This window comes from Neolamprologus multifasciatus, chromosome 14 (assembly GCF_963576455.1).
Source record: "Neolamprologus multifasciatus chromosome 14, fNeoMul1.2, whole genome shotgun sequence".
Taxonomy (NCBI): domain Eukaryota; kingdom Metazoa; phylum Chordata; class Actinopteri; order Cichliformes; family Cichlidae; genus Neolamprologus; species Neolamprologus multifasciatus.
This window is the reverse complement of record NC_140452.1, coordinates 7,529,335-7,601,423: the sequence shown is the minus strand read 5'-3', so window position 1 is coordinate 7,601,423 and position 72,089 is coordinate 7,529,335. Positions and strand designations below refer to the sequence as shown.

The following is a 72,089-nucleotide window of genomic DNA, read 5'->3' as shown; positions in this document are numbered from 1 at the left end:
TAAAAAAGATGACTGAAGAAGAAGTACTCAGTACATCCTGGGAATTCCCCAGCAGCCTACACTTATTGCAGCATAACCAACGGAGCATTCAGGGTCTTCTGGTCCAGCTCTAACTATATGCTTTATCAAAAGCATAGGCTCATTTTATAGGCTCGGGGTACAGCTGAACCTGTCTAGCCTTCAGATTTGAGACGTAACAAAGTACAAATACTTAGTTACTGTACTTAGTACAATTTTCAGGTATCTGTATGTGGCGGAGGTGTGGTCTCTGGCTCAGCTGAAAGGACGGGTCAGTGCAGTGAGCTCAAGGGGCGGTGCCAGGGAGGCTGGAGGGACAGGTGGAGATGATCAAATGAGGTTTTTCCTTCTTATAGTGAGGTGTGTGCAGCCAGCTGAAAAGTTGGTTGTTGTGGGTGCTGAACCTTGAAAGTTATGTGTGCAAAATCAATAAAAACTTGAAGAATGGTGTGTTGGGTCCTGGTACTTTACACTGTACTTTACTTGAGTAGTTTTTCTGACTACTTTTACTCCTTACATTTTTAAACAAATGTCTGTACTTTCTAATCCTTACATTTTTAAAAAAGGCTCATTACTTTTAATATGACGCATTTCAGTCGAGTTATTTCATCACTGTGAGTCTTGATACATCAAACTGTTCTGAGCCTAAACAGTAAAACATGAATGGCACTCCCATTTGTTTATCACCATAGGATGTTGCATAAAAAGAGATAATGTGCACCAAAGCCAGTTGTGAAAAGTGGGACTGTGTTCTTTTGTTTGTTTGTTTGTTTTTGCCACAATACTGGAATGACTGCAGGTGTCCATAAGTTGTAAGTTCAGCATCTAGCTAGCCCTACTGAAGAGGAGTGAGCATAAAGAGGGTTACTTTTTTAAGTGGGAGGTTATTTCAAATGCAGCATTTCTATCAGCACAACAAACATCAGCAAACATACAAACTGTGTGCAGTCTGTCTCACAGTGTATTGCTAAAATTCCAGCTGCTGTATTTCACAGGGAAAGAAAGAGAGCTAACTTCACTCAGAGAGGGAGAAAGACGAATAAGAAAGACAGGACAGTAGCAGAAAAAGAGAAGTTAGATTTAAAAATAAGAACTGCTCAGTGGTATTTGATAAACTGGAAATTTGAAGCATCCATGCAAGTTCTCATGTTTTTAAATCAGTTATTTGGCCTGTGTCACGGCCAGGTGGCCGGATTGCAGTGTGGTCCCAAGTGCAAGACACAATAATGGAGGCAAAATAGGATTTTACACATTTTTTTTCTTTACAATGACATGAATCAGTGAGCACAGGAACTGCCATGGGGAGTGTCTGTGCGTAATGGCAAGCCTCAGAGGACAAAGGCACTGAAACAAAGGAGAGGGAGATTACTGATCTGAGCAATTTGGAACAAGGGAGAGCAATACTGGTGTGGACTGTGGCTTACTTGGGTTTGCACACGATTGAGTTAGGAGAAGGGGGTCTTTCCAAATGAATGTCCGGGCAAATGCAATATCCAACCTAAGTTCCATTTTGTTAGCAGAGCCATTGGACAGGAGGACAGGCAGGCAAAGTTGGTGAGTAGTTGCAAATCCTGAGAAGTGTGGTGCCGGACTGGAAGAAAACCTTAGTTTGAGATCACTGTCCAGAGGTGAGCAAGGAAGGTAAGTGTGGTATGGAAATATGGCATGACTGCATGAAACGAGAGGAGAACAAGGTAAACATAACCCAAAAGCAAGGAATTACTGTGAGACCTGTTACCACCATAAGGTACCTGAGAAACTGGCAAAGAACTGGTGGGGATGCTGATCTTAAATAAACTTGCTGATTATCGGTGACGAGGAACAGATGGTCGAGGCAAGTGTGGTCTCCAAAGCTCCACCCCAGAGGGGCGAACACCGCAGGTCCAGGCCAGAGTGGAAAATCCTAAACACGCTCTCAGATCTGCATATGTGACATTATGTTTTTTCATATTGTGCAAACTTGTTGTAACTCAAACTGAGGTAGACTGCCTGCTATTTAAAGGCTGCATGAAAATACTAAATAAAAGGATAAACTGGTTAGTTTGTTGTACCTTGATGGGTTTAAAGTAAAGAACAGTGTGTGTGACTGGCACACGGTGGCTGTGGTTTCATGGTGGGAGTTAGGTTACATCAAGTGTAGCAAAGATTCTAATGATTTTTAGCTGAAGTTACTGAGATTCCACCTTCATACCAGCTTTGTACCATCTAGACAAAAGACAGCATAAAACAGGGGTGTCCAACACCAGCCTCAAGGGCTGGTGTCCTGCAGGTTTTAGATGTGTCCGTGATCCAACACAGCTGATTTAAATGGCTAAATGACCTCCTCAACATGTCTTGAAAAGTCTAAAGTTTGTATCCCCATCACTGATATAATTTATCATTATGTTAATATAGCACAAGGTTCACTTAGCTTTGCACAGAAATATAAACCTACTCCAAAAAGCTAATTTTTACTTTCTTAATTCCAGTACATTTCAATGCCTGTAGTTTTTCACTTTTACTTAAGAAGTTGAATCAGTACTTCAGCTTTTACTGGAGTATTTTTAATAGAACTATTTGTACTCAGAATGGGAGCACACACCGCCTCCACCTTCATTCTGAATGTAGGTGTCCCACAGGGGTGTGTCCTCAGTCCCCTCTTGTACTCACTTTTCACCCATGACTGTTCTCCAATCCACACCAGTATCATCATTATAAAATTTGCTGATGACACCACGATCATATGACTGATCGACAACAACAATGAATCAGCCTACAGAGAAGAGGTTCAGCATCTGAAGCAATGGTGTGAAAACAACAACCTGCATCTGAACACAGCCAAGACCAAGGGGATGGTAATCAACTTCAGAAGAACAAAGCGATCTGAGCACTCTACCCTCTACATTGGTGGGGAGGAGGTAGAAAGGGTAGAAAGCTTTAAGTTCCTTGGAGTCCACATCTCGGCCGACCTTACCTGGTCCACAAACAAAAAAAACCCAAAAAAGAAATAAATAAGTCTTCTCATCAGATATTGATGCTTCTTTCCTGTGTGACAAGAAATAGGAGACAGATGTTTGTTTGTTTGTTTTTTAAGTTAATTCCCAATAAAACTGTTTTATTGCTAACTACATTGCTGTCAGTATTATTGCTGAAGTCCTAAATGATCACCTTTAAAGTGTCTGTGCTAATAACATCATGTACAGACAGACAGGCATGGAGAACAGCACTGACTGGGAGAGGCTTTGAACAGATCACATAGTTCAATTCGACAGACTTTAAGAACGCACAAGCATCTACTTAAAATCTATTGAATTTATCACCTGTGATAAGTTTATGTACAATTCTAATGTATTTTGTTCATCTCCCTTAAATAAACAGGCAGCCTTAAAGTATGAAATATTCATATACAAATACACATATAAATGTGTGTACTGTCTCAGTGGCTGATAGTGCCCCACAGGCCTCAGTGTGAGCTTGAGGCCATTTATAATTGTGGCGGGGCGTGACTTGCGGTGCCGTGCAGGGAGGGCAGACGCACCTGCATGGCATCCGCAATCATGCCCCGCCTACTTAAATACTGTAGTGGGTCCTGCGTGTGGTTGTTGTGGTTGGTACGTTGAGCTGGCAGCGGGAGAGCTGCAGCTCTGTGTGTATTGTGGACAGCAACCGTCAAGTATTAATAAAGACTGATTAAAATGCCACTGGGTCTGCCGTGGTCGTTTACAATAATGTTTAAGTAGTTTAATGTGTAGGTGCTGACGATAAACACATTTTGAATGAAAGCCGGGGAACTTTGGTAGCACAGAAACAAGTGGCTATTCTTTGTGACCATATGGATCGGTCCCTCGTATTACCATTATTTCACCCAAAGGCACCAAGTTAACATTTTAGAAAAGTGCAGCAATACACACAAATATAAACAGTATTTGGTGACAACTTTGCTTTTAGCCTCTAACCCTCTGGGGTCCAGGGTATAATTGGCTCGGTTTTACGTGGCCTATCAACACAATTTAAAACCTGGTATATAGTTTGAAGTCCGCACGTTCCACCCAAGTTGAAATGGAGACTCTGGGTCTGTGGACCCTAGAGGGTTAATCAGAAAGCCTTAAGTTGGCTAGTTATGTATCGGGCTAATGTTTAAAGCTTTCACTTGAGTAAATTAACTCATATTACTGCTAAGGAATGTTAGCTAAGTTCACAGCATATTCCATAATAACGCTGCCATACTGCATCACACTAAGTGCATTTCAGTCATTTCTCCAGTGAGTTTAATATCTATATTTAATATTTAATAATCAAACACTCATTAAAACAGCAACCGACTGTCCGAGGGAGGGGCGGGGTCACATGTTGAAACAGACAGAGGCGCAAGGCAGCCCAGGCGGGGAAATTTTATTTATTTCATTTATTTCTCTATCTGATAAGAAAACTATTCAATCAGATTTGTCAAATTCAATCAATTATTTGTGGTGAAGGAAATACAGTTTTAAGTACCACATCTGAAATTCAAGCACTTTTCAAACCTTGAAAAGACAACATTAAAATTCAAGCATTTTTAATGCTTGAATGGACCTGTAAACGCTACAGGTCCATCAAGATGAAGACGCGTTTAACTTACTGAAAAAGTGCAGCGGGGCCTCGGGTCCTTCTGTCGGGTAGTCCAGTTTACTGAAGAACATCTCAGGCTGTCAGGTTAAAACACTCGGTCGTGGTTTCGTAGCGTAAACGCTGGCCCTCCTCTCAGAGCCTACGCTCTATCTGCTATTCGCGAACAGAGATACGCAAGTTTCTCCGTGACTGCAGCTGTCAGTCAAAGCTCTTATGATGACGTTTCACCCCAATTTAACATCACCGCGATAGGAATTAGAATCAAACTTAAATTATCTAAGGAGAATTAATTAATTTTAGTCTGACCCCAGTCCCATCCGCTAACATGGAGGAGGCGGGGTTTATGACCTATACTGCAGCCAGACACCAGGGGGCGATAGAGACGTTTTGGCTTCATTTTTGGGGAGCAGTCGCGTCGTCCATGTTTTCTACAGTCAATGGTCCAGACCGAAGACAGCCTTCTGCACCAACAGGAGACTATGGCAGTTCAAAGTCCTGAGCTTTGGTCTTTGCAACGCCCCTGCCACCTTCGAGAGGATTATGGACAGTGTGCTGGCTGGTGTCCCATGGCAATGGTGTCTGGTCTACCTGGATGACCTTCTGGTACATTACAAGAGCCGCTGCAGAGATTTTTCTCAGAAAAGAAGTCACCGCTGGCAGCACATTTCAGTGACAAGGAGTGGTTTGCAAAATTCGCTTACTTATGCAATGTATTCAGCCTACGAAATGAACTCAACCTGTTCCTTTAGGGGAAAATGAAAACTGTCTTCAAGTTGGCAGATAAGGTAGCTGAATTTAACCCTCTCGAGGCAGGCGTTGCCGATTTGCAACAGTTAAAAACTAACAACCTGATTACCCCACATACATATTTTATGAGTTTTTTTTACTCAGAAGTACCACTGCAGGACTTGGTTGTGCATTAGCAACAACAAACTTAATTTGAGCCTGAGAGGGTTAAAGCCAAACTGGATTTGTGGAGACGACGCGTAAACAGAGGCATAATTGACATGTTTCAAACATTGGCAGGATTTTAGGAAGAGACTCAGCCTGAGCGCTCTTTCTCCCAGCCAGTGCACAATCACCTGTCTTGGCTTTTAAAAGGGTTCGAGCGCTAATCCCCAATCACAAAAGACCCACAAACTGACAAGGAATGAATCCACAACCCATTTGTCAATAAACCGGGTGAATCCAGCATGTCTTTGCAAGAAGAAGATCAACTGTTGGAAATCTGTCAGCCTTAAAAGTATGTTCGAGCCATCAACTTTGCCAGTATTCTGGATACAAATTGTGGCAGAATACCCAGTGAACAAAGTGGCAGATTGCCACAACAGCACTAAAAACCCTGTTGCCATTTCCGACATATATGTGTGAAGTGGGGTTTTCTGCAGTTACAGCTATGAAAACAAAATTGAGGAGCAGACTCAGCATGCCCATTACGCCCAAGGGGGACCATCTCGTTGCAGAGAAACAAGCACAGGGCTCTCACTGATTGAGCATTATGGAGAGTTATATATTTTCTTGTACTTTTGTATTTGTTTTGTAGTTGTGTCTTATTTTGAAATAAATATTTACGTGTTACCATAGCGAACAAAAAGCATTAAGGGGCAGAGAGGAGGATTGTCAAGTGTGGTAAAGGGGACTCAGGCACAGACTGGGAGTCTGAGTTCAAACACAGGTTTAATTACACAGTCACCAGGTGCACAGTATATACAGTGGGGGAAATCCAGGGATCCAATGGTCCAAAAGTGGAAGTCTGGGAAAGGGAAGGCTCTCTCTCACTCATTCTCCACTTTCTCACGCCAACTCATGCACGTCCCAAGCAGCGGGTAGGTCACAGGTCCGGGAAACTGCACACAGAAGAGGGTGGTTACACGAAGTCACAAACTTACACTAATCGAACGTTCACGAGGGCTCGGGTGGATCACTAACGTGCCTCGCACAATCATCCAGCGGTGAGAGGATCTGTGTCCCGGTCTTAACCTTTTTACCAACCTTTAACCTTGGTAAAAAGGTTAAAGGTTCTTGTTCTTGTTGTTGTCCAAAGCTGGAGGGAGTTGAGCTATACCTATAATGAACATTACAGGCCTCTCTCATCTTTTTAAGTGGGAGAACTTGCACAATTGGTGGCTGACTAAATACGGTTTTGCCCCACTATATGTTTCTCAGTGAATATCAGTTCCAGAAAGACCAAATACCCTGGAATATAACATAACAGTATGAAACCATATTTATTGCTTTGTTTATTTAGACAATGTATTTTTTTTAGTTGCGTATAAGCTTAAATAAAAAAAAATATCTGGACGTTTTCTACTGTATATGAAAAATCTTTTGTGTTCCATTGCGGTGAGCCATTATAGCTTTCTTTGTGTTCAACTCTGGTCTCAAAATGATTATGTAACATTTGGGTCCAAACAGTGTGATTAAGAGTCCAAAACTTGAGGCCAGGATGGCAAATACCTCCACTGCATCTGCATAATTTCCTGGTGAGCTGATATAAACAGGAACAAAGGCCACCCACACAGCACAGAAGATCAGCATGCTGAATGTGATGAGTTTGGCCTCATTAAAACTATCAGGGAGATTCCTCACCAGGAATGCAATTAGAAAACTGAGGAAAGCCAGCATCCCAATATAGCCCAATAACACTGCGAAACCAACAGTTGACCCAACTGCACACTCATAAATGATTTTATCATTGTGGTATTGGGTGTTTTTATGTGGAGTTGGAGAGGAAGAGACAAGCCAGGCAGTGCAGATGACTACTTGAATAGCTGTAAGAAACAGAACTGTTCCTCTCTGCTGCATTGCACCAAACCACTTCAGACTGGCTCCCCCTCCTGGCTTGGAGGCTTTGAACACAGCCAGAACAACCATGGTTTTTACCAGGATGCATGAGACACACAGCACAAAACTGATCCCAAATGCTGCATGCCTGAGTTGGCATGTCCACAGCCTGGGTCGTCCGATGAACAGCAGTGAACAAAGGAAACATAACTTGAGTGACAGCAATAGCTGAAAACTAAGTTCTGAATTGTTGGCACGTATTATAGGTGTTCTGCGATGGTAGAAAAAGATTCCTAGAACAATAACACATATAAATGTTCCCAGCAGTGAAGTTGCTGTCAAGCAAATACCCAGAGGCTCATGGTAGGAGAGGAACTCTGTCTTCTTTGGAACACAGTGGTCACGCTGGGGGTTTGACCAAAAATCCTCTGGACAACTGGTACACTCCAAGGAATCTACAAAAAGGGGGAAGATGGTATCATACATACTATGTTTAATATGAATCAAATTAAATATGCAGTGGTGAAAGATAAAAACTTACTGCTCTTGTTAGTGGTTTTTCCCTCAGAACAAGGGATGCAGTCAAAACAGCATTTGGGTTCCTCCTTCTTTCTCACCATGTGGGTACCAGGAGGACAGCTCTCACTACATACTGATCGAGGTGGCTATAGGATGAAATTAAATTTTACCTGCCAGAATTACATATATTATGTAATACATATATGTGCCAAAATATAAAAGTCTAAAAACCATATCTAACCTTTTTGGATTCAAAGTTCCAGAAGATTTTGTCTTCATCAAGTATGAGTTCTTCACCTCTGAAAGTGGACCTCTTAACCTCACCCACAGTTTGAATTTTAATGTTTCCATCAGGGAGCCACAACCAGTTCATCACATCATAAATTGGCACCACATCACCATTCTCATCGAATGACACTTGATCACCAAATGGAGTGGTAAAATTGACCATTTCCAAATAATAAATAAGCTGTTAAAAAGGAATTTATAATAAATAAATTACTTTTCATAGTGCAAACAGTGGCACCTGGTATTAAATAATCAAATATAACATTAAATCTGTTTTATATAAACATATAAAATTATTACAATCTAACTCAAAATCAAAGATAGCACATCACTAATACTGCTGTATATGCATACTGGTTTATGATCTCTCAGATCTAAATATATTAACCATTACTCCAGTTCAGAAGGATAAAAACATCTTTTTAGCTCATTCAAACTTTTTCATGGTTTGTCTTTCGTATTTACTCTACTGTGTACATTCTGTTCTGAAAGTAATTATAGGGCAAAAGATTTTCTCATTTAATGGAGTGCAATTTGACATCAAACCTGCCACGGTTCCAATGTTTGCAATGTGGCACAGCTGTGGCCACGGAAAGGTCCTCTTCCTGGCTTGCACCGTAACATGTCATCAAGGGAATATGCTAAAGCATATACAGCTTTGTACACATTGTATTCTGGCCGGAGGTTGGAAATATCCAAAAACTCAGAGTCCACATTGTCCAGATCTTCCTCTCCAGTGCATAATGTACCTCCACCTTCTACCCAGCCTGTTGGAGCTGGTGCAAATCTGCACTTAAATGTGAATTCCCAAAACTGATTCACCTGAAATTTATTGAAAATGATTTTTACAAATAATAAAAATATATACATCTTGGACATATGATAAGAAAGAGTTCAGCTCTCACCATGCTATTTCCATAGCTGTTATTGTGATGTAGGTCAGGGCGTATTTGTAAGAGGAATTCCCTGAGCCCTGGTATTTCTCCTCGACGAATTGCAATGCCCAGTGTTCCACCCAGATATGGCATGAGCTGAGGTGTTTGGAGCACAGTAGCTTCTGTCCAGGCTTCACTGGCCATCCACTGTAGGCCAGTTAGATTTTGCCTCACTACCTGTGCATTGTATTATACAAAATCTGGAATGTGATATTGTAGCTCAAAACTACTTTAGTGACATAATATTACAGTAGATGCAGTAGATGCTCATGATGCAAATTAATTTTACATGACTAGTTTTTACTACACATTCACACAGACATATAAAACATGTTTTGCACAGTCTAATGATTTTTATTCTTGCAACTAGTAATAATTAAATTGTTTTAAACCCAAACCTCTTCCATAAGGTTTACTATGCGACTATGATGTGCAAAGACAATGACAACTCGAGCTGAGGACTTTTTCATCACATTCACAATCCTCCTGAGTTCATCCATGTCTTTGTCCCAGGGCAAAATCTCGAAGTAAGCCAGGCATCCTTCACCCGACAGACTGAGATCAGATTGCAAAGATCTTGCTGCGTGAAGTCCGTAATCATCATCACTGACAAGAAGACCTGCCCAAGTCCAGCCAAAGTGTTTTAGAATCTGAATCATAGCACGTACCTATGTAAATACAAATTAAAAGGTGAGCGCAAAGACAAACAACTCTTTCATACCAGTATTTGCAGATCAACTTCCACAGCACACAGGTAGAATTTTTTTTTACATCATTATACATTCTGTTAAAAAACAGGTATTTTATTCCTAAAAATACTTCTGTTGTTGCATTAATAATTTAGTGACAAATGTGAAAGTGTGCTCCTGACCTGGAAAGCATCACTTGGTATTGTTCTAAAGAAGGATGGATACTTTTGACGGTCAGTTAGGCAGGAACAAGTGGCAAAATAACTCACCTGTGAAAAATACACATTATGTATAAATATCCAAAGTCTGTACTCCTTTATTATTTTTATCATGTTATCTCTATTATTAAGTGGCTTTATATTTGCTATGAAATCAAAATAATACAAGGTATCTATTACAATATTAAGAAGACCACTTACCATGGGTACTCTGTACAAACCTAAGACGTTGGAAATGGCAATAGAATGTGTAGAGGAAGAATCACCCACAATCCCTATGACTGGAAGATTTCCAGTACATCTATTATCTAATATAATTTTTTCCTCTTGACCGCTGGCTAATGACAATGCTGCACGGAATCCAATTCCAAGTGTGACACAGTTATCATAAAGAGTATATCCAAGAGTGACATTTGGCAGCAGGTTGGAGTTTCTGTTGATCTCATCAATAGCAAAGGCCATGGTTTGTGCCTGCCTAAATCCTAGTTCATAAAAACTAACAAAGAAAAATACAACAGAATACTTGGAAAACATGTTACTCAAATACTGTTATAAACCACAATTAAAGGGATTTTTAATGACAAAAAAAAAATACAAAGACGATGTTTCATTCAAGACAAGGCATTTTTTTCAAATGTATTAATGCAGAGAGTACCAAATATAAGATGCATATCAATAATAGGTTTTTGCTTTCGTTTTCACTTTTTTCCCTGACATACTTACCCATGGCAAGTAGGCTGTTGTGGCTGTGAGGTAAAAGACAGGTCAGCAACGCTTGAAAAAAAGTGGACTTGAAACAGTCCACCCAGAATGACATCTCCACTCTTGTGCATGCCATTTAGATGAAATTGTCTCTGTAACTGACAGGAGGAGGGAAACAGAGGAGAGGCTACAGCAGAAGAAAAATAGGAATACAGCAAAATGAATAAGAGCAAGTTGGTTTGTAATAATGACCACATGACAGCTTTCTGACTTTCTGAGTCTAGTCGTTAGGTTTTATTGTTTTGCCATTCCCTTTTATTGACATGCTGTGTTGACTAATCTTGCATACCACCCATAAGGGAAAAACAAGGAGCAGTGGCAGGAGCTAAAGGACATGTCATTTGAGATTACATTTACAGGTAGACCTCGATAACACTGCAAGTTAATTAGTTATCAACAAGGACTCAGCTCTTTTGTGTTTTTGTTTTGTTAATTTAAATTTTATATTATTTAGTCAATATAAAGGAAGAATTAATAGTCTTGTGGTTGATCCAACGTGGCAAGTAAGTAAATAAAATGTTATTTAATAGCACCTTGAAAGATGAAAAAGAAAAGTCATTTATTCTTTTTTTGGCCTGTCCTGTCCTGCACTGTAGGAATCAGAATTACTGTCTGATGGCAAAGAAAAATGCCCAACAGATTTACTTTCCTAAGTGGATCATTACAGCTTTTGCCATACTGGTCCACTTGATTGTCATAGTTTCTTTATTATTCCTTTATTTAATTTTATTTATTTATTTTTTACGTTTAAGTAAGGGCCCCCAGCCCCAGATGGCAAACAGAGAACGGGGGTGTGAAGACCCCATAACTCATTCTGCTCGCTCATATGTGGTGTTCCAGTGTGCTGTTCTAAAGTGCATTTAAAATATGGAAAGGGCATGGTACCAATGACTCTCTAGCAGTTGGTGTCAGCACGGCCCCTTCCAAGAGCCCTCAACGTCTACATGTAATTAAAATTAAGAAGTGGACACCGGTACCAGAGATGAGGTGGGAGGAGGGAGGCAACTGGGGATGGGGAGAGAAGGACATGTCAATCCAGCGTTAGGACCAAGAAGCAGAGTTGCAGTCTTACACGCCTCTCTGCAGCTTCTCTCCTCCTGTCATCCCCCCAAAACCCCAGAGACTGTGTCAGTTCCCAATCGGACAATAAACAAATTTAAAACCAGCAAAAAACAACTTTAACTAACTACTACGACTTAAAAAATCACAAAGAAAGAACAATTCACTATCCAAATCTGCACCAAAGAGTAAAAAAGTGAAATGTGGATTATTAAACATTAGGTCTCTCACTTCCAAGTCTCTGTTAGTACATGACTTAATAATTGACCAATAAATTGATTTACTCTGCCTTACAGAAACCTTGCTACAGCAGGATGATTATGTTAGTTTAGATGAATCAACACCCCTGAGTCATAACTAACATAATTAACTATCAGAATTCTCAAAGCACAGGCCGCGGGTCGGTGTAGCAGCAACTTTTCACACCAGCCTGTTAATCAATCAAACCAGGAGGTTGTTCAGAACGCTGTTGCAAGGCTTCTGAACAAGTCCTCCAATTACTCGCATGTCATACTCCTGCTGATCCAGCTTGACATTTGGAGCTCCGCATGGACAAGCACCAACATACTTCAGAGATCTTTTACATCCATACATCCCCAGCAGGTCCCTGAGGCCATGTGATCACGGCTTGCTGGTTGTCCATCATACTAGGCTGAAAAGAGACAGAGCTTTAGTAACAGTGGCCCCCACACTCTGGAACTCTCTGCCTTTGAGCTTGAGATCTGTGGTGTCTTTAAAAAAAAAAACACTAAAAACTAGGGATGGGACTTTAACTCATTAATTGCATGTATTAATTAGAAAAAACCAATGCATTAAAAAAAACGCATTTAATCGCAATTTGGATTCCAAGCAAAGGAGAACTTTTGTTAATGCACAATTTCCTGGTATACCGATTGCACTGATTTACGCATCAGAGCTACAAAGAATCAGAAAAAGCGCATTACTAGGACTTATCGGAGGCAATTTTCATTTCAAAAGACTACCTGAGCGAAGCCTCGATAAAAGTGTGGTTTTGTGCAAACTGTGAAAAAAAGAGTTTGCATACCACCAAAGCACTTCAACCTTACGGTGCCATCTTAATGCAAAACATGTTGCAGCGAGCACAAAAACTGTGGGAGCTTTTAGCTCTAACACCAACAACCAAGTACCAACAAAAGGTGTCGGCATCCCAAACTTGATGAAATGACTGGCTTACGGACCAAAATTAGTAAGTCAACATCGGACAAACTTACAAATTCTCTTGCAAAATTGATTGCTCTGGACTGTAGACCACTATCAGTGGTAGAAGATAGGGGGTTAAAAAATGTCCTACAATTAGCGTTAGGTGATCCAAGACTATTTCAAGTAAAATTCAACAGCTTTATGACACTGAAAAGCAAGCAAATTTCTTTCATCACAGACAGCCCTGCTACTATAGATTAGTTACACAAGGAGCAAACAAGACTGGGGCAACAGAAAGAGCCACTCATACAGGATGTTTAACATGGTGGAATTCAACGCTGGATATGGTTTTGCGTCTACTGAAGAATCAAGAGGCTGTTTTTGCTGCTCACAAACTAGTCATTTTAACTCCATCAGAGCTTGTAAAACTCCACGAGCTGGCAACTGTCCTTGAGCCATGCAGGTAAATAAACTCTCTTTTAACGTATTGTTATCTGGCATGTAAACTGAGCGGGAGAATACGTAACCTGAGTTCTTCTAAGATGCACTTAGAGATACACTATATTCAGTGTTGGGAAGGTTACTTTTAAAATGTATTCCACTACAGATTACAGAATACATGCCCCAAAATGTATTTTGTAACGTATTCTGTTAAGTTACTCAATGAGAGTAACGTATTCTGAATACTTTGGATTACTTAATATATCATCATGCTTTTTACAACTACATGAATGTACTATTGCTGTGTGATTTATTATTATTACTGAAGGTCCGCGGCTCCGAACCGTAGTAAAGGGACCTCTGGCTAATACGTCGGGTTCCGTGTCGGGCTCGTAGCCGAAAAATAGCTTTACTTTGTTGCCTGGGTGAACTTTGCTAGTGAGAGACAAAGAGAGGCGTTGAAAGGCTGTTGCAACGAAACTTATTGTTTCGGAGGAAAACATGAAGACAGTGTACAGTCGAGTCTTAATAGCTTACTTACAACTGGGCTCGTCAGGCACTCATCTTGGCTGCAGTGGTTATTATTATATTTACATGCTTCCAGCTCCCGTTTCTGCTCGATGACAGCTCATACTTTTCCACTCTCATTTTTCTCCCTCCTAGCACTCACAGACACATAACACATATGTATGGCAGTCCATTCTCCCTGCAGCACGGACTACACTGCCTATGAGGCTACATTCTTTAGGGCTATGCCTGTAGCATTCTGCCTATTAGTGTAACAGTGTTTATGTGGTATTATTCCACTTGCCACAAATGTCAGTGTAATGGGGAAACAGCGCCCCCCCTCTCGGTGTGGCTGGTTAGGTGAGGCTGGCTGCAGTAATTGCTGCCAGTCTGCCGTAGCCATACGAGAGATGAGTTGTATTGTTCCGCACATGATATAGCTAAGTAGTACAGACACATAAAACATGTTTGATTAGCTGAAGGGCACCGAGTGTAATAAGTGCTTAGTGGACACATGTCCAACACCAGTTTTATGTACTTTTCATTTGTTTATTATTGTGTAAAACTGTATGCTAAAGCGGAATGCTAGTGGGATGTTCTGCCGTAGTGTGCTGTGCGGAGTGGTGTGTGGCGAGCCTTTGCACTGATAATACACCGTTGTTTCCATTTAGGTACATCACTTGTTGTTGCTGTTATTGTATTATACATTAGAAATTGTAATATTGCTGCAGTAATCGCTGCCAGTCTGCCATAGCCATACGAGAGTGTGCTGTGCGAAGTGGTGTGTGGCGAGCCTGTGCACTGATAATACACCGTTGTTTCCATTCAGGCAATAAAGTGGCAACGATCGATAAGAGACTCCTTGTCTTCTTAAAAAAACACAACACAATGCAGAGTCAAGGAGTCTGTTTGGGCCGAACTGTTGCAGCGGGATGAAGCAGAAACCGGTTACATTAGCTTAGCACAACAACAACAACAACAAAAAGGCGCTCTCTCACCCAGGAAACACACAGTCTCAGAGAGAGCGCGTCACCATGGCAACCGTAACGTTGCCGCCTGGAACAACAGAACATAGCTGTCAAACAAAACCCAAACAGTCCTGACCCGCCACAATATGAAACAGGAAAATATTGCCGTGTAATCCATTTATTTCAACAAAGTAACTGTATTCTAAATACCACCTTTTTAAACGGTAACTGTAACGGAATACAGTTACTCATATTTTGTATTTCAAATACGTAACGGCGGTACATGTATTCCGTTACTCCTGAACACTGACTATATTACTCTGTTTGTATCCAGGAACACAATCGCTATGGTGGACCAATTATTGCTGAAGCCTGTGTTGTGATTTGAAAGCCACAGAGATGTTGTGTTTTCAGAAAATGTGCCTCATTTATTTATTTTTTTTACACTGTGTCTGTGCGTCTGTAGCACTGTATGACGTTATTTTGTGGCACTATTCCGAGTGCACGTAAAACATTTTTGAGCGCACGTAAAAAATATTTTGCAGGTGCAAGTGTTGCATTTTAAGGAGAAATTTATTTTGAGTGAAGAGAAGCTGAATTTGAGTGAACAAAATTCATTGCTGCGTGCAAAAAATGTATTTCAGTGTTTGTTATTATCCATACACACACAATAGCAGCCCCTCTCGCTCATTTTTTGTATTTGCGCTTGCTCACAATGTGTTGCTTGCGCTCTCAATATTTCTGCCCGTGCGCGTTCAACTCTTTCTGTACACTGTTATATTTGTGCTACAAAACCAGCCAATCACAGACTTGGATGCAAAAAAAATCTGATTGGCTGTTCTGATCCATTTTGTCCAAAACTCAAACGAGGCAGTGGCGGAGGAACACAGAGTGGCGGAGTTTGAAATATTACTCTTTCTGGGTCACAAAATAAACTTTTAAGATATTTTCATGCAAGAATGGTGCTGTGTAAACTTCAAATATCTGTTTGATTCATCAGGACATCACATATTTGCATAACTGCTCTAATGTTTTCGGAGATGCCTGTTACCCACCAGCTGACCGGGTGGGAACTCGGGTTAAACATAATATATAATGCTGAACTGACAAAAAAAAAATCACCGACTACACCACCAGGTATTATAGGAAAAACCATAAAGCCTTTGAACTAAAACAAACGCTGTTGTGACAGTGATGTACACTGTCTTGTTGGTATATATGTATGATTTGTATCACCTTCATGTTTCCAAACCGATATCATGAGCAGCAGCTTTTACAGCTGTGGCTCCAGCACACATCAGCTGATACTAGAAATTAATTTTAAATAAATTCTAACAACATCTTATCAAGCTTGAACGTGCTGCTGTTGCTGTTTAGCGCAACATCCACTGGTTTCCTGTTTCTGGCGCAAAGTGGGAGATAAACAAACAAGAGAGACAATCAGCTGATTGATCAGTTTCATGATTGAAGTAGCAACAGGAGAGGGAGGGAGGGAGAGAGAATGAGGGGAGAAGAGGCAGCTGTGCAAAGTAAAGACAGAATAACTCCAGCTTTGTGTCTTTTTTTCATTCTAGCTGAAGTATGGGACGAATCGCGTTCCTTTTCCCCTCAATACGGATGTATTGTAATTGGTCCAGCCCAGAGTTGATCATGACCAATTGGCTAATCCACCACCTTTCATTGTTTATACCGTTACAAAAACAAACAAACATAAAAATGAAAAATCATCGTCGGCCCACCGGGCAAATGCCCAGTATGCCCAATGGCCAGTCCAGCTATGCGGCCAGCTGGTGGGTAACTGGCATCTCCGAAAACGTTAGAGCACTTTTGCAAATATGTGATGTCTTGATAAATCTAGCAGATATTTGAAGTTTACACATCACCATTCTCGCATGAAAATATCTTAAAAGTTTATTTTGTGACCCAGAAAGAGTAATATTTCAAACTCCGCCACTCTGTGTTCCTCCGCCACTGCCTCGTTTGAGTTTTGGACGAAATGGATTCTGGGATATTGCATTTCGTCATTTTGAGCTGATTGGAGACCAGAACAGCCAATCAGATTTCTTTGCATCCAAGTCTGTGATTGGCTGGTTTTGTGGCACAAATATAATGGCGTATAGTAAGAGTTGAGCGCGCACGGGCAGAAATGTTGAGAGCGCGAGCAACACATTGCGAGTGAGTGCAAATGCAAAAACTGAGCGAGAGGGGCTGCTATTGCAAACGCGGAAATACATTTTTTGCACGCAGCAATGAATTTTGTTCACTCAAATTCAGCTTTTTTTTGGTCAAAATAAATTTCTCCTCAAAAAACAACACTTGCACCTGGAAACTTTTTTTACGTGCGCTCAAAGTTTTTTTTACGTGAGCTCAGAATAGTGGCAAAAAAATAACGCCATAGTCTTGCATAGAATAAATATATATTAAAAATGTGGATTCTTGCTTTTTTAGTTACACATGTTTTTATGGTTTTGATACTTTGAAACTCATATCCTTAGTGATGTAATGTCCAATCATTATAAAAAACTGACCAATATTTTTATTAGTAGTCATCAGTTCCTGATAAATGATAATCCCATAGCTCCAGATATGCTAATTATACACAAATATACCATGAGTCGTGGAAGAATCTATAGTTAAAGGTTTGTTTATTTACACAAAATTTATTTATGAATTATGTATCTATAAGGGAAATTTAACAATTTTAAGTCACATAATCTATATTAGCATTTGAAAATATAAGTGACTTTTTAAAATATTTAACGGGACATGAAGAAGAAGGTTTTAATATGTTCTCCTGACAGTTATTTTAAGGATCAGTATATTTGGTTACATATATTATATATTTTTTATTTAGTTTTCTGCATGTACTTTTATGCTATATATGGAAAAATATTATGATTACTTTCCACGACCCATTATTGCTTTTTTAGTGTTCATCTCTGGTCTCATAAGGATTAAGTAACACTTGGGCCCAAACAGTGTAAATAAGAGTCCAAAACTTGAGGCCAGGATGGCAAATACCTCCACTGCATCTGCACGATTTCCAGTAGAGCTGATATAAACAGGAACAAAGGCCACCCACACAGCACAGAAGATCAGCATGCTGAATGTGATGAGCTTGGCCTCATTAAAACTATCAGGGAGATTCCTCACCAGGAATGCAATTAGAAAACTGAGGAAAGCTAGCACACCAATATAGCCCAATAACACTGCAAAACCAACAGTTGACCCAACTGCACACTCAAAAATGATCTTATCATTGTGATACTGGCTGTTTTTATGTGGAAATGGAGAGGAAGAGACAAGCCAGGTAGTGCAGATGGCTGCCTGAATAGATGTAAGAACTAGAACTGTTCCTCTCTGCTGCGTAACACCAAACCACTTCAGACTGGCTCCCCCTCCTGGCTTGGAGGCTTTGAACACAGCCAGAACAACCATGGTTTTTACCAGGATGCATGAGACACACAGCACAAAGCTGATCCCAAATGCTGCATGTCTGAGTTGACACGTCCACATCCTGGGTCGTCCAATGAACAGCAGTGAACAAAGGAAACATAACTTGAGTGACAACAATAGCTGGAAACTAAGTTCTGAATTGTTGGCACGTATTATAGGTGTTCTGCGATGGTAGAAAAAGATCCCTAGAACAACAGCACATATACATGTGCCCAGCAGTGAAGTTGCTGCCAAACAAATACCCAAAGGGTCATGGTAGGAGAGGAATTCTGTCTTCTTAGGAACGCAGTGGTCACGTTCGGGGTTTGACCAAAAATCCTCTGGACAACTGGTGCACTCAAATGAGTCTAAAAAAGGGCAAGATAGTAAAATGGATATTATATTTCAAAGAAATTAAATTTTCCATTTTGAAAGATAAACACCTACTGCTTTTATTGGTGACTGTTCCCTCAGAACAAGGGATGCAGTCAAAACAGCATTTGGGCTCCCCCTTCCTTCTCACCATGTGGGTACCAGGAGGACAGCTCTCACTGCATACTGATCGAGGTGGCTATTAGACAAAATTAAATATTGACTGCCTTAATAATATTTACTGTACACGTGACAAAAAGTCTGAAAAAACTTATATAACCTTTTTGGATTCAAAGTTCCAGAAGATTTTGTCTTCATCAAGTATGAGTTCTTCACCTCTGAAAGCGGACCTCTTAATCTCACCCACATTATGAACTTTAGTGCTTCCATCTGGGAGCCACAACCAGTTCATCACATCATAAATTGGCACCACATCACCATTCTCATCAAATGACACTTGATCACCAAATGAAGTGGAAAAGTTCACCCTTTCCAAGTAATAAACAAGCTGTTAAAAAAGGGATCTATTAGAATTAACTTATTTCTTGCAAAGAGTGCAAACAGTGGCATTCTGTATTCAATAATGAAATAAAATATTACACATATAATATAGAAATTTGCAAGGTAAGTCACTACTAAAGTTATGTACGTACACAGGTAAATGATCATTTTTGATCTAAATCCATTAAACACTGAATTTCACCCTGAAAGTAATTACATGGAAACTATTTATTCATAGATGGAGAGCAAAGTGATTTCACACCTGCCAAGGCTCCAGTGACTGCAGAGTGGCACAGCTGTCTCCAGTGAAAGGCCCTCTTCCTGGCTTGCAACGCAGCATGACATCAAGGGCATGTGCAAGAGCATACACAGCTTTGTACACATTGTACTCAGGCCGGAGGCTGGAAATGTCCAAGAACTCAGTGTCTACATTCTCTAGATCTTCCTGTCCAGTGCATAGTTGACCTCCTTGCTCCACCCAGCCTGCTGAAGCTTGTGTAAATCTGCACTGAAATATGAATTCCCAAAACTGATTCACCTGAAATATTTAGATTTTGTTAATATGAATTAGAATAGCATCTAATTCTTGCACATGCATTAGAAAATGGTTAAAATCTCACCATGCTATTTCCATAGCTATTGTTGTAATGTAGAGTAGGACGTGTTTTTAACAGGAATTCCCTGAGCCCTGGTATTTCCCCATGGCGAATGGCAATACCTAGTGTACCACCCAGGTATGGCATAAGGTGAGGTGTTTGGAGCACAGCAGCTGCTGTCCAGGCTTCGCTGGCCATCCACTGTAGGCCAGTAACATTTTGCCTCACAACCTGTGCATTGTAATAAACCAAATATTTAAAGTGACACACACACACACACACATATATATATATGTATAAAAAAATACTTTAGGGGCATTATCATGCCATTCAACTAGTTGCTGATTTTGCCAAATAATTACAGAAGACAAATTTTCTTTACCCATTCACACAAACACATGTTTTATAAAGTATCTTCAAACCCAACAATAACCAAATTTTGAATCCAAACCTCTTCCATAAGGTTTATCATGACACTCTCATGTGCAAAGACAATGACAACTCTAGCTGTGGATTTTTTCATCACATTCACAATCCTCCTGAGTTCATCTGTGTCTTTGTCCCAGGGCAAAACCTCGAAGTAAGCCAGGCAACCTTCACCAGACAGACTGAGCTCAGATTGTAAGGCTCTTGCTGCATGGAGTCCATAATCATCATCAGTGATGAGCAGACCTGCCCAAGTCCAGCCAAAATGCTTTAGAATCTGAATCATAGCACGTACCTAAGTGAATAGAGATTAAAACATCAGTGTAAAGATAAAAAAAAAAAACTCTTTCAGTGGATTAGCTGCCCATAGGATTTGGGACCACACCACACAATTATCTTTTCTGATGCCTCACAATATTAAGAGTAACTGTGAAAAATCACAATATCCATATGTTAATAGAAATTTTACTAAAACATTTTCACCTGGAAAGCATCACTTGGGATCGTCCTAAAGAAGGCTGGATACTTTTGACGGTCACTCAGGCAGGAACATGTTGAAAAATAACTCACCTGTGAAATATACAGACTGTATATTGGAAAACAATTGAAAGACTTGACTTCCTATTTTAATTTTGTCATTTTGACAGTTTTGATTAAACTTTAAATTTAATCAAAATAATCCAAGAAAACAATTTAATGATTAAGCAGATGACTTACCATAGGTACTCTGTACAAACCTAAAGTGCTAGAGATAGCAATAGAGTGTGCAGAGGGAGAATCACCAACAATCCCTAAGACTGGAGTAGTTCCAACACATGTATCATCTAATATAAAATGCTCCTCTTGACCACTGGCTAATGACAATGCAGCACGGAATCCAATTCCAAGGTTGATGCAGTTATCATAAAGAGTGTATCCCAGAGTGACATTAGGTAGCAGGTTGGAGCTTCTGTTGATTTCATCAATAGCAAAGGCCATGGTTTGTGCATGCCTAAATCCTAGTTCATAAAATCTAACAAAAGAAAGATTATTATTGAAACATACGGCAGAATACATGCATTAAGAATACAACAGAACTTGTGTTACAAAAATACTGCTACAAAGTAACAATTAAACGGGTTTTTTAAAATGAGAAAAATAACAAAGAAGATGCTTCATTCAACATACACCCTTTTTATGGTATGAATATATATATACACACACATATGGCACTGATCCCAGTTTCTTTTTTTGTTGGTTTTTTTTTTCTCCTAACATACTTACCCATGGCAAGTAGGCTGCTGTGGCTGTGAGGTAAAAGACAGGTCAGGAACACTTGAAAAAAAGTGGACTTGAAACAGTCCACCCAGAATGACATCTCCACTCTTGTGCATGCCATTTAGATGAAATTGTCTCTGTAACTGACAGGAGGAGGGAAACAGAGAAGAGGCTACAGCAGAAGAAAAACAGGGATACAGCAAAATGAATAAGAGCAAGTTGGTTTGTAATAATGACCACATGACAGCTTTCTGACTTTCTGAGCCTAGTCGTTAGGTTTTATTGTTTTGCCATTCCCTTTTATTGACATGCTGTGTTGATTAATCCCATAAGGGAAAAACAAGGAGCAGTGGCAGTTTCCATTACCTTAGGCACAAATCTGTCAGCAGAACAAACAAGAACTTAAGTTTTATCTTTATGCAAGTGGTTAGATGACAGCATTCTTAAAATAAGCAGGATATTGACCAGAGATCAGTGGCGTTTTCGTTATAGTGAGCAAACGGGTACAGATAGACTGAAAGACATTTTCGGACAGAGAGCAAGAGGATGCTTTCACTGAATTGACTAAATTAACTAGCTCAGATAAGGAAACTGGTAAAAAAATATGTTCTAATATAAATGGCCAAGCATGAGCAGAAACAGGAACAGACAACAGGTGGCTATAGCTCGGGGTGGCTACAGCTCAGGAAGTAGAGCAGAGTCATCTACTGATTTTAAGGGTAGTGGTTTGACACCACAATTTGTTCCCCCTGTCCAAATCACGGACAAACAGCATCCCACAGTTGTTTATGTTTTTGAACCCATTTTGCACAGAGGCATTTTTTGAAAAATGTATTGATAGCAATGTTGAATATTATTACACTGGAAAAAAACAACTACATGTAAAATAATTACGGCATGATGCCTCTGCCTTTCTAAATGGAGGGATGGTAACTGAGTGTGTATATGTAAGGGTGTAAAAACTGCAGATAGTAAAATTAACAGTATTCTGCCCCTCTGTTGTTGCTTTATTGGGTTTCTTTGGCTGGTGCATTTCTCAGTTTTCCCACTAGTGGGCAATATTACCCCTTGAGTTTTGTGGCTTCTTGTTTAGTTATTTTGCGTGCACTACACTGCCCCCTTTGTTCTGTGTTGTAAGCAGCAGGCAAAGTTCACGCAGGCAGTGTGAGAAAATGCCTGGAGGAGAAAACAAGCTTCACAACATTAAGCCCAGTTTACATCGTTGGGGAGTTTGTTGAGCCGTAATCTGTAAGTAACCAATGTGTAGCTTTATTTTCTGTAAGATTAGTTAGTCTCCTGTTACTTAAGAGGTTATTTGAACTTATAAGGAAAGATGTTTATGGTGAATGTAAAGCATAAGAAAAGCTATGTTGTGAACTTCTCTTTTTGGTTACAAAATAAGTCGATACTGATACTTAAGTATTATTTTACTGTATGTTCACAGTCTTACAAATTAAAAGAGGAAAAAACAGTCTTCAGTTAATGACACAAAGACAAAGTGATGTGTCCTGTCGTTCCTGGGACCATCTCCTCTTATGTTAAGCTCGCTGCATAGGGTGAATAGCCATACATTCACCTGAAGGCAGCAGAAACAGTATTTTGTCTCTATCCGCCATTGTAGAAATTAATCTCATGTAAACAATAATGTGACGCACAGCGTGAAGTGAAAAAAGGCACATACCTTTGACAATGCGTGACGAACTCCGTATTCCTTGTTCACACGTAAACACAAAAACGGAGTCTTTGAAAATCTCCAACCTGACAGGAGTTTTAAAAAAATCTCAGTTTTCGGTGATTCGAAACGCAGTTTACGTGTGGACAAAAGGTCCAAACGCATAGAAAAAGCTGCGCTTTAAAAAATATCCGTGTAGGTGTGGACATTGCGTAAAAGAGTTAGTAGTTTATTTTATTGCTACCTGTAATTTTTTGCAGTTCACTTTTATATGTTTAATTGTTTACTAAATGTTTGAGGTGTGAAATAAACTGCAGTGGAGTTTGAAAACAGAATATGGGTGTGTGTGGTTGGAGGATGTGTTTATATGGGAGGGGGGGATTTTCTTGTAAAGCAAAGGGGGACCCAGCAAAAAAAGTTTGGGAACCACTGCTTTAAACAGTGAATACTGTCATTCATCTCAGACAAAGACTCGAGACAGCTAATTTTAAATAAGGATCCAGGCAAACTTAAACAGGGGACAAATAGCCATAGTTGCATTGTCAGGTTTCATTTAGAAATAAAAAAATATGGGACTGAATATATAAGTTTTTTGCTTTTAAAAAGTATGCTGAATTAAACCATATACCTAATTCTATATACAGAATATGCATAATAGTAACAATCAGACTAAAAGCAGTACAAGAAAAATAAAATGTCAATTGTCTTAATACATATAACAGTTATGGTAGTTTATAAATATACTGGGGCTGCATTAATTCATCAAGTATTTTGAATAATTCGATTATAAAAAATTCACAAATTCTTTGCTTTGATGCTTCATTTAAGGCACGGTACCATTTTCATCATGGAAATGTGAACGCGAGCGTTTCACCCACATTTGTAACTATAAACAGACTTGCAATGCAAATGCATTTAGGAGCAGTTTTAAAGAGAAACACTGATAACATAACAACAGCACTAATGATGATGCCGGCACTGTTATGAAGCTCTCCGTTGTTAAGAAAGAAAACTTTGTAGCTGCCTTATCCACCGCCGTTTATTTTACACAACAAAATATAACATGTTTCAGATTGAAAGTGAAATAATATAAAACACTGTTCCAATAAAATTGTGTTAATATTTTTAAAAATATATAAAAATTAAACCTTTTTTTTTTTTTTTTACAAGCCAATAAAAATGTACATGGGCCAGTAAAACTCTGACCTGAGCCAATGACCTGGGAGAATTAACGTCGGACAGTGAAAAACAGTTAATATTAATTAATGTCTACACCATCATAACATCTTATTTTTAGCATCACAAAAACTTTACATAAAAGCACAGAATGTTGATTTACTTTATTGTCTTCATTGCAGCCACCACATTCTCTTTTAAAGGCTTACAGACACAAACTCACTCATTCACATGAACACTTAAACATGCAGGAACACATGTACAAAAACTTATAAGCCTTCCATGAAAACAGAGTAAAGATGCAAACCAATGAGCAGCTCATTTTGAAAGACCTGTATTTCTTTTCTTTTAAATATTTATTCCTCATTAATAAGACAAAAGTATTTCTTATCTAATTACTCGATTAATCAATGGAATAATTGATAGATTTATCAATTACTGAAATAATCGATAGCTGCAGCCCAAGAATATATACCTGTCCTCACACAAATACATTAGTTGGAGTTTTGCTGTTGTTGATACTCTCTCTTACTCTCTCTCCTGCCTGGGTAGGATTATGGGTTATGGGTTCCTGCTTTGGCCCACACACCTGCGGTTCATCTTCCCACCTGTGCCTCATTATCTCTGTGTTCCTGTTGCTAATTAAGACAATGAAGCGGTGCTACTCATCGCTGGGTTGTTGTACGATTAGTGTCAGCGTAGCCCCGGCTCTAAACTACTCTTCATTCTCGTTTGTATCTTGTATATGAACTAACTTGTATTCTCTTTGAAAACAGGCCTCCTGGACCTGTCACTTACAAACCCAAACAATTGAAAGTGAGTTGGAGTGCGGCTTGCAGATCGCAGTGTGTGGCTGAAGAGGAGCAAGAGTGACCTACTCTGTTTTCCCCCCCTTTGATTTCCTGGAGTCCCCAACCCCAGCACTCTTGTATATGTCACCCCTGCTTGTGTTTTCAAAACCCTAAAAGAAACTCCTCTAAATGATCCCAAGCATCCAGTGAAAGAAACTTACAGAAAAAGAAAATGGTCCATGAATGGCCCAGCCAATTGCCTGATCTGACTCCAAATGAAAATCTATGGAAAAACCTACGGGGGGCCATGGATCCTTCGGGATTTGGAGACTTTTTGGTTTTTGTGGAAGAATGGGCCAAAATCACACTTGAGGAATGCATTTGAGTAGAGGACAGGAGAGACAGATGGAGACAGATGTCTCCTGTGTGAAGCTGTCCCCAACAAAGGCTTTTTGTACAAAGTATTAAATACATTTCAGTTTTCAGTCATTTTTCTCCATCATTTCTCATTATTACACAAAACGTGATTTATGGACATCTATGCATCTTTGCATGTGGGGATTGGATTGGTTATCAGGTGAGAATCATGTCGATACCTTTAGAAATTGATTTACTTACAAAATGGATCACTTTTTTATCTGCTTAATTTGTTATGGAATAATTCATGAATAGACCTCACATGGATACAAAATGGTTTATCATTTAATTGTTCATATTAGTGTCTAAAACGGGGCTGTATGTATAAATGGGTGAAACTGTTAATTCAATGTTATGTAATTTCTTGTTTGAAATAAAGATGAAAGTGTGCACTTCCGTCAGGAGGACAAAAGACTGCCAGAAGCCTTCAAAGTAGCCTGCTGTGAGCAACTCTAGGATGTTTTTAACTACGCTGTCATTAAAAAAAACATCCATGAGTCCAAGCAGCACGCGTGGTGGTAGCTACCCAATGCGGCCCGCTGTTCCGCAGCTCGATTGGCATTTGCCAGAGAACAGCAGAACTGCCACGCCTTTGAGTGGACCATTTTCTCAAAAACATGAATAGGTTCAGAGTAAGCATATGTGACAGGTGTGAATGAACTGGATACTTGCCCTGGTGCAAGTACTGCCTGTAACATTATCCATCTTGATTGATTTGGCTATGGGTCAGTGATGAGATTACTTGTGGAGGAATATTGTTGCAAAGTTTTACATATGTTCCAAGGATATGTCTTGGAAGATTTTGAAAGAATCAGAATGAAATCCTCCAACCCACTGTCAAAGGGAGTGTGCCCTGGGTTCATCCAGTTCCTGGATGAAAAAGGTAGTTATGCCATTGACTGGCCCATCCCCAGCACGTCATCAGGACCATTCCCAGGTACTGTTGGGATTACATATAGACACGTTGGAGCAATACACACTGCTGAGCTACTTTATGACAAATCAATTAAAACAGCTGGAAAGGAAGGATCAGATGATGATGCTAGCAACGAATATGAAACCGAGAAGATGGAAGAAGCTAGTGCCCAACAGACCGAAACTAGTGTTCTGGCCACAACTCAGTTGCTGAAAACACACTTCACTACTCAACTGCATGAAGTTATAACATCAAACCAAGAAATAAAGGACGCAAATGGGGTCTTGTCAGAGAGGCTTACCTCAGCTGAAACCCGTATTAGTAAAGTTGAAAACAACATCTCCTCCCTTACAAGAAAAGAGGCTTCCCTTCATAAGAAACTTCAGGAACTCCTACTAAAGGTGGATGACCTGGAAAACAGAAGCCAGACATCAATGTTCCCACTAATTTTCCATGTGTCTGAGCGAACACACAAACTCCCTGAGCAATCCCTTGGACCACTGTGAGCGACATCAGACGTGTGCACTGTGGTCACGCCAGCATCGAATCCATCCAAGTTACATGGTTTATTAAGATAATCAAATTATAGCATTTACATTTATGTTAGACTACTTTTAATTAACTGCTTTAGCCCACTTACAATGAAAATGTAAAACAAAAATGTAGTCATTGACCTGTGTAGTATGGTAACACTATTGGAAGTAAAAATAACTTGAACCCCAATTTTGAAAACACAACTTTCTTCTTCTTCTTCTTTTTTTATAAAGCTCTGACTTGTATTATGAGTATGAGTCTGTGGTTTGGGAGAGAGTCCTGTAACTCTCTGTCTGCAAAATACAGTATACAAAAACCAATGTTGAGCAATTAATTATATAGCTACTTCTTCAAAAAAGTAACTCAGTTTGGCAAACAACAAAGTTTTTTGCAGCTATTTTTTTTTTAAATGCAGCCAAGACGTTTGGCGTTAAACATTTCAAAATATTTACAGAACAAGATCAGGTGTTCTGCATCAAATTTGATGCCACACAAATTATTTGTGCCACTCCAAAAAAATATTTCTGTCCACTATGAGATAAAGGAGAACAACAGCCTGATACCTGCAGGCCTGACAACAGGAGATGTATCACTCCTGTAACACATGTAACATTCAGCAGTCGCCTCATTGTTCTGACGCACACAAGAAAAGTATTGACTACACTACACACTAACACAAGATTTGTGCTAAACGTCGCAAATCTCTCACATCTCAAAACACCGCCGTCACTCCTAAAACTTCCCCCCGTTTCTTAACAACTTGCCATATCATTTTTTGATTGGTTGACATGGTACTTTTTTCGACCAATAGGAAACAGTGGGGGTGTTTTTGGTTTTGTTTTTGCTCACAGGCGGAGAGTGCTTTCGAGCCTTTTTTCTTATATAACGTTTCTTCCCGCAGTAAATATAAACAACGATAGTATTCAGGAAGAAAACCAAACATTGCATATATTTTATATTTTAACTCTGGTTTTACGTGGCCTATCAACACAGTTTAAAAACTGGTATAAAGTCCACACTTTTTCCATCAATTGTTCCGTCTGTCCTGCTCACATCTCCAATGGTTGCACACGTTGTCATTAACGTGGCTTCACTCCACATCAGCCACACCTCTTTGCTAGCTAAAACACCGGCACATAAGGACGCTGTCTTAGCCTGTCGACGACTAGCTGCGTATATACGAATGTGAATCGCATTATTGGCTGGACTATGGGATAAGGTAGAATCATTCTAATCCCATACGGGAGCAGCCAGTAGGGATGGGTATCGTTTAGGTTTTATCCGATACCGGTGCCAAACCGGTACTTTTGAAACGGTGCCGGTGCTTAAACGGTGCTCAAACCGGTGCTTAAAGAATGGAGAACACAAAATTGGTCCAAAAACCTCTCATGTTTAGCTGTTTTTTTTGTAAAAAGATAACAATGTTAGCCTTTTCTGCAGCTATGGGGCATATATGGTATCACTCTTGGCTGGAAGCAGTGCTTAAACAATGGAAAAAACATAAACTTTGTCCAAAAAGCTCTCATGTTTAGCTGTTTTCCACTTTTTCTTTGGTCATTTTAGCCTTTTTGGCCAGGGTGAAGGGAGTATCTGCCATCAAACAAGAAGACAGCCGCATGTAACTATGACGGTGTTTGCTAGTTCACCTTACATGCATTAATGTAATAACGTGGTTAGCCTACTCAACGTAAATTACACATGAACAACATGAAGCTACTCACGCAGAGAAGAACGGCTGCTGCTGCCATCATCATTTCTGCTACACTAGCAGGGCTCCGGGTCCGATAACAGGCACCACACCCGCAGTAGATGTGCACGGTGTGAGGTCTCGCAGCAAGCTATCAAATACGGCGCATTTCTCGGCTTTAAAAAAAAAAGCGCTATGCGTCGCCAGGTGTTTCATCGGATTCGAGGTGTTACCTTTGACAGTGTCACAGTATCAGCTTAAAGCACTTGTTGCAGGCTGCTGAGTTTGCATATTTTGCTGTGAAGTACAGCCAGACTTTTGACCGCTTCGCCTTGGGCATTTTTAATCTGTAGCTCTGCTCTAAAAAAACTTACGTACCTGGCCCCGCCTACTATCCTCGGAAACGTAAAATGATTGGCTAGAATCTAAAGTGTATCACAGCTCAGGAAAAAAAAGCACCGAAATAAAGCACCGAAATGTGCGCTGCTTTTCGGTCTGGTTACTACCGTTTATGTCAGAACCGGTGCCATCATGGCACCGGACACCGGTACCCATCCCTAGCAGCCAGTCACTTACTGACTAGCACAGCAAAACAGAATAGTAGAAGTTTTATTTTTTATTTCATTTCAGGTTAGAGATTTTCTTTGTGCGCAACGCAGATTTTCTGTGCACAGAGACCGTGCCAGCAGTGCGCAATTGCGCACGTGCGCAGCTTAGAGGGAACATTGCCAGAGATCCAACCTGAGACTTGTCAGATTACCTAAGAGTGAGAGAAAATTAATGAACAACAGACACCATGTGATGTTCTTCCCTGACCTGTCGACGGAGCTTCAGAAAAAGTGGAAACAATATGACCAGGTAAAATAGCAGCTTCGTGAGCTACACATAAACTTAGGACTAATCTTCCCAGCAAAAATTTGAATTTTCCGTCACGGCGACTGGCACCTCTTTCACACACCAGTGGAGGTGGAAGAATTCAACTAAAAGGTGCAGTTCTGATGAACAATTTCAGCTTGTTCACCTTTCACCCACAATACCCCCTTTCAGTCCCAAAACATAGTTACGCTAGCACGCAGTGCGCGCACTGTGCGTAAGCATTCTCCACAACACTGCGCATCAGCACGTCGCTCGTCAAACTGTCGCTGTCTTGCAAAACTCTGGTTGGAACTTCATCACCCACCCACCCTACAGTCCTGACTTTGCACCCAGTGACTACGACCTGTTCCCAAAGTTGAAAGAACATTTGTCTGGAAGCCAATTCTGCGGCGGCGAGCGGGTATGACATAGGCATTGTAAAACTGCCATAGGGTCTACAAAAATGCATCGACCAAAATGGCGATTATGTAGAAAAATAAGTCTTCAAACTTTAAAATGATGTAAATATTATGGAAAATAAAGGGTTGTTTGTATTAAAATAATCTAAAATAATAGGAGGCCTTGCTTTTGGGATTGCCTTTGTAATTTAAACAAATTCAGAACATCCAGACATGGCTCAAAAATTGGATTATTTGCAGATGACATTGTTTTAATCCTGTCCAAATTGAAGAGTTCAGTTCTCCAGCTACTCAAAACAATTAACTCATTCAGCAGCATCTCCGTTTATAAAATTAATTAATCCAAATTGGCCATTCTCTTCTTTACACATTCTGAAAGAATTAAACCATCCATTTAAACAATTTTTCAAGTTGCCAAAGACAGCCTTACCTATCTAGGTATAAAAATGACTCCAAAAATAGATGAATTGGTATATGCAAACTACACTCAAGCAATTAGCTCTGTTGAACAATCAATCAATAGATGGTCTATGGTCAAATCTCTCTGTTTGGATGCGTAAACATACTAAAGATGAGTGTTTTCCCACATTTCTTGATCTTTTCCAAGCCATTCCTCTCAGCCCACCAGATGACTTCTTCACAAAGATAAAAACAATCTTCAATAAATCTGGAATATATCTGGAATAACAGACAAGCCAGATTATGCCTGTCGTTACTATATCTTCTGTATGATAGAGGGGGCCTAGGTATACCAGACCTCAAATGGTACTATTGGGCTGCCCATCTCTCTACAGCCTCATGCTGGTTTTTAGTGACAAAGTTATCCATCCATCCATTCGCTACCGCTTATCCTTTTCAGGCAACAGTGCTAACCACCGTGCCACCGTGCTGTCTGACAAAGTTATCTTGGGTAAATTTAGAAAGGACAAGCACTACCTCCTTACTGCTCAGTTCTTACCTGTATTCAGCAAAATATAAAGATTTGATGTGCTTCAATGACTTGACACAGAAATTTGGCATTCCTCCTAAACATTTTTTTAAATTTCTTCAAATCAGAAGCTTTATTTCAAAAAATCAAAATTCTCTAACACTGTCTACTCTAAACTCATTAGAGGACATTGAAATAAACCACCACCAAAGGAAGGGCGTAATATCGTGCTTTTATAGTAACGTTAGACATGGCTCTCAAACATTCTCATGGTGTCAAGGCTTAAAATGTAGTATACCATAGAGGAATGGCAGCAAGCCTGCTTGAAAGCCCAAACACAATCTTTAGCCATTTATATTGGATTAGTTTAAAGTGGGTGTTTATAGAGAACATATGTAACTCCAACACTGTTAAACAAATTTGATCCTAACATTCCAGACATATGTGTTAATTGTGGGGACAAAGGCACACTGATGCATTGCCTGTGGGAATCTTCTGAAATCCAAAGGTTTTGGAAAGAAGTCTTAGATGTAATTGTGCATATTACAAGTGTTAAGCTGAATCCGTGTCCTAAACTATGTATTCTAGGGATCTTCCCCACTGAAATGCAATCTACTGCTTGTTACAAGCAAAATACATATAGCCAAATCTTGGAGATCCATTACTAGACATCCATTACATTTGAGAACTTGGCTGTTGACTTTGTCCAAATCCCAAGCTTTAGAGAAACTTACTTTTTTGATTAAGGGTAAACATGCTTCCTTTAAAAAGATGGGGAAAAAAGTGGGGAAATTTTTTCTTTTTTTGGAATATCGAGAGATGACCGACAATGAACAGATATGACTGTACCCATTTAATTTGTATGGGAGATGTGCTGTTGTGGTTTTTGAAGATAGCCTGAGGAGCTTGCATGTGCTGGACTGTTCAATGGTAGGACAGGAGATGGAGATGTTAGTTTAATTGCAACAGAGGAAGACACAGCTCATTGCTACAGCCATTTTATCGGATCCCTCTCTCACTGACTTGGAATCTTCGGACTAAACTCTAGCCTGAAGCCCTGGGGAAACCAACTTAAAACTTATTGTCTCACTGTGTGTTCTTTTAGCACTGTCTGTTTCCTTGTTTGTTTGGGGTTTTTTTGTATGTGTGTTTTTTTTTTTAGTAATATAAGGCCGTATTTCCATGAGTGAGTGTATATATCAGTATGTGTGTATACACAAGCTGGCTATACTTGCTGAGTGCACACTATTATTATCTACTTAATTTTCTATTTATTTTTACATATTTTATTTTATTTATTGATTTTATTTTGTTCTCTGTCTACCTTGTTTAAATCATTTGCTTTAATCATGCTTTAGCTTCAAACGCCACTAAATTCTGCACTGAGGCTCTTCCAAATAACTGTTGGGAGAAACCTCTAAACATCCTGTCACCTGGTGAAAAAACCCCTCCTCTATCTTCACAGTACCATAAATCAGAATGCGCAATTCAAATCAGGTGAGATTCAAACAGGTCAAGCAAGAAAGCAAGAAAGAAAATAGCTGCTATGATATGTTTAAATGCATAATAGTGAAAGCCAAATGTCTCAATTGCTTGTAATCCAAAATTAGCGCTCAAAAATAAAAAATCCTTGTATTTAAAAGTCACTAAAAACATATACTCACTGCAGATCACTGAAGGTGACCTGGAGTTTTTGAACCGGTCATAAAGTTTAAAATTCAAACAACCTTGCATGAAATTCATTTATTTGAAAAATGGAATAAAGCTTCTTTGTATCAACTATTTCTGTTGTTGATACTTTCAAATTCATATAAGAGTATTATAAACCCTGGTCAATATACATCACATTTAGAAAGACAAGATATACAAGTATAAGCAATATGAGTCTTGCATGAATATAATCATTTATATATTCATGATTTATTAATTTATATGTATTTATATTCATGCATGCATTTTAATTTATGTGGAAAAATTTTTACGATTCAGCACCACGACCCATTACGGCCTTTTTTGTGTTGATCTCCGGTCTCATCAGGATTATGTAACATTTGGGTCCAAACAGTGTGATCAAGAGTCCAAAACTTGAGGCCAGGATGGCAAATACCTCCACTGCATCTGCATAATTTCCCGGTGAGCTGATATAGACAGGAACAAAGGCCACCCACACAGCACAGAAGATCAGCATGCTGAATGTGATGAGCTTGGCCTCATTAAAACTATCAGGAAGATTCCTCACCAGGAATGCAATTAGAAAACTGAGGACAGCCAACATGCCAATATAACCCAATAACACTGCAAAACCAACAGTGGACCCAACTGTACACTCATAAACAATCTTATCATTTTGGTATTGGGTGTTTTTATGTGGAGTTGGAGAGGAAGAAACAAGCCAAGCAGTACAAATGGCTGCTTGAACAGATGTAAGGCACAGAACTGTTCCTCTCTGCTGCATAGCACCAAACCACTTCAGACTGGTTCCCCCTCCTGGCTTGGAGACTTTGAACACAGCCAGAACAACCATGGTTTTTACCAGGATGCATGAGACACACAGTACAAAGCTGATCCCAAATGCTGCATGTCTGAGTTGGCATGTCCACATCCTGGGTCGTCCAATAAACAGCAGTGAACAAAGGAAACATAACTTGAGTGACAGTAATACCTGGAAACTAAGTTCTGAATTGTTGGCACGTACTATAGGTGTTCTGCGATGGTAGATAAAGATCCCTAGAACAACAGTACATATAAATGTGCCCAGTAGTGAGGCTGCTGTCAAACAAATACCCAGAGGCTCATGGTAGGAGAGGAACTCTGTCTTCTTTGGCACACATTGGTCACTCTGGAGGTTTGACCAAAAATCCTCTGGACAACTGGTGCACTCCAAGGAGTCTGATAAATAGGAAAACGATGAAGAAAGGGGAGGATGGTAAAATGCATATTATAGTTAATATGAATAAAATGAAATATGGCATGTTGAAAGATAAAAACTTACTGCTCTTATTAGTGACTTTTCCCTCAGAACAAGGGATGCAGTCAAAACAACATTTAGGTTCCCCCTTCTTTCTTACCATGTGGGTACCAGGTGGACAGCTCTCACTGCATACTGATCGAACTGGCTGTTGGACAAACTTAAATATTACCTACTAGAATGAAATTCACTGTACATGTGACAAAAGGTAAAGTCTGAAAAGCCATGTATGACCTTTTTGGATTCAAAGTTCCAGAAGATTTTGTCTTCATCAAGTATGATTTCTTCATCTTTGAAAGCTGACCTCTTAACCTCACCCACATTCTGAACTTTAGTGCTTCCATCAGGGAGCCACAACTAGTTCATCACATCATAAATTGGCACCACATCACCATTTTCATCAAATGACACTTGATCACCAAAGGGCGTGGAGAAATTTACCCTTTCCAAGTAATAAAGAAGCTGTTAAAAATTATAAATTAATAAATTATAAAAGTAATATATAAGAAATAGATTTCAAAGTACAGGCAAATTAAATCTAGCACTTGTTATACCTGTACATATAAATGCATTAAAATCCAATTTTAAATTAAACACGGGACGTCTCTAATCGCCATATATATGCATATAAGTTAATGTGCTCTATTATAAATAACATAAATACTACTTTCACTCAATATGAAACATCCATTTAGTTCACTTCAGTGTTTTTATACTTAATCTCATTGCATTTTTTTTATCCTACAGGGTGCATCTTGTTCTGAAAGTAATTATAGAACAAATGATTTACTCATAGATGGAGTATAAACTAATATCACACCTGCCATGGCTCCAGTGATTGTAAAGTGCCACAGCTGTGTCCACTGAAAGGCCCTCTTCTTGGCTTGCACTGCAGCATGTCATCAAGGGCATATGCCAGAGCATAAACAGCTTTATACACATTGTACTCAGGCCGGAGGTTGGAAACGTCCAAGAACTTCGTATTCACATTTTCTAGATCTTCCTGTCCAGTGCATAATGCACCTCCACCTTCCATCCAGCCTGCTGGAGCTGGAGCAAATCTGCACTGAAATGTGAATTCCCAGAACTGATTCACCTGAAATATGTTATTAGCAAATTTTTATTTTGTGCTTTGTTTTAACATTGACAACAAAGTATTATTGCAACTACCACAGTAAATTTTTAAACTCTCACCATGCTGTTTCCATAGTTATTATTGTGATGTAGGTCAGGACGTATTTTTAATAGGAATTCCCTGAGCCCTGGTATTTCTCCTCGTCGAATAGCAATACCCAGTGTACCACCCAGGTATGGCATGAACTTAGGTGTTTGGAGCACACCACCTGTTGCTGTCCAGCCTTCACTGGCCAACCACTGTAGACCTGTTACATTCTGCTTGGCTACCTGTGCATTATATTTTACCAAATGTAAAAAGTGATCATTTCACAAATACTTTGGTGACATTAACATGTGACTGAAGTATTTCCTGATGTTAAAACTTATTCTATACCATTTGTGTTCTGTATTAATTCAAATAAAAATATAATACATCTTTTACACAGAGTAGAGATGCAGATTCTTTTAAAACTGCACCTCTTCTATAAGGTTTATCATGTGACTCAAATGTACAAAGGCAATGACCACACGAGCTGTTGATTTTTTCATCACATCCACAATCCTCCTGAGTTCATCAGTGTCTTTGTCCCAGGGTAAAACTTCAATGTAGGAAAGGCAACCTTCTCCAGACAAACTGAGCTCGGATTGTAAGGATCTGGCTGCATGAAGTCCATAATCATCGTCAGTGATGAGCAGACCTGCCCAAGTCCAGCCAAAATATTTTAGGATCTGAATCATAGCACGTACCTATGTGAATACAGATTAAAACATGAGTGCTGCTGATCAGCTACTGTTGACTTTTTGTATTTGTCCTGATTGATTTTTAACCTGGAAAGCATCACTTGGGATCGTCCTAAAGAAGGATGGATACTTTTGACGGTCACTCAAACAGGAACATGTGGCGAAATAACTCACCTGTGAAAACCAGACAATATGTTGTACATTATTTTTGACATTAAATTTACAGTTAAATCAATATAACCATAAATAATATTCTATGGTTAAACTGAAAACTTACCATGGGTACTCTGTACAAACCTAATACGCTGGAGATAGCAATAGAACGTGTAGAGGAAGTTTCACCCACGATCGCAAGGACTGGAGGTTTTCCAACACATGTATTATGTAATATAATTTGTTCCTCTTGGCCACTGGCCAATAACAATGCTCCACGGAATCCAATTCTAAGTTCAGCACAGTTGTCATAAAGAGTGTATCCCACAGTCACATTAGGCAGCAAGTTGGAGTTGTTGTTGATCTCAGCAATAGCAAAAGCCATGGTTTGTGCTTGCCTAAACCCCTGAACATAGAAACTAATAAAAAAAAAACCATTTTGATTTGAAAAATACATCAGGATAATTAGAAAACATGTTACAAAGATACTCATACAAACAATTAAGGAAACTGAATAACAACAATTATAGGGATATTTTAATGAAAAAATAATCAAGAACAAGCTTCAGTCAGTATGCGTTATTCTGAGCTTCAGCGAAGAAAACAAAGTATAGTTACTTTAGACATAACATTTATATTTAAATTAGCATTAGGTTTGTCCCTGTTCTCTCTCTTTTTGTTGTTTCCCTGTCATATTTACCTTGTTTTACTTCCCTATTTCACCCTGTCATACTTACCCATGGCAAGAAGGCTGTTGTGGCTCTGAGGCAAAAGACACGTCAGGAACACTTGAGAAAAGTGGACTGGAAACAATCCACCCAGGATGACATCTCCACTCTTGTGCATTATGTTTAGATGAAATTGCCCCTGTAGCTGACATGAGGAGGTAAACACAGAAGAGGACATAGCATAAGAAAAGTATGAATACAGCAAAATGAACAAGAGCAAATTGCTTCGTAAAAATGAGCTCATGACAGCTTTCAGATTTTCTGACCTTAGTCATACCATTTTATTGCATTGCCATTGCCTTTTATTGACATGAATCTTGCACACCGCCCTTCAGTGAAAAACAAGAAGAAAGGGCAGGGCTTAACCCTTTAAGAGCTACCATAGAACCAAGTATATAAATCATATAAGGCTTACATGATTTACTCATGAAAGTGGCCACTTTCTCATTACTTTCATATATTGTTTTGGTAAGTATCCAAAACATACAAGTTTCACTATATAATTTTTCAAGGGATCTTATATTTGTTTTTACTCTTGTATGCTTTTCATACAAGTTTCACACAAGACAGATACAAACTTTATAAGATTTATATATATCTTTTCCATATGGGTATATTTTTACATGCTGTAGTGCCATTTTTAGGAGCATTTCAAGTTGCTGTACATCAATACAACTGTTATAGCCCAAATTTTAATAATATATATGCATTAAGTCCATAGTAACTACATAAATTGCAGAAAAGTGCAATAAACTAGAGTTTTTGGGTTTTTTTACATATACACTTGGATAAATTTAAGAGGTTTATCCCTCAAAACTGAACACACAATGCGCCAACTGCACACTGATGGTATGAATACAAAACACATCTGGCTTTTGCTTTCTCTGTGTACAGATGTCAATTTGAGGTCACACTTTTGTCATAGTGTCATGTAAACATACAAGGATCCAAACTTCAAGTATTGGTGTTTATTCAAACTCATCAAAACCAAAACAAAGTCAGAACACAAAATGGGAATTTCACAAAAAAAAGGAAAAAAAAAGACAATCAGCCTACATCATGTCGTCTTTCTGGGTCCGGCCACAAAATTTCGTCCACATCGCATGCGATATCCTCCAGTCCAAGGCACTGGGGAAAATATCTCCTTGAATGCCGTATCCAGGCCTGACATGATGCCTGGTCAATATCTCCACATGCCTCCTCCATTGCCTGCAAAAGGGCTACCTGTTGATGAGGATGACGGTCGTACACTTTCCAGCGCCAGGCAGAGAAGAACTCCTCGATGGGATTTAAGAATGGAGAGTATGGAGGGAGGTTGAGTGCCATGAAGGATGGGTGGTCTGTAAACCAGTTGCGGACCAAAGCAGCCCTATGGAAACTAACATTGTCCCATATGATGACATATCGGGTCTGCTCTGGTCTCTGAACAGTGAGCATGTCATGCAAGGTGTCCAGGAATGCAATAATGTGTGCAGTGTTGTATGGGCCTATGGTTGCATGATGGTGAACAACACCATTTTGGCTTATAGCTGCACACATGGTTATGTTACCACCACGTTGTCCTGGGACATTGATGATGGCATGGTGTCCAATAATGTTCCTGCCACGTCTCCTGGTTTTACTGAGGTTAAAACCGGGCTCATCTACAATAATTAGCTCATGTCCCGTTGCATCTGCTTCTAGTTCCATCACTCTCTGGACAAGACAAAACAAATGCAACACATCAGGCCCATGCACAGCATTACAGTATGCACTTCCAAATTCAGAACCAGTGACACTAGTTTACCTGCACATAGTCATATCGCAGTTGCTTTACACGTTCTGTGTTTCTCTCGAAAGGAACTCTGTAAATTTGCTTCATTCTTATTCTGTGGCGCGCAAGTACACGGCTTAGTGCAGAAATGCTTGCACTGTGTATATTTTGAAAGATGGTGTCATTATCAAGTATGCGCTGCTGTATTTCGCGCAGTCTTACAGTTTTTTCTGAATGCTTAAACCCTAACTGTGATTCTTATAGCACAATTTCTAAAACTATTAATACTTATAGCAAAACCACTCACTGAGTTTGCAAAACTAAAAGCACAAACACTGCTTTGCACTCAGTTTGCCATTTTGTAACACACACTTTACAAACCTGTAGCTACAATCCACTGCACAGCACTATTTTTGCAGAACTGTAAACACAACTCACTGCTTTACACTCAATTCCCAAATGATCAACGCACTCCTAGCAAAACTATACACATTTACGGTCATTATTTACACTATTTTGCCAACTGTCTGGCACACTGTCACATGTAAAAACTTTTTTAGATAATTAGTTCACTTTGCAATCAGCCTAAGCACTATAAACAGGCCACAGGTAAGCTGTGTGTGTGGAGTACAATGGAAGGAGCAGTAAGAGTGAGAAGTAGAGGAGGCCGAGCAAGAGGACGTGGAGGTGAAGTAGTAGGATGAAGAGGACGACAAGGACAAGGAGGAACAAGGGGAGGACGAGGAGGGGGGAGAGGAAGGGTAAGAAGAGTAAGAAATAGAATTGCTGATGACATCAGAGCTACAATAGTGGACCATGTAATCAACCGTGGAATGACCCTGAGGGAAGCTGGCCAACGGGTTCAGCCTAACTCGAGCCGCTACACTGTGGCAAGCATCATAAGGACATTTTGAAATGAGAATCGGTTAGTACAGTCACTTTGCACTAAGATTTGTAGCACTGCCGTATGCTAATGAGAAACACAACAATACCATAGATGTAAAAATACTGAAATTGTTACTTTACAGAATTGCTAGACGACCAGATGCTGGGGCAGAGGAAGCATGTTCACTGCAGACCAAGAAACCCATATAGTCAATATGGCGATTGCAAATAATCCCATACTTGGAAATAAACACTTGTGTTTGTTTTGATGTGTGTGAATAAACACCAGTACTTGAAGTTTGGATCCCTCCATGTTTACAGACCTATGACAAAAGTATGAGCTCAAACTGACATGGCCTACCTTGTGCACAGAGAAAGCAAAAGCCAGATGTGTTTTGTATTCATACCATCAGTGTGTAGTTGGTGCATTGTGTGCTTAGTAGATGATGGCTTGTGTGTACTGTTTGATACGAAAACACCATTTTTACGAAGGTGTGAAGAGTTAATCTAGCTGTGTTCGCTTTTGCAAGAGAACTACAATGTTTTGATAATTGGGTGACAGGTTTTCTTATTTGTGTGTAGAGTTTTGCAAAAATAGCCAATAGTTACAAAAAATGTGCTTAAGCAATCAGAAAAAACTGTATTGCATTATTGGCAATCACCATGTTCACTATATGGGTCTCTTGCTCTGGAGTGAACATTCTGCCTCTGCCCCCAACATCTGGACGTCTAGCAATTCTGTAATGTAACAATTTCAGTATTTTTGCATGTATGGTACTGTTGTGTTTCTCATTAGAGTATGGCAGTGCTACAAAGTACTTACCGATTCTCATTTCGAAATGTCCTAATGATGCTTGCCACAGTGTAGCGGCTCAGTTTAGGCTGAACCCATTGGCCAGCTTCCCTCAGGGTCATCCCATGGTTGATGACATGGTCCACTATTGTAGCTCTGATGTCATCAGTTATTCTGTTTCTTACTCTTCTTACCCTTCCTCTTTCCCCTCCTCATCTTCTTCTTGCTCCTCCTTGTCCTCTTCCTCTAACTTCCTCTAACCCTCTTGCTTCTTCACCTCCACGTCCTCTTCCTCCAACTTCTTCACCTCCACGTCCTCTTCCTCCAACTTCTTCACCTCCACGTCCTCTCCCTCGGCCTCCTCTGATTTCACTCTTCTCACTCGTACTGCTCCTTCCATTGTACTCCACATAGACAGCTTACCTGTGGCCTATTTATAGTGCTTAGGCTGATTGCAAAGTGGACTAATTATCTAAAACAGTTTTCACATGTGAAAGTGTGCCAGACAGTTGGCAAAATAGTGTTAATGATAGCCACACATGTGTATAATTTTGCTAGGAGTGTGTTGGAAATTTGGTAATTGAGTGTAAGCAGTGAGTTGTGTTTAAAGTTCTGCAAAAAGAGTGTTGTGCAGTGAATTGTGCCTACAGTTTTGCAAAGTGTGTGTTACAAAATTGCAAACTGAGTGCAAAGCAGTGTTTGTGCTTTTAGTTTTGCAAACTCAGTGAGTGGTTTTGCTATAAGTATTAATAGTTTTAGGAATTGTGCTATAAGAATCACAGTTAGGGTTAAAGCCATCAGAAAAAACTGTAACTGTTGGATCATTTTTGAAATCCCGAAGCAATGCAATTTAGCCATGCGGCTCAATGTATGGAGCTTTCTGATTGGTTGGACAGACACAGGCTGGCTGCCTGGATCTACACTGCTGTTTGTGCTTATACCTTTGCCCTGCTAAGAAGTGTGTGTGCTTGTACAAAGGCCATTCAGCTTCAGGATTTACTCTAACCAACGTGGATATGTGAAGAATGAAGAGACCCTGCAGTGAAACAAAACTGAACCTCTGGATCGCAACAACCACTCATTAAGATCGTCCAGAAATCTGTCCCTTTCTGGCAACTGTGGAAACTTCAAATAAAAAGAATAAGAATCCATGTGTAATTGTTTGTTTATTTAGAGAAAGTAATTCTGTATTATGTATAAGGCTAAATTTAATCATGGTGAGCCACACACTTGCACTGGAAAAGTATAAATGATTTACATTTTAACACAATCATGAAAAAAAATGTAGTAGAGTTTCAATCGAGTACCTAACTGTTTTTAATATGTTCTCACTTTCATGGTGTGAATGGAAAGATTTTTTTTAAAGGTTCAATATATTTGGTTAAATGTATTGATAGATTTGTAGCTTGAACCTATTCGCTGGAACGTTGAAGACAATATAATTACACAGCAAAGCAAGACACGAGTAGGCAAAGTTCTTCATGTTTCTCGTGCACGGGAGAGAGCCGAACAAACGCCGTTCCTTCGCTTGACCCCAGTTGCTCTTGTCCGCTCCCCCGTAACACTGCTCTTTTATTGAGGTTACATGAATATGCATAGGTTCATTAACATACGACGTCTACATACAAACAAAGAGAACCTTGCCTGTGCGGTGTGTGTGTGTGTGTGTGTGTGTGTGTGTGTGTGTGGGGGGGGGGGGGGGGTCAGAGTGTGACCCCATAAATGACTTCCCTAAACCTGCTGGTCTGGAAGTCCAACAGTTCATCTAAACGAAAGGCACTTAGGATAAAACAGATATAGCCACGTTTATCCTACCATAAAACAATAAGACAAGGTACGACCTCTCCCATGCTCCCAGAGTGTGGGTGTGGATGCCAGAACACTCTGGAATGCGCACAAAGCCTTTGCAGACTATTAAGGATCACACATCCTATCACTACACAATCGATTATACACCTCTACCAATCTAAAACTAATTATAAAACTCTAAGCATATATAAGTAGATATTTCTAAGCATAAATGACAATCAACATTACAAAACCCAACATGTATAACATGTATTAATTTGTTTTTCTGCATTAACTTTTCTGCTACATACGGAAAAATATTATGATTCGGTCCCACGGGACATTATTGCTTTTTTGGTGTTGAGTTCTGGTCTCATCAGGATTATGCAACATTTGGGTCCAAAAAGTGTGATTAAGAGCCTGTTTTAAGCATTATTTATTTTTGTTTATGGATTTTTTTTTTTTTTACAAATTTATATTTTATCTGTGAATGTGGTTTGACAATGTGGTTGTTCCTGATCAGTTTGTTTAGTATCATTTTGACATATGTTTTCATTATCTTTGAATGAACATTGTGCTTTTTTCCAACAAATATCCCAAGTAGAAAGCAAGACTGAAAAAAAGAGAGAGAAAAGGCTGCCACAATTTATCTAAATGCCTAATGCTGAATGTCCATTGTTTCAATTACATTGATAAAAAATTCAAATATTATTGCAAACACCCACCGCCCAAAGAAAAAAGAGAAAACATGTTTCTACTGCACCCTATTCAACCTATCCCAACTACTGGAGTCTCTCTCCTTTCTAATTTACTTTAAAGCTGCTTTTCTAGTCTATGTGGAAAAATAATTAAGATTCACTGCCACGACCCATTATAGCCTTTTTTGTGTTCAATTCGGGTCTCATTATTATTATGTAACATTTGGATCCAAACAATGTGATCAACAGTCCAAAACTTGAGGCCAGGATAGCAAATACCTCCACTGCATCTGCATAATTTCCTGGTGAGCTGATATAAACGGGAACAAAGGCCACCCACACAGCACAGAAGATCAGCATGCTGAATGTGATGAGCTTTGCCTCATTAAAACTATCAGGGAGATTCCTTGCCAGGAATGCAATTAGGAAACTGAGGAAAGCTAGAACGCCAATATAACCCAATAACACTGCAAAACCAACAGTTGACCCAAATGCACACTCATAAACAATCTTATCATTGTGGTATTGGGTGTTTTTATGTGGAGTTGGAGAGGAAGAAACAAGCCAGGTAGTGCAGATGGCTGCCTGAATAGATGTAAGAACTAGAACTGTTCCTCTCTGCTGCGTAACACCAAACCACTTCAGACTGGCTCCCCCTCCTGGCTTGGAGGCTTTGAACACAGCCAGAACAACCATGGTTTTTACCAGGATGCATGAGACACACAGCACAAAGCTGATCCCAAATGCTGCATGTCTGAGTTGGCATGTCCACAGCCTGGGTCGTCCAATGAACAGTAGTGAACACAGGAAACACAATTTGAGTGACAGCAAAAGCTGGAAACTAAGTTCTGAATTGCTGGCACGTATTATAGGTGTTCTGCAATGGTAGAAAAAGATCCCTAGAACAACAGCACAAATGAGTGTGCCCAGCAGTGAGGTTGCTGCCAAACAAATACCCAGAGGCTCATGGTAGGAGAGGAACTCTGTCTTCTTTGGAACACAGTGGTCACGCTGGGGGTTTGACCAAAAATCCTCTGGACAACTGGTGCACTCAAATGAGTCTTAAAAAGAAGAAGATGGTGAAATGCATATTATAGAAGAAAAAAAAGGAGAAAGAGAAAATTAAGTATGGCATGTTGAAAGATAAACACCTACTGCTTTTATTGGTAATTTTTCCCTCAGAACAAGGGATGCAGTCAAAACAGCATTTGGGCTCCCCCTTCCTTCTCACCATGTGGGTACCAGGAGAACAGCTCTCACTGCATACTGATCGAGGTGGCTATTGGACAAAGTTAAACATTACTTGCCAAAATTACATATGCTATACATGTGACAATGTAAAAGTCTACGAAACGTATAACCTTTTTCGAATCAAAGTTCCAGAAGATTTTGCCTTCATCAAGTATGAGTTCTTCACCATTGAAAACAGACTCCTTAACCTCACCCACATTCTGAACTTCAGTGCTTCCATCAGGGAGCCACAACCAGTTCATCACATCGTAAATTGGTACCACATCACCATTCTCATCAAATGACACTTGATCACCAAATGGTGTGGTAAAGTTCACCCTTTCCAAGTAATAAACAAGCTGTTAAAAAAATAAAATAAACTTTTGGACTCATTATATTCAAATATAGAAATCAAGATATTTCACTAATAACCTGTATGTATGTATATATAATAAACAAGCTGTTAAAAAAGGGATTCATCAGAAATTAATTATTTTTCACATTGAAATAGTGGCATACTATTCTGAGGTCAAACAAAATATTATGCCTATTTTATTTAAATATAGAAATTCCTTAAATGAACAAGTTATATCACAAAAGGTCAATGATCTCTCCGATCTAAATATACAAAGCACTACACTATCAGGAGTACAGAAAGTCCTTTTAGCTCCTTCCAGCTGTTTAACCAGTAAAACATATGGCATTTTGTTTAATCCCACAGGATGAATGTCACCCTGAAAATAATTACAAGCAAACAATTTGTTTAGTTAGGTGGACTGTAAACTGATATCACACCTGCCATGGCTCCAGTGACTGCAAAGCACCACAGCTGTTCCCACTGAAAGGCCCTCTTCCTGGCTTGCACCGTAGCATGTCATCAAGGGAATACGCAAGGGCATAAACAGCTTTGTACACGTTATACTCAGGCCGCAGGTTGGTAATGTCCAAGAACTCATTTTCCACATTTTGCAGATTTTCCTGTCCAGTGCATAATGCACGTCCACTTTCCAGCCAGCCTGGTGGAGCTGGTGCAAATCTGCACTGAAATGTGAATTCCCAAAACTGATTCACCTGAAATATTTAGATTTTATAAATATAAATTATGATAATATAATATCTTATATAATATCTAGATATAATATCTAGTTCTTGCACATACCATACTAAATGTAAAAACCTCACCATGCTATTTCCATAGCTATTGTTGTAATGTAGAGTGGGACTTATTTTTAACAGGAATTCCCTGAGCCCTGGTATTTCCCCATGACGAATGGCAATACCCAGTGTACCACCCAGGTATGGCATGAGATGAGGTGTTTGGAGCACAGCAGCTGCTGTCCAGGCCTCACTGGCCATCCACTGTAGGCCTGTTACATTTTGCCTCACTACCTGTGCATTGTAATATACCAAATATTGAAACTAGCAAATACTTTAGGGACATTATCATGCCATTGAATTGCTGCTCTAGCAAAATAATTCCACATGATTAAATTTCTTTACTCATTCACACAAACATACAAAATGTTTTACACACTATAGTTATTCAAATCTTTATAATTATTAATAATAAAATTGTTGTAAAGCCAGACCTCATCCATAAGGTTTAGTATGTGACTCTCATATGCAAAGACAATGACAACTCGAGCTGTGGATTTTTTCATGACATTCACAATCCTCCCGACTTCATCTGTGTTTTTGTCCCGAGGCAAAACCTCAAAGTACGCCAGGCAACCTTCACCAGACCGAGTGAGCTCAGATTGTAAGGATCTTGCTGCATTATGTCCATAATCATCATCACTGATGAGCAAACCTGCCCAAGTCCAGCCAAAATGTTTTAGAATTTGAATCATAGCACGTACCTATGTGAATACAGATTAGAACAGAGGTGCATAGGCTAGAAAAATCTTTCATTAGAGTTACTTTTCATCAGCTTTACAGCACATCATTATGTATTCTGTTGGAAAACAGGTATTCATCAGGTATATCCTTAAAAATACTTTATTTTTTATTGCTTTAATTTTGGTAATGTTTACCTGGAAAGCATCACTTGGTATTGTCCTAAAGAAGGATGGATACTTTTGACGATCACTCAGACAGGAACATGTGGCAAAATAACTCACCTGTGAAAAATGCAAGCTTTATATTGTATTAAATATACAGTTAATTCAACCAACAATAATATGGTATGGTTAAACTGAGAACTTACCATAGGTACTCTGTACAAACCTAAGACGCTGGAGATAGCAATAGAACGTGTAGAGGAAGAATCACCCACAATCCCTAGGACTAGAGGATTTCCAGCACATGCATCATCCAATATAATTTGTTCCTCTTGACCATTGACTAATGACAATGCTCCTCGGAATCCAATTCCAAGTTCAGCACAGTTGTCATAAAGACTGTATCCTAAAGTCATAGTAGGTAAAAGTTCAGAGTTTCTGTTGATTTCATCAATAGCAAAAGCCATGATTTGTGCCAGCCTAAATCCTTGTACATAGAATCTAAAAAAAGAAAAAGTTAATTATTGTAAAATAAAAACAAGATACTTGGAAAACCGAGTGCAAAATTAATTAACAAAAAATACAGACACTAAATGAAAACAATTAAAAGGACATTTTAATGAAAAAATAACAGCAGACGGTCAAGAAACTTGCATGATGATATTAATACTTTAGTTATAAAATACAATGGAACTCATTTCCCACAATTTTTTCTTTTCTTCATTCCCCCCCTTCCCAGCCATACTTACCCATGACATGTAGGCTGTTGTGGTTCTGAGATAAAAGACAGGTCAGGAAAACTTTTAAAAAAATGGACTGGAAACAGTCCACCCAGAATTACATCTCCAGTCTTGTGCACCCCATTTAGATGAAATTCTCCTTGTAACTGACAAGAGCAGGGAAATACAGAAGATAATAAAGCATAAGAAAAGTAGAAATATAGTAAAATGAGCAAGAGCAAATTGGTTTGAAATAATAACCACATGGCAGCTTTCTGATTTTCTGAGCCTAGTAATCAGGTTTTATTGTTTTGTTATTCCTTTTTATTGGCATACGGTGTTAGATAATCTTGCACACCACCCATCTGGGAAAAAGGGGCAGGGCAGACTTAGAAAACAGTAAAAGTGAATTAGTAGATAACAAGAACTTTGTTTTGTGTGTGTGTTTTGTTAATTTCATTTCTTTTTAACAGATGTAAAAGATTACTGAATATTTTTATGGTTCAACAAATGTATGAAATACACATCAAAAATATGATTCATGTACAGCAAGGTTTATGATGAAAATACCTCGTTAAAATAAAATATTAAGTCAAATCTAGCTGTCTTGGACTATAAAATTTCCATATTGTCAGAATTTTTTCCTTTTTTAATTTGTTCTTGTCACACAAAAGGAACCTATGCACACAGTGTTCCAAGACAAGTACGTGTTTATTGTCAGAGTTTTCCATGATTTCTGCTTGGGCATCTCTCCAGTTGCCTCCACTCTGGCTGTGTCCCAATTCAGGGTCTGCACGCTTGAAGTACGCATTTTAAGTGTGATTACGTCACCGCCACGCGACAACAGCTGTCCCAATTCGAAGTGTACTTCAAATGCATACTCCAAATGCGCCGTCGATTTCCCCAAATATCAAGCGTGGTCCGGTGCACGCTTCGTGGTCCCATATATCCCACAATTCATAGCGCGGCAGTGGGTGTGGATAATTTTGCCACAAAATACGGCAGAAGGGAGCGGCCGAAGAGTGAACTGTCAAAACTAAGTACTGAATATGACGTCACTTAATTATGTGCGAATGTTTAATAACGAAGAACATTAAAACATTGCCAACATGTGGCCAACAGCAAAGTTATGTGACATTAGTGATGTTTGTGCTTTCAGCGTTAATATATATATATATATGTCATAATAATCTGACAATACTATAATATTGGCCATATTATAATTACATTACCACAGTGAGAGGACTTTAGTCTCATGAACAACATCAGCTAATTGTTATTTACTAACTAATCTTGAAATGACTGTTCAGTACAGAAATGAAGCCCAGAAATCATGTTTTACAGTCCTGTGGTCTCAGCCTCAGATACTCAACTAATCAAAGTGAATGCATGACAAAAATGAATGACCAACAAAACATTTTTCTCCTTCATTTATGTCACACAATGCTGTATGAGACTTTTCTCGCGGTTAGTATGATGGTTGCTAGGCAACCTGAACAGCGCGACGAAGGCTAGACCGTCCCATATCACAAGCCTATCACTTCCGCACTTCTCGTACTTATAGTACGCACCGTACGTAGTACACATAGTGCGCGTACTTCAAGCATCCAGACCCTGAATTGGGGCACAGCCTCTGGCTCAGCCCAGCACAGCTCTCTCATCAGGTGCTGGCATCCTACTCAAATAGGGGAGGCATGATTAGATGATGGTTATCAACTGTGTAGGTTAGCCTTCCTGCCACCAAAGCCTGATTCCACTGCTCCACCCCTCCCCTGCAAAACCCCAGTCAAGGCCGAAGCCAGAACGTGGAGTGGATCCAACTTAAACTAGCATGTCCAGGGTCATGGGCCATGGGTGGCGAAGCTCGACGAAGGGAACAGTGGTGCAAGAGTTGGTGGGCATTGTTTTGCAGGTGTAGTCAAACAGGAGGAGGGGAAGAGGAGGCCCAGGTGAGTCCAGAAAAATAGTGATCCGAGGTTCCGAGGCAGGGAGGCAGGGAGACAGGCAAGCCATACTGAGAGGACTGGCCCTGGGACTGAGCTCCTCTCTTTGTAACTGGGTCCTGGACTTCCTGACAGACCGCAGTCTGTGAGGATCCACAATGTCTCCTCACCTTCCAGAGTCCTCAGCACTAGCTCCCCACAGGGTTGTGTGCTAAAGCCCCTCCTGTTCACACTGCTTACATATGACTGCTCACCAAACCATCCAGGCTATCATATTGTAAAGTTTGTGGACGACACAGCTGTGGTTGGTTGCATCACAAACAATGATGAGACCGGCGAAAGGAAGGAGGTGGAACACTTGGAGGACTGGTGCAGGCAAAGCAATCTCTGCTTAAATGAGAAGAAGACGAAGGAGATGATTGTGGACTTCAGGAGGGGAAGACACACACACACACCCCTGCACGTTAGAGGATCTGCAGTCGAAGTAGTACCCAGCTACAAGTACCTGGGTACGTACCTGGATAGCAGGAATGGAGAGCTCAGTCCTCATCTCCTTTTACAGATGTGCGGTGGAGAATGTTCTGTGCTCTGGCATCAACATGTGGCACGGAAAATGCACTGTGGCAGAGGGGAAAGCTCTACAGAGGGTGTTGAAGGCTGCACAGAGAGTTGTCGGAGGCAGCCGCCCAACCGTCACAGACATATAAACCTCCAGATGCAGGAAGAGGGCCACCTGTATCATGAAGGACCCCACTCACCCAGCACACACACTCTTTGTCCCGCTCCCCTCAGGCAGGAGGCTGAGGAGCATTAAATGCAAAACCACCAGACTGAGAAACAGCTTCATTCCAGAAGCTGAGACTTCTCAGTGCATAATGGACAAGAACTGTTATTGTAGCACCTTAACCACTACTTGACACTTATTGACACTGTAACTTTATCAATGCATGTCATCATGCCCTTTGCTGCTAAAGTATTTATTTACACATATATTTATACCCACACTCTATACCCATGCTCCATACTGGTACTCAGGTTGTGGCACTCTTGTCAGGGTTCTGGGTCGGAGCGAACCAGTATCCCTGGGCAGTCATGGACCGGTTATATTATATGTATTTTTGGTGTTTTGCTGCCCTCTCTTCTCCGTCCTTGTAGATATGAATGTGTGTGTATGAGTGCAGGTGTATCTGAACCCTTGTTTACAGGCGCCTTCAGGCCTGGTGGGTGTGGCCCCGCTAGGGGACTGGCCACACCCGAAGCCACGCACCTGCTGCTGATGAGGCCTCGTCGGGGGAGCTACTTAAGAGAGTCTTGGAGCTCCCGCTGACGCGGGATCATTGCGTGAGACTCCACGTCAGTCATCCAGTTCAGCCTAGTTAGTGTATGTGTATGCCTGCGGTTGTATGTGTCCTGACGGCTGCTGCTATTGTGTCCCCAGGAGAAGTGTGGAGCGCCAGATCGCAGCCAGCACGAGGAGTGCTGAGACACGGGAGCGGAGAGCACAAACACTGGGAGAAGACACGACACGGGAGTCTGGGGAAAGCACGGGAATTTATTGTTGTTATTTCCACACACTGTAAATAAACGCACTGTTTATACACAGAGCACCGCGCCTGGGACCTCCTTCCCCACATCCCCCACGGTTTGCCATGCCATACCGTGACAACTCTACTTATAGTATTATTTATTGTATCGTCTTATTACTTGTCATTTCTGTTTGTTTAAAAAAAACAAATAACAAAACAACCCCCCCCCCCAACTATTTATTTATTACTTAAAAAAGATTATGTTTCTTCATTATTTTTGTTTCCTTTCACTCCAGGACCATGTATACATAATTCCATTCCACCTCATGTTAACATGTGATGCGAATGACAAATAAAGCTCCTTGAATCCTTGAATGGCTACCAGCTGGTGGAGAGCAAGGGAGATCAGTGTCCAGGTGAGTGTGGCTGTTGCAAGGTTGAATGATTGTCCAGGAAGCTAATGGGTAAGCAGATGTTTTGGAAAAGGCTGATTGCTGGTCTTAAAAACTGCTGGCTCAATCAGTCTCAAAATGGGAGTAAACATGATAGACTTACACTGGTTCTAAATGAGAAAACTCTTTAACAGTTGAATTCACTGAGGTTCATTTATCACAGCACAAAATATATCAAATGAGGCAGCAGAGAAAGTTACAAATCTGTTACAAATCTGACTTACAACACAACAACAGCTGTGGAAACAACATGGTACTACTACTACTATAGTAGTTGCAAGAATTTCTTAATATTATTGTTTTTAATTTAATTGTTTGTAACGTTTTCAATAAATTTCAGGTGAATCAGTTTTGGGAATTCACATTTCAGTACAGATTTGCACCAGCTACATAAGGCTGTGTGGAAGGTGGAGGAGCACTATGCACTGGAAAGGGGGATCAAGAAAATAGGAACACTGAGTTCTTGGACATTTCCAACCTCAGATCTGAGTACAATGTGTTTAACGCTGTGTATGTGCTGGCATATTCCCTTGATGACATGCTGAGGTACAAGACAGGAAGAGGGCCGTTCAGTCAACACAGCTGTGCCACATTGCAAACACTGGAGCCACGGGAGGTGTGATATCAGATTACACTCCATCTGTCATGGTCTAGCAGTCCTCACCGGCCGACCTGCCCGTTTTGGTGTTTATGTTTCTACTCCCCTCCCATCTCTGTCTCCCTGTTATGTGTGTTTTGTGTGGGACTTACATGTCCCTGGAAGTTTGGGTTCCGAGCGCCATCTGACCCGGAAGTGTTTCCGCGCTGGAGTCAGCCACACCTGCCACTTGTAAGTTGCTGCCAGCTGCACCGTCATCAGCGGTGTCCCTACATATTTTTTTGTTTTCCTACTTAACCGTGTGACTGAGCTTCAGTTAACTCACCTGTACAGCCATGGATTGCTTTGAGAAAGCAATCTTTTTGGCTAGTTAAAATATCTTAATAGATTAAAGATTATACCTTTTTGATAGGAATTAAAAATGATGTGATATCATTCAGGACAGATATGTTTGAGGAGGAATGTCCTTCTGGGATGCAACAGGAGGTAGAGTCTACAGCCCAATCTGGCGTGGAGGTGTGGACAGCCAGATCTGGCGCCCCTCTTCCCGCTCTCCTATCTATCTTGTCTCTTTTCTGTCTTACTTATCACTATCACCTTTTCTATCCCTGTAAAGCAGTGTTGCCAACTCCTCAATAAGGAAAATCATTGTCCTAAAAGTCGCTAAATGACGTTATTGCATAATTTGCATAATTGATTATGCTTATGTAATTGTAACAAGAGAGAAATAATATTGTAGAAGAGACATTAAGTGAGCAAAAAACACCTTAAATGCATTTAGAATATATTTAGAACTACAAATTAAATTTCTTTTAGCAATTATTGTTTTTTAATGTCACAATTCCAACACTCCTCCTTTATCCAGGCTTGGGACCGGCAAAAGTGACCTGAAGTAGGAACTCTGGCCTGAGTTACTTTTTGTCTGTGTGTGTCTTTTTAAGTAGCTTTAAACCTATGATCCACCAAAAGTAACAGTAAAAGAAGAACATTTTTAACCATAACATTGTTAACAAACTACATTAAGGTTTTTTCAGACAACCCACCACAAACAAAGGCTGTGCTGGCTTACAGAAAGAGTGGGCCATCCTCATTTTGGTGAAGATTCTCTATGGTAGGTTCAGCAACTGTAGTACTTGACTATAATGATCAAGCAGTTGATGTGCCAAAAAGCTGCAAAACATTATCAGCCAGCTGGTGTTCATAGCAAGCCTCAACAGACAGCTTCAGTCCATATCAGATGTACAAATGGAATTAAGGTTCTGCAAGGTAATCCAATTTCTAAGTTTGCAGTGATTGTAATGATGGATTTTAGTGCATTGATTTATTTTAGACAAAGAAAAATATACGAAAAAGAAAAATGCTCTTTGCTCATGCGCAATTCACTTGCAGTTTCGACACGTAGGGATGAACATCTCCTGCTCTGACAGCTGATTGCTGGTCTTAAAAACTGCTGGCTCAATCAGTCTCAAAATGGGAGTAAACATGATAGACTTACACTGGTTCTAAATGAGAAAACTCTTTAACAGTTGAATTCACTGAGGTTCATTTATCACAGCACAAAATATATCAAATGAGGCAGCAGAGAAAGTTACAAATCTGTTACAAATCTGACTTACAACACAACAACAGCTGTGGAAACAACATGGTACTACTACTACTATAGTAGTTGCAAGAATTTCTTAATATTATTGTTTTTAATTTAATTGTTTGTAACGTTTTCAATAAATTTCAGGTGAATCAGTTTTGGGAATTCACATTTCAGTACAGATTTGCACCAGCTACATAAGGCTGTGTGGAAGGTGGAGGAGCACTATGCACTGGAAAGGGGGATCAAGAAAATAGGAACACTGAGTTCTTGGACATTTCCAACCTCAGATCTGAGTACAATGTGTTTAACGCTGTGTATGTGCTGGCATATTCCCTTGATGACATGCTGAGGTACAAGACAGGAAGAGGGCCGTTCAGTCAACACAGCTGTGCCACATTGCAAACACTGGAGCCACGGGAGGTGTGATATCAGATTACACTCCATCTGTCATGGTCTAGCAGTCCTCACCGGCCGACCTGCCCGTTTTGGTGTTTATGTTTCTACTCCCCTCCCATCTCTGTCTCCCTGTTATGTGTGTTTTGTGTGGGACTTACATGTCCCTGGAAGTTTGGGTTCCGAGCGCCATCTGACCCGGAAGTGTTTCCGCGCTGGAGTCAGCCACACCTGCCACTTGTAAGTTGCTGCCAGCTGCACCGTCATCAGCGGTGTCCCTACATATTTTTTTGTTTTCCTACTTAACCGTGTGACTGAGCTTCAGTTAACTCACCTGTACAGCCATGGATTGCTTTGAGAAAGCAATCTTTTTGGCTAGTTAAAATATCTTAATAGATTAAAGATTATACCTTTTTGATAGGAATTAAAAATGATGTGATATCATTCAGGACAGATATGTTTGAGGAGGAATGTCCTTCTGGGATGCAACAGGAGGTAGAGTCTACAGCCCAATCTGGCGTGGAGGTGTGGACAGCCAGATCTGGCGCCCCTCTTCCCGCTCTCCTATCTATCTTGTCTCTTTTCTGTCTTACTTATCACTATCACCTTTTCTATCCCTGTAAAGCAGTGTTGCCAACTCCTCAATAAGGAAAATCATTGTCCTAAAAGTCGCTAAATGACGTTATTGCATAATTTGCATAATTGATTATGCTTATGTAATTGTAACAAGAGAGAAATAATATTGTAGAAGAGACATTAAGTGAGCAAAAAACACCTTAAATGCATTTAGAATATATTTAGAACTACAAATTAAATTTCTTTTAGCAATTATTGTTTTTTAATGTCACAATTCCAACACTCCTCCTTTATCCAGGCTTGGGACCGGCAAAAGTGACCTGAAGTAGGAACTCTGGCCTGAGTTACTTTTTGTCTGTGTGTGTCTTTTTAAGTAGCTTTAAACCTATGATCCACCAAAAGTAACAGTAAAAGAAGAACATTTTTAACCATAACATTGTTAACAAACTACATTAAGGTTTTTTCAGACAACCCACCACAAACAAAGGCTGTGCTGGCTTACAGAAAGAGTGGGCCATCCTCATTTTGGTGAAGATTCTCTATGGTAGGTTCAGCAACTGTAGTACTTGACTATAATGATCAAGCAGTTGATGTGCCAAAAAGCTGCAAAACATTATCAGCCAGCTGGTGTTCATAGCAAGCCTCAACAGACAGCTTCAGTCCATATCAGATGTACAAATGGAATTAAGGTTCTGCAAGGTAATCCAATTTCTAAGTTTGCAGTGATTGTAATGATGGATTTTAGTGCATTGATTTATTTTAGACAAAGAAAAATATACGAAAAAGAAAAATGCTCTTTGCTCATGCGCAATTCACTTGCAGTTTCGACACGTAGGGATGAACATCTCCTGCTCTGACAGCAGCTGGTGGCAACTGCTACGTGAGGACTACCCTGTGAGTGCTTTGGCACGGGTGTGGTGCCTACGGCAGCACCCGCTGCTTGTTGAGAGTAAGAGCAATATGTGCTTTCACGTCAAAACGTTTTGACACTTTGAATCTCATGAGCTGAGTTATGTAATGTGGAACCATTGTAAAAAAAACTGGCTGACGTGTTTCTTAGTACACATCAGTTCCTGATATACAATAATTCCATAATTACAGATATGCAAATTAAACACAGGTATACTATGAATTCTGGGTGGATCCATATTGAAATGTTTTATTGAGAGAAAGTAATTTATAGTTTAATGATGTATAAGGTTAAATTTAACTGTTTGGTTATATGTATTATTTATATCTATTTATCTTTCTGCATGGAATTTTCTGTTATGTATGGAAAAAATATTATGATTCAGTCCCACGACACATTATTGCTCTTTTAGTGTTTAGTTCTGGTCTCATTATTATTATGTAACATTTGGGTCCAAACAGTGTGATTAAGAGTCCAAAACTTGAGGCCAGGATGGCAAATACCTCCACTGCATCTGCACGATTTCCAGGTGAACTGATATAAACAGGAACAAAGGCCACCCACACAGCACAGAAGATCAGCATGCTGAATGTGATGAGCTTGGCCTCATTAAAACTATCAGGGAGATTCCTTGCCAGGAATGCAATAAGAAAACTGAGGACAGCCAGAACGCCAATATAGCCCAATAACACTCCAAAACCAACAGTGGACCCAACTGCACACTCATAAACAATCTTATCATCGTGGTATTGGGTGTTTTTATGTGGAGTTGGAGAGGAAGAGACAAGCCAGGCAGTGCAGATGGCTGTCTGAATAGCTGTAAGAAACAGAACTGTTCCTCTCTGCTGCATAGCACCAAACCACTTCAGACTGGCTCCCCCTCCTGGCTTGGAGGCTTTGAACACAGCCAGAACAACCATGGTTTTTACCAGGATGCATGAGACACACAGCACAAAGCTGATCCCAAATGCTGCATGTCTGAGTTGGCATGTCCAAAGCCTGGGTCGTCCAATGAACAGCAGTGAACAAAGGAAACACAACTTGAGTGACAACAATAGCTGGAAACTAAGTTCTGAATTGCTGGCACGTATTATAGGTGTTCTGCAATGGTAGAAAAAGATCCCTAGAACAACAGTACATATGAATGTGCCGAGCAGTGAAGTTGCTGCCAAACAAATACCCAGAGGCTCATGGTAGGAGAGGAACTCTGTCTTCTTAGGAACGCAGTGGTCACGCTGGGGGTTTGACCAAAAATCTTCTGGACAACTGGTGCACTCAAATGAGTCTTAAAAAGAAGAAGATGATGAAATGCATACTTTATTTCACTGAAAGAAAATGAAATATGCCATGTTGAAAGATAAACACCTACTGCTTTTATTAGTGACTTTTCCCTCAGAACAAGGAATGCAGTCAAAACAGCATTTGGGCTCCCACTTCTTTCTCACCATGTGGGTACCAGGAGGGCAGCTCTCACTACATACTGATCGAGGTGGCTATAGAACAAAAATTAAATATTGACTACCAGAATAATATTTACTGTACATGTGATAAAATATAAATGTCTGAAGAAACATATATAACCTTTCTGGATTTAAAGTTCCAGAAGATTTTGACTTCATCAAGTATGAGTTCTTCACCTTTAAAAGCTGAACTCTTAACCTCACCCACATTCTGAACTTCAGTGCTTCCATCAGGGAGCCACAACCAGTTCATCACATCGTAAATTGGCACCACATCACCATTCTCATCAAATGACACTTGATCACCAAATGGTGTGGTAAAGTTCACCCTTTCCAAGTAATAAAGAAGCTGTTAAAAGAAATAAAATAAAGTATTAGACCTATTATAATTAAATATAGAAATTAATTAATCATACAAGGTATTTCACTAATAACCTGTATACATGTATACAGGTCAGTGAACTCTCTGGTAAGTGACCTGGTATACAACATGTTTTACACAGTATAGTAAATCAAATCTTTTTCAGTCTGCTGTGGCCAGTGTCATCCTCTATGCATGCTGGGACAGCAGGTTGAGGGTCGCCGATGCCAACTCAATAAACAAACCAACTCCAGGCCTCAAGGGCCGGTGTCCTGCAGGTTTTAGATGTGTCCTTGTGTGTCCACAGATTATTTAAATGTCTAAATTATCTCCCCCACAGTGGTTCCCAAAGTGGGGGGCGCAGAGCCATTGCAGAGGGGTGCAGAATGAATTAAAAAAAGAATGATTGGACACTGATAGCATAATGGACATGTTTTTTGACTGGTCTCTCACAGAAACGCAAGGCAGAAGATGAAGAATTGCCAAATATGCTTCCAAACCAACTTCCTTCAAAGCCAAAGAAAATTATGATGAAGCATATCTCTCCTTTGGCTTTACCTGTACAACGGTGGTGCCAAGTAAGGGTGGGTTTCAATGATCAATTTTGCAATCAATCTATTAAATCCTGAATGAATTTTTAAATATAAATGTATATTGCCAGAAATGCCAGGATCTCAGGTTAAAGCTCACAAAACTATATCAACAACCACCAAACAGCTAAAACAGCAAATGAGAGCAGGTAAACGGATTCCACAGAAAGATGTAAACATAAAGTGGGGACCCGACGTATCAGAATCTGTGAGATGCCAGCTTTCTCCCCTGACGGCAGGTACACAGACACGCCACTGGTACTGAAAGCCTGTCTCACAGCTTCTTATGCTGCAGGTTTTGTAACTCTCTGACCAAAATTCACTGAACCAGCAGCAAAAAAGATCCAAACTATGCTTCACATTTGATAAACATTGTCATTAATTCCCTCTTACTTTGGCTGTTTTGCTTCTACCACAGTAAAATCCCACTTCCTACACAGCTCTCTCTCTCTCTCAGTGTATTTCAAGGACAGTTTCCCATCTAAAAATCGTGGTTTTTTTGCTTTATTTCCTTGCTTATTACGCAAACGTCTACTGTTGTGTTCACTTCAGCAGCATGTGGTAATGTTCATATGTTGATTCATGGTTTTCTTCAGTTTTTGATCTACTCCAGAATATATTTAAGGGGGTTATCTGCTATATAAAAAGCCAGGCCAGGAAAATCTCCTTCCTCCTTGTTTTTCTGTGTTTTATCCTCAGTTACGTTGACACGAAGGCATCTGGTGTACATCTCTGATGAAGTCTCATAAGTGTCAGTACTGATAAATGATCAAAATTATAATATTTCTGACTGTCTCAGTCAAAATTGAATTGAATCGAATCGGAATGCAATCAATTATAGAAATCAGTGACGATACCCAGCCCTAGTGTGAAGGTAGGTATCCCCGACAGAATTTGTTTCCCCTGCGTCGGGAGCACTCACTGGGCTGTCCAAATCACAGACAAACAGTATTCCACATTCTTGATTTTTAGTTCACAAACACTTATAATGACGAACTACTCCTAACATTTTGGAAATGTTAGCTCTTTATACAGTAAAGTTACAGTGGGATACAAATAATATCAGCCTGATCCTGCTGCAATTTGTTCCCCATGTCCAATTCATGAACAAACAGTATCCCACAGTTGTTTATGTTTTTGAACCCATTTTGCACAGAGAGGCATTTTTTGAAAAATGTATTGATAGCAATGTTAAATGTTATTACACAGTTAAAAAAACAACTACACATACAATAATTACAACATAAGGATGGTTTGTTTTTCTGTTATTTAAAAGAGGTAGTCGTTTATTTATTTAGAGCTATTTCATATACTCTGAACTATTATATAATAGTTATAGTTATTATATACTATAATATATTTATTTAATTTAGTTCAGTCTGCTACTGTCATTATCTTGGAGCAACTGTAACCACATAATTTCTTTAGGGATTAATAGAGTATTCTGATTCTGATCTAAATACATTAAAACTACTTTATATCAGGTGTACAGAAATAGAGGAGCACAGAAAATCCTCTTAGCTTCTTCCAGCTTTTTTACCATTAAACAAATATGGCATTGTATTTAATCCTACATGGTGAATTTTGCTCTGAAAGTAATTACAAGCAAACAATTTATTCATAGATGGAGGGTAATTTGATATCACACCTGCCATGGCTCCAGTGACTGCAACGTGGCACAGTTGTGTCCACTGAAAGGCCCTCCTCCTGGCATGCACCGGAGCATGTCATCAAGTGAATGTGCAAAAGCATACACAGCTTTATACACATTGTACTCAGGCCGCAGGTTAGAAATGTCCAAAAATTCAGTGTCTACTTTTTCTAAATCTTCCTTTCCAGTGCATAATGCACCTCCACCTTCCAGCCAGCCTGGTGGAGCTGGTGCAAATCTGCACTGAAATGTGAATTCCCAGAACTGGTTCACCTGAAATATTTAGATCTTATAAATATAAATTATGATAATATAGGGTTCTTGCACATACCATAGTTAAGTATAAATACTCACCATGCTATTCCCATAGCTATTGTTGTGATGTAGATTGGGACGTGTTTTTAACAGGAATTCCCTGAGCCCTGGTATTTCCCCATGACGAATGGCAATACCCAGTGTACCACCCAGGTATGGCATAAGCTGAGGGGTTTGGAGCACAGCAGCTGCTGTCCAGGCTTCACTGGCCATCCACTGTAGGCCAGTTACATTTTGCCTTACTACCTGTGCATTGTAATATACCAAATGTATAAAGTGATACTGAAATAGGGACATTATCATGCCATTCAAGTAGTTGCTGATCTTGGAATATACCTCCAGGTGACTAGCTTTCTTTACCCATTCACACAAACACACGACATGTTTTACACAATGTAATGAATGAAATCTTAGTAATTAGTAAAAATTAAATTGTTTTAAATCCAAACCTCTTCCATGAGGTTTATCATGCCACTCTCATGTGCAAAAACAATGACAACTCGAGCCGTAGAGGTTTTCATCACATTCACAATCCTCCTCAGTTCATCTGTGTCTTTGTCCCAGGGTAAAACCTCGAAGTAAGCAAGGCAACCTTCACCAGACAGACTGAGCTCAGATTGTAAGGATCTTGCTGCATGAAGTCCATAATCATCATCACTGACGAGCAGACCTGCCCAAGTCCAGCCAAAATGTTTTAGAATGTGAATCATAGCACGCACCTAAGTGAATACAGATTAAAACATTATTGCAAAGAAAAAGAAAATCTTCAAATCTATAACCATTATCTTCACTGAAGCCACACAATAATAAAATAGCGTGTAATAGCACAGTCATGACGCACAATAATGAAAGATTACTGAAAGATTTTCACCTGGAAGACATCACTTGGGATCGTCCTAAAGAAGGATGGATATTTTTGATGGTTACTCAGGCAGGAACACGTGGAAAAGTAACTCACCTGTGAAAATTACAGAGTGTATATTGTAGAAATATGTAAAAACATAATACTGCAATTTTTCAATTTTGTTGTGTAAACTAAGTCGGTTTTGACAAGTGGCTTTAAAATTGAAGTTACATTAAAATGATCCAGCAACACTGTTTCTTGCTAAGCAGATGACTTACCATAGGTACTCTGTACAAACCTAAAATGCTTGAGATAGCAATAGAGTGTGCCGAGGGAGAATCACCAACAATCCCTAAGACTGGAAGATTTCCAGTACATCTATTATCTAATATAATTTTTTCCTCTTGACCACTGGCTAAAGACAATGCTGCACGGAATCCAATTCCAAGGTTGATGCAGTTATCATAAAGAGTGTATCCCAGAGTCACATTAGGTAGCAGATTGGAGTTGCTGTTGATCTCATCAATAGCAAAAGCCATGGTTTGTGCCAGTCTAAATCCTAGTTCATAAAAACTAAAAAAAAGAAAAAAAGAGAGAGATAATTATTGAATAATACAGTAATACAGCAGAATACTTGGAAAACTTATTGCAAAACTAACAAAAAATTACAGAAAATTAATGACAACAATTAAAGATATATTTTAATTTAAAAAAACATCAACAGATGCTTCAGCCAAGAAACATATTTTTTTCACAAATGTATTAATACACAAAGTATACTTTGGTAATAAAATACATATTGACATTGGCACTGATTTTCCCCATTTTCTTCTTTCTTCTTGTTTTTTTCCCACCCTGTCATACTTACCCATGGCATTTAGGCTGTTGGGGTTCTGAGATAAAAGACAGGTCAGGAACACTTGTAAAAAAGTGGACTGGAAACAGTCCACCCAGAATGACATCTCCATTTTTTTTATTCCCATTTAGATTAAATTGTCCCTGTAATTGACAGGAAGGAGAGATGATATCAGAAGATGATACAGCATAAGAAAAAGAGAAATAAAGCAAAATGAGCAAAATGGTTCGTAATAATAACCACATGATAGATTTCTAATTTTCTGAGTCTAGTAATTATTAATTGTCTTGTCACTCCCTTTTGTTGGAAAGTGTTGACTAATCTTGCACACCACCCATCTGGGAAAAAGACGTAGCAGGGGGAGGGTCTAAAATATACTACATTTCCTGTCCAGTGCAAACACTATAAGGGAATTAGATGGATGCCAAGAACTTTGTTTTTTGTGCGTTTAGTTAATTTCATTTTGATTGATTTTTATTTTCAGTTTTAAAAGATTAATGAATATTCTTAATAAGCCCAAAAGGTTTATGGTGAAAAAAAACTTTTTAAAAAATCAATTAGGCCAAATTTAGCTGTCTTTAAGAGTAAATCTTTCATATTATAAGAATTTTTTTAAAAATGTTTTTCTTGTGACAAAAAATGACCAAATTCACAAAGTGTTGCCAGACAAGTAAATGTTTATTGACATAGTTTTTCATGATTTCTGCTTTTGCAGCTCTCCAGTTGCCTCCACTCTAGCTCAGCCCAACACCGCTCTCTCATTGGGCCCCCACACTCTATTCAAATAGGGAGGTATGATTAGATGATGGCAATCAGCTGTGCAGGTCAGTCTCCCCTGCCACCACATCCTGAACCCACTGCTCCACCCCTCCCCTGCACCCAAACACAAACCACACCAAAAAACCAGGCAACATTTACTTATATAGTTTTTTTTTATTCCACAAAAGAGAATCCATATCCACAAATTACTGTTTTAAAATATAGAACTTTACAGCATTAGAAAGGATATTTAGAGCCTGGTATCCATGCTTAGTCATCCAGCTAAAGAAATTCCAGAAATTTGATTCTGTTCAACTGGAGGTAGCATTTTCATTGTGGGAAACATTTACTTGCACTGCCCGCAGGTTGGGGAAACCTGCAGTCAGTGGAGACTGAGGAAGTCACTTAGATGAGTGATGAAACATTTTTCTCATTGAAAACACTACTTCTAGATGAAAAGATAAATTTTCTTTCTTTGGCTAGGACTACATCAAGCTGGTACATGAGGAAACAGCACCTGAGATACAGCCTCAGATGCAGAAAGAGCAACTTCACTTTCAGTTATGGAGACAAAATTGTGGATGTGGAAGCACAGCAGATGGAAATTTCAGCCCATCTCAACAATGCAAAACCCCCAGTGTCTAATATCAGCATTGAGGAGGCACCAAGATCATCATCCATACATGTGTAGGTGCACATGTCTTGAAGCATGCTCAATCATCCAGGTAAGTAAATCTTAATTCTGTTTCTTTTATGGAAATAGCATTTTCAGTAGAAGAAACGTTTCGTCACTCATCCCAGTGACTTCTTCAGTTAACTGCAGGTTTCCAAAACCTTATAAACAATACCTTTGCACAATGACTGAAACTAGCCCACTGAATGAACAATGGGCTGTGAGATCAGTTTAAAAAACCCAAAAACCACAGAGACGAATTTGAAGTTGAGACGAATTTTCAAAGAAATTTCAGAGAAAATTTGTCTTAACTGTTCTGATACTCCTGATACATAGGGGATCACTACAGGTTTTCACTTAGGCAGCAGCTGTCCTTCTCTCCTGGATCAGCTGGAGCTTTCTTTAGGCATCTTTTCTAGCTTTTACAAATGTCCAGCAGGGAAAACATTTACTCAGGGCCTTCTTATATGATGTTCTTCTGCTTCCCTGGCCACTGTGTCTGTGCTGATGGTGTTGGCTCTATGTTGTAGTGTCCTGATGACACCCAATATGCTCCAATGGATAATAAGAATCAAACATTAAATACCGATCTTTATGCACAGGTTTACGGTACACATCAGCTTTTAAATGTCCCTCATTACAGATGGAAATCTTACAATCTAACAAGACTAACCTGCAATTTTTGGGGTGTAGGTGTAGGTGCTGAAACAAACAGACGGCCATGAGAAACATTTCTCACTACTTCATATCAGCAGTACTTACGTGCCCCTGAAATGAGACCATGTAGTATTCACAGAAAGAGGGTGAAAGATTGTTTGAGCAGGACAGACTTGAAATCTCCTTCCTTTATCTACTTCACATGAACATCAACTTGAGTAATATTCATGTCCACCAAACTTTACACTTAAAAGGATGCATCCATTGGACAATGAATGTTAAATAGAAAGCACGGGGAAAAAATCCTGTATAAATGGGTGTGAATGTTTGAATCAGGCAAGTTAACAAATTTCCCAGAGGAACCTACCCGAGGGATTAATAAAGTTTTATCTAATCTAAGTTGCATAAAGCAAATCAGGTAGAATGGAAAAGCCCTATATATGAACCAGATAATAGCTGTGTAATTTATGCCACTGCTTTGCATTGCAGTTGGTAATTTAAGGGTTGGTTAGCTGCTTGGCCATGGAAACCTATTCCATGAAGGTCTCTACCCAATGTTCTTCAGCTAATCTGAAGGCCACATGGAATTTGGAGTTCTGTAGTGATTGACTCTGCAAAAAAGTTGGCAACTTCTGTCCACTATGCTCCTGTCCACTTGCTGACCCCACTCTGTGATTTTACATGACCTACCACTTCATGGCTGAGTTGCTGTCATTCCCAATCACAGTAACTTTATTTTACAGTTTTTTTCTGAATGCTTAAACCCTAACTGTGATTCTTATAGCACAATTCCTAAAACTATTAACACTTATAGCAAAACCACTCACTGAGTTTGCAAAACTAAAAGCACAAACACTGCTTTGCACTCAGTTTGCAATTTTGTAACACACACTTTGCAAAACTGTAGGCACAACTCACTGCTTACACTCAATTACCAAATTTCCAACACACTCCTAGCAAAATTATACACATGTATGGCTATCATTAACACTATTTTGCCAACTGTCTGGCACACTTTCACATGTGAAAACTGTTTTAGATAATTAGTCCACTTTGCAATCAGCCTAAGCACTATAAACAGGCCACAGGTAAGCTGTCTATGTGGAGTACAATGGAAGGAGCAGTAAGAGTGAGAAGAGTGAGAATCAGAGGAGGCCGAGGGAGAGGACGTGGAGGTGAAGAAGCAAGAGGGTTAGAGGAAGTTAGAGGAAGAGGACAAAGAGGAGCAAGAAGAGGACGAGGAGGGGAAAGAGGAAGGGTAAGAAGAGTAAGAAACAGAATAACTGATGACATCAGGGCTACAATAGTGGACCATGTCATCAACCATGGGATGACCCTGAGGGAAGCTGGCCAACGGGTTCAGCCTAAACTGAGCCGCTACACTGTGGCAAGCATCATTAGGACATTTCGAAATGAGAATCGGTAAGTACTTTGTAGCACTGCCATACTCTAATGAGAAACACAACAGTACCATACATGCAAAAATACTGAAATTGTTACTTTACAGAATTGCTAGACGTCCAGATGTTGGGGGCAGAGGCAGAATGTTCAACTGACATCTGTACACAGAGAAAGCAAAAGCCAGATGTGTTTTGTATTCATACCATCAGTGTGCAGTTGGCGCATTGTGTGCTTAGTAGATGATGGCTTGTGTGTACTGTTTGATACGAAAACACCATTTTTACGAAGGTGTGAAGAGTTAATCTAGCTGTGTTCGCTTTTGCAAGAGAACTACAATGTTTTGATAATTGGGTGACAGGTTTTCTTATTTGTGTGTAGAGTTTTGCAAAAATAGCCAATAGTTACAAAAAATGTGCTTAAGCAATCAGAAAAAACTGTAATACCACTCAGCTTGTTGGATAGGATGCATCCTATCACGGTGCTACACTGCAATTCCCTGAGCTCTAGAAAGTGATTCATTCTTGAGTTTGCTTGAGTTTACTTGAGTTTATATGTCTGTGGCCATGAAAATGATTAAACACCTGAATTCAGTGTTTTGATTTTGATTCGTGAGATAATACTTTCAACAATATAGAAAATAAAAAGATACTTTAATACATGCTCACTGAAGTCCACTTAGTGTGGCATTAAAAAACGAAATCAATACAAAACCCTAAAATATTCTGATTATATAGCAATTTTGCAGTCAAAGACAAGTCAAATAGGGAATAGGATTTTTAAACATGACCTTTCTGAGACATTCATGATGAAACTTGCTGTACATGAATTTAAATTTTGATATGTATTTTTCCTTTTATACATCTTGTATGGTGGTTAAACCACAAGAATAATCATTCTTCTGTTATATTGATATACCAGTGTATATGAAATGCATTATAGGCCCTGCCCCCTTCTTATTCTTTTTCCCTAATGGGTGGAGTGCAAGATTAAGTGACACAACATTTCAATAAAAGGGATTAGTAAAGCAATGAAACATAATGACTAGGCTCAGAAAATCAGAAAGCTGTCATGTGCTCATTATTACAAACCAATTTGCTCTTGATCATTTTGCTGTATTTCTACTTTTCTTATGCTGTATCATCTCATGTATTTCCCTTCTGTCAGTTACAAGGACAATTTTATTTAAATGGCATGCATAAGAGTGGGGATGTTGTTCTGGGTGGACTGTTTCCAATTCACTTTTTTAGAAGCGTTCCTGATCTGTCTTTTACCTCAAAGCCACAACAGCCTACATGCCATGGGTACGTTTAGCAGATTATCAAAGCATCAGTTTAATTGTTGCTATTCGTTTAGTAACTACTAGCTTTGCCATATATTTCCAGGGATCATGTTTGATTTTTAAGGAATATAGTATATAGATTTTTAAGCATCTGTTGTTGTTTTTTTTTTTTTATTAAAATATATCTTTAATTGTTGTCATTAATTTTCTGTAATTTTTTGTTAGTTTTGCAATAAGTTTTCCAAGTATTCTGCTGTATTACTGTATTATTCAATAATTATCTTTATCTTTTTTCTTCTTTTTAGGTTTTATGAACTAGGATTTAGGCTTGCACAAACCATGCTTTTTGCTATTGATGAAATCAACAGAAATTCCAACCTGTTACCAAATGTGACTCTGGGATACACTTTTTATGATAACTGCGTTGAACTTGGAATTGCATTTCGTGCAGCATTGTCATTAGTCAGCGGCCAAGAAGAAAAAATTATATTGGATGATACATGTGTTGGAAATCCTCCAGTCATAGGGATTGTTGGTGATTCTTCCTCCACACCTTCTATTGCCATCTCCAGCGTCTTAGGTTTGTTCAGAGTACCTATGGTAAGTTTTCAGTTTAACCATAGCATGTTATTTTTGTTTATATTAACTTAATTGTAAATTTAATGTCAAAAATAATATACAATATACAGTCTGTATTTTTCACAGGTGAGTTATTTTGCCACATGTTCCTGCCTGAGTGGCCGTCAAAAGTATCCATCCTTCTTTAGGACGATCCCAAGTGATGCTTTTCAGGTAAACGTCACCAAAATTAAAGAAATGAAAAATAAAGAACTAGTGTTTTTAAGGATATATCTGATGAATACCTGTTTTCCAAAAGAATACATAATGATGTGCTGTAAAGCTGATGAAAAGAAATGCTAAAGAAAGATTTTTCTAGCCTATGCACCTCTGTTTTAATCTGTATTCACTTAGGTGCGTGCTATGATTCACATTCTAAAACATTTTGGCTGGACTTGGGCAGGCCTGCTGGTCAGTGATGATGATTATGGATTTCATGCAGCAAGATCCTTACAATCTGAGCTCAGTCTGTCTGGTGAAATTTGCCTTGCTTACGTTGAAGTTTTACCTTGGGACAAAAGCACAGATGAAGTCAGGAGGATTGTGAACATGATGAAAAAATCCACAGCTCGAGTTGTCATTGTCTTTGCACATGAGAGTCGGATGATAAAGCTTATGGAAGAGGTCTGGCTTTAAAACAATTTAATTATTACTAATTTAAAAGATCACTAAGTGTAATACGTATCTTTCATATTTATGTGAATGTGTATAGAAAACTAATCACATTGAATTATTTTGGCAGACCAGAAACTAGTAGAATTTCATGATGATATTATTTTTTTTTAATTTCAGTATCACTGTAAACTTTTGATTTAATACAATGCACAGGTAGTAAGGCAAAATGTGACAGGCCTACAGTGGATGGCAAGTGAAGCCTGGACATCAGCTACTGTACTCCAAACCCCTCAGCTTATGCCATACCTGGGTGGTACACTGGGCATTGCTATTCGCCGAGGAGAAATACCAGGGCTCAGGGAGTTCCTGTTACAAATACGTCCTGACTTGCATCACAACAATAGCTATGGCAATAGCATGGTGAGGGTTAAACCATTTACTGTGGTATTTGCAGGAATTGCATATTTTCTTTATGTCTAACAAACATATTTCAATCATATATTTCAGGTGAATCAGTTTTGGGAATTCACATTTCAGTGTAGATTTGCTCCAGCTCCACCAGGCTGGTTGGAAGGTGGAGGTCCACTATGCACTGGACAGGAAGAACTTGAAAATAAAGACACTGAATTTTTGGACATTTCCAACCTCCGGTCTGAATACAATGTATACAAAGCTGTTTATGCTTTTGCACATTCTCTTGATGATATGCTGCATTGCAAGCCAGGAAAAGGGCCTTTCAGTGAACACAGCTGTGCCACATTGCAGTCACTGAAGCCATGGCAGGTGTGATATCAGGTTACACTCAATCTACGTCAATTGCTCTGTAATTATTTGCAAGTTAGATAAAACACATTCTTTTTAAACAGCTTGTTTATTACTTGGAAAGGATGAACTTCACCACACCATTTGGTGATCAAGTGTCATTTGATGAGAGTGGTGATGCATTGCCAATTTATGATGTGATGAACTGGTTGTGGCTCCCAGATGGAAGCACTAAAGTTCAGAATGTGGGTGAGGTTAAGAGATCAGCTTTCAAAGGTGAAGAACTCATACTTGATGACGACAAAATCTTCTGGAACTTTAAATCCAAAAAGGTTAGATATGTTTTTTCAGACATTTATATCTTATCACATGTATGTTATATGTCATTCAGGCAGATCATTTTTAATTTCTTCTTGTAGCCACCTCGATCAGTATGTAGTGATAGCTGTCCTCTTGGTACCCACATGGTGAGAAGGAAGGGGGAACCTGAATGCTGCTTTGACTGCATCCCTTGTTCTGAGGGAACAGTCACTAATAAGAGCAGTAGGTGTTTATCTTTCAGCACAGCATATTTAATTGATTTATATTAAATATACAAAGTGTTTCACTATCTGCCCTCTTTTGTATCAGACTCCTTGGGGTGCACCAGTTGTCCAGAGGATTTTTGGTCAAACTCCCAACGTGACCACTGTGTTCCAAAGAAGACAGAGTTCCTCTCCTACCATGACCCTCTGGGTATTTGTTTGACAGCAACCTCCTTACTGGGCACATTCATATGTGCTGTTATTCTAGGGATCTTTATCTATCATCGCAAAACACCTATAATACGTGCCAATAATTCAGAACTTAGTTTCCAGCTATTGCTGTCACTCAAGTTGTGTTTCCTTTGTTCCTTGCTGTTCATTGGACGACCCAGGATGTGGACATGCCAACTCAGGCATGCAGCATTTGGGATCAGCTTTGTGCTGTGTGTCTCATGCATCCTGGTAAAAACCATGGTTGTTCTGGCTGTGTTCAAAGCCTCCAAGCCAGGAGCGGGAGCAAGTCTGAAGTGGTTTGGTCCTATGCAGCAGAGAGGAACAGTTTTGGTTTTCACATCTATTCAGGCAGCCATCTGCACTACGTGGCTTGTCTCTTTTTCTCCAACTCCACATAAAAACACTCAATATCACAATAACAAGATTGTTTATGAATGTGCTGTTGGTTCCACTGTTGGTTTTGCAGTGTTATTGGGCTATATTGGTGTGCTAGCTTTCCTCAGTTTTCTAATTGCATTCCTGGTGAGGAATCTCCCTGATAGTTTTAATGAGGCCAAGCTCATCACATTCAGCATGCTGATCTTCTGTGCTGTGTGGGTGGCCTTTGTCCCCGCTTATATCAGCTCACCAGGAAACCATGCAGATGCAGTGGAGGCATTTGCCATCCTGGCCTCAAGTTTTGGCCTGTTAGTTGCACTATTTGGACCCAAATGTTACATAATCCTGATAAGACCAGAACTGAACACAAGAAAAGCTTTAATGGGTCGTGACATTGTATGGAAAACATTATGATTCAGAGTGAAAAACTACATGTGGAAAAAAAACATATACATAATGAATTTAATTCACAGAAATATGTAGAAAGATCCCAAAAAGTTTGTGTTAATAACTTATTAATGCAAACTTCAAGAGGTATGATTATACCAGAAAAAAACTTGTAGTAATTTGTGTAGTAAGCAGGAATTGGAGCTGCAAAATGCATGATTTCTTGTTTCTTTTTAATACCAAGAATACTTCAAAAGTGTAATGATTACCTAGAAGTACCTGTTGTAATTTTTATATAATAAATTGTATTCATTGATGCAAAATGAAAGACTCCCAAGAAGTCTGATGATTAGGTGAAATATCCATAGAAAATTATATGTGAACTAATCATGTGATTCAGGTGTGTTGACCTAGGGCAGTGGTTCCCAAACTTTTTTCGCTGGTGCCCCCCCCCTCGCGCAAACACATCCTCCAACCACACACACCCATATTTTGCTCAATTGCGGTTTATTTCACACCTCAAACATTTAGTAAACAATTAAGCAAATACAAGTAATCTGCGGGTAGTAAGAAAATAAACTACTAACTCTTTTACGCTACTTCCGCACGTACACGGGTGATTTTGAAAACGCAGCTGTTTCGTCCACATGTAAACGGCGTTTCGAATCACGGAAAACTGAGATTTTTTAAAACTCCTTTTTTTGCGTTTACGTGTGGACGAGGAATACAGAGTTTGTCATGCAATGTCAAAGGTATGTGCCTTTTTTTACGTCAGCTGTGCGCCACGTTATTGCTTACATGAGATGAATTGCAGAATGGCAGATAGTCAGATTAACAGTATTTTGTCTCTATCTTCAGGTTTTACACGCTTACATTTACACACGCAGTTACTGTCCCTCTATTTAGAAAGGCAGAGGCATCACGGTGTAATTATTTTACATGTAGTTGTTTTTTTCCTGTGTAATAATATTCAACATTGCTATCAATAAATTTTTCAAAAAAAATTCCTCTCTGTGTGTTTGTCCGTGATTTAGACAGGGGGAACAAGTTGTGGCAGGATAGGCCTGATATTATTTGTATCCCACTGTAACTTTACTGTATAAAGAGCTAACATCTCCAAAATGTCAGGAGTAGTTAGTGATTACAACAAGTGTTTGTGAAATAACAATCAAGAATGTGGAATACTGTTTGTCCGTGATATGAAGAGTCCAGCGCGTGCGCCCGACGAAGGGAAAACCAATTCTGCAGGGGAGACCTACCTTGGCACTTGTGCAGGTGAACCCAAAGGGAAGATAGGCTTCACCATATTTTCTAGTCGTTGGCTTAGAATGAAGTTGGTTTGGAAACATATTCAGCGATGCTTCATCTCCTGCTTTGCGTTTGTGTAGGCGCCCCGTGCTAGCAGTGTCCAAGCATTGTTTTTTCTTTTTTTCCTTTTCATGCCGCGCCCCCCTGCAATGGCTCTGCGCCCCCCCTAGGGGGCGGGCCCAACACTTTGGGAAGGTCTGACCTAGGGTGAGATCAAAAACTGACAGGTAGTGGTGTGCGGATCGATATTGAAATATCAATTCTTCCGATACCAGTAATTTATGTTCTAGAATCGATTCTTATATTAAAATATTGACATTTTAGTACTTTGGGGTAAATTTGTAGTTTATTATTAACAGGAACACAGTGGAAAGAAACTATATCATTCGGATCGTCTAAATTGGAAGGAACTACTTCCTCTTACGCCTTTCATAGTCATATGCAAAATACGGCTGTATAAATGTGTCGCAGCTCCTGGCGCCCGCACTCGCAACAATGGCTGAGCGTTAACGGCGTTATGTGTAGACATATTTTACCTCCACAAACAGCTAAGACAACAGGCAAGACAGTGAGGTGTTGTGGCAACACCACTAAACTCATCAAACACCTCAGAGTAAATCATATCACAGAATATGACGAGCGTATGTTCAGGTGAACTGAAGAAAAGGAGAGGGACAGGTGCTGCTAGGGCGAGACAGATGTCTCTCGTGAAGTCCTTTAGTGCTGCAGGCAGGCAACATGCTTAAATAGCGCACAACTTCAGGTTTTTTATTTCTATATGATAATTCTGCATTATTAAGCAATAAGAACAAGTAGTCTGATGTCCTGCAGTCATTATGAACCTCTATTATTGTATTATTTTTACAATTACATAATACAATTATATATTGTATTATGAAATACAACAAAACATTACGTTTTTGTACAGAGTATCGGTATCGGGTCAGTATCGTCTATACCACCCTGAATTTTACTTGGTATCAGATCGGAAAGGAAATCAGTGGTATCGCACATCACTACTGGCAGGACACTGGCTCTCAAAGCCTGGAGTTCGACACCCCTGCTCAAAAAGAACATGCCATCACTCCCTAGGTTTGCAAAGTGCGCCAAGCACTTTGTTTTTACACTCACCTCTATCATCACCATGATAAACCAGTGCACAAAATCCACATCCCTCCATGCGGAGGGAATGGAAGCTGAGGTCAGCCAATGAGAAAGCCGCAGACCAAGAGGTGTCCTTCCCCACTATCCTGCGTGCTTGATTCACAACCACAGAGCACAGGGAGCCTCAGTGTCATGATCCTAGGTTTGGGGACTGTTGGGTTTTTTCATGAGAGAAGACAAATAGGCTCAAATTATAAGTGCTCACAAAGTGCTTATCAAATGGTTAGAATTTCAAATTAGTTTTACATGGCACCATGGACCTCTGTCTCTCTGGCTCAGAGACAGAAGGTGCCTTGTCTCTCTGCACACTCAGGGGACCGGATATACAGTTTTACTGTGAGTCACAGAAACAGAATGTTAACATGATGGGTTTGATTTAGGGTTGAGGGTGGCCTTAGGTTTAATATCAGCTCATGTTACTGCTCCTGGGTATCTCCTTATATAGAGATGACCCTTTTTCAGGCAACACTCCCATTACCATGACAACTGTTGTCCTCCAGTCAGGTCTGCTGAGTTAGAGAAGGGGGGAAGAGTGCATTTCATAACACCTGATTTATGGCCCAGGTCACATTCCTCAGAGGGGGATTTAGTGTTGTGTCTGTTAGTATCGGTGTAATATCAGAGTGTTGCAGACTGCTTCCAAAACTACTCTACAATGCATAACTGTGTGCAATAAAGGATAAAACAAATGTGGGATCCCAATGTGGGATCCACAAGATGGCTCCAAGCATAGGAGCCTCTTTGTGAGCTCCCCAAAAGCAACAGCTGATTTTTGTG

At 39.6% G+C, this 72,089-nt stretch overlaps 6 protein-coding genes and 1 pseudogene across 7 annotated transcripts; 1 reads left to right on the top strand and 6 right to left on the bottom strand.

The window, feature by feature from the left end:
* Positions 1 to 6,912: 6,912 nt before the first annotated feature.
* Positions 6,913 to 8,374, bottom strand: LOC146503454 (vomeronasal type-2 receptor 26-like). The gene has a single exon (XM_085131205.1). The coding sequence runs from the start codon at positions 7,873 to 7,875 to the stop codon at positions 6,913 to 6,915; it is 963 nt and encodes a 320-aa protein (XP_084987331.1). The 5' UTR covers positions 7,876 to 8,374.
* An 8,967-nt stretch (positions 8,375 to 17,341) lies between these two features.
* On the bottom strand, positions 17,342 to 21,244 carry LOC146503453 (extracellular calcium-sensing receptor-like). Its single transcript, XM_085131204.1, has 5 exons — positions 20,984 to 21,244; positions 20,373 to 20,561; positions 19,507 to 19,752; positions 19,107 to 19,251; positions 17,342 to 18,739 (listed from the first exon to the last, which is right to left on the bottom strand). The coding sequence occupies exons 1-5, from the start codon at positions 21,242 to 21,244 to the stop codon at positions 17,835 to 17,837; spliced, it is 1,746 nt and encodes a 581-aa protein (XP_084987330.1). The 3' UTR covers positions 17,342 to 17,834.
* Positions 21,245 to 31,645: 10,401 nt separating this feature from the next.
* LOC146503452 (vomeronasal type-2 receptor 26-like) lies at positions 31,646 to 33,856 on the bottom strand (the record flags this gene model as incomplete). The annotated part of the gene is made up of 1 exon (XM_085131203.1): positions 31,646 to 33,856. A coding segment is annotated over one exon (960 nt), but the record flags the coding sequence as incomplete, so codon positions are not given.
* A 3,594-nt stretch (positions 33,857 to 37,450) lies between these two features.
* On the bottom strand, positions 37,451 to 38,565 carry LOC146503451 (uncharacterized; annotated as a pseudogene). The gene is made up of 2 exons (XR_014877845.1): positions 38,411 to 38,565; positions 37,451 to 38,319 (listed from the first exon to the last, which is right to left on the bottom strand). The product of XR_014877845.1 is annotated as an uncharacterized LOC146503451 (transcript).
* A 3,745-nt stretch (positions 38,566 to 42,310) lies between these two features.
* Positions 42,311 to 44,034, bottom strand: LOC146503450 (extracellular calcium-sensing receptor-like). Its single transcript, XM_085131202.1, has 3 exons — positions 43,903 to 44,034; positions 43,697 to 43,820; positions 42,311 to 43,602 (listed from the first exon to the last, which is right to left on the bottom strand). The coding sequence occupies exons 1-3, from the start codon at positions 44,032 to 44,034 to the stop codon at positions 42,692 to 42,694; spliced, it is 1,167 nt and encodes a 388-aa protein (XP_084987328.1). The 3' UTR covers positions 42,311 to 42,691.
* Positions 44,035 to 54,821: 10,787 nt separating this feature from the next.
* Positions 54,822 to 55,762, bottom strand: LOC146503449 (vomeronasal type-2 receptor 26-like; the record flags this gene model as incomplete). Its single annotated transcript, XM_085131122.1, has 1 exon — positions 54,822 to 55,762. A coding segment is annotated over one exon (912 nt), but the record flags the coding sequence as incomplete, so codon positions are not given.
* Positions 55,763 to 67,442: 11,680 nt separating this feature from the next.
* LOC146503448 (extracellular calcium-sensing receptor-like) lies at positions 67,443 to 69,284 on the top strand. Its single transcript, XM_085131201.1, has 3 exons — positions 67,443 to 67,649; positions 67,737 to 67,860; positions 67,918 to 69,284. The coding sequence occupies exons 1-3, from the start codon at positions 67,443 to 67,445 to the stop codon at positions 68,865 to 68,867; spliced, it is 1,281 nt and encodes a 426-aa protein (XP_084987327.1). The 3' UTR covers positions 68,868 to 69,284.
* The last annotated feature ends 2,805 nt before the right edge of the window (positions 69,285 to 72,089 follow it).

Bases quoted from the DNA above. Each gene is read 5' to 3' on its own strand.
- LOC146503454 (XM_085131205.1), bottom strand. From the start codon at position 7,875: ATGTATGATACCATCTTCCCCCTTTTTGTAGATTCCTTGGAGTGTACC.
- LOC146503453 (XM_085131204.1), bottom strand. From the start codon at position 21,244: ATGGCCTTTGCTATTGATGAAATCAACAGAAGCTCCAACCTGCTACCT. The intron at 20,562-20,983 runs GTAAGTCATCTG...CTATTCACTTAG, and splicing joins GTTTGTACAGAGTACCTATG to GTACGTGCTATGATTCAGAT. The intron at 18,740-19,106 runs GTGAGATTAAGA...GCCCTTTTTTAG, and splicing joins CACTAAAGTTCATAATGTGG to ACTCATTTGAGTGCACCAGT.
- LOC146503450 (XM_085131202.1), bottom strand. From the start codon at position 44,034: ATGAACTGGTTGTGGCTCCCTGATGGAAGCACTGAAGTTCAGAATGTG. The intron at 43,821-43,902 runs GTTATACGTTTC...TTTGTCCAATAG, and splicing joins GGAACTTTGATTCGAAAAAG to CCACCTCGATCAGTATGCAG. The intron at 43,603-43,696 runs GTAGGTGTTTAT...CTTCTTTTTAAG, and splicing joins AAAAATTACCAATAAAAGCA to ACTCATTTGAGTGCACCAGT.
- LOC146503448 (XM_085131201.1), top strand. From the start codon at position 67,443: ATGAACTTCACCACACCATTTGGTGATCAAGTGTCATTTGATGAGAGT. The intron at 67,650-67,736 runs GTTAGATATGTT...TTCTTCTTGTAG, and splicing joins GGAACTTTAAATCCAAAAAG to CCACCTCGATCAGTATGTAG. The intron at 67,861-67,917 runs GTAGGTGTTTAT...AAATATACAAAG, and splicing joins AACAGTCACTAATAAGAGCA to TGTTTCACTATCTGCCCTCT.